The 54,240-nt window shown below is 34.2% G+C and overlaps 2 protein-coding genes across 3 annotated transcripts; both read left to right on the top strand.

The window, feature by feature from the left end:
• The first annotated feature begins 1,636 nt into the window (after window positions 1-1,636).
• On the top strand, window positions 1,637-3,609 carry LOC133800740 (uncharacterized). Of its 2 annotated transcripts, none has more exons than XM_062238771.1 (2): window positions 1,637-2,464; window positions 3,206-3,609. In XM_062238771.1, the coding sequence occupies exon 1, from the start codon at window positions 1,840-1,842 to the stop codon at window positions 2,452-2,454; it is 615 nt and encodes a 204-aa protein (XP_062094755.1). In that variant the 5' UTR covers window positions 1,637-1,839; the 3' UTR covers window positions 2,455-2,464; window positions 3,206-3,609. The 2 variants fall into 2 exon arrangements, with proteins under 2 accessions (XP_062094755.1, XP_062094754.1); XM_062238770.1 differs by having other exon boundaries at window positions 1,639-2,464; window positions 3,202-3,609.
• Window positions 3,610-37,764: 34,155 nt separating this feature from the next.
• Window positions 37,765-39,372, top strand: LOC133799344 (berberine bridge enzyme-like 8). The gene has a single exon (XM_062237366.1). The coding sequence runs from the start codon at window positions 37,765-37,767 to the stop codon at window positions 39,370-39,372; it is 1,608 nt and encodes a 535-aa protein (XP_062093350.1).
• Window positions 39,373-54,240: the final 14,868 nt, after the last annotated feature.

A 54,240-nucleotide genomic window follows, 5' to 3' on the forward strand; every position in this document is an offset into this window, starting at 1 on the left:
CTATTAAATCCCTATACTGACAAGTGTTTAGGAAAAAGGCCCATTTCTTACGATCACATACGTCTGTTTCACTTAGTATTATATATATGTATCATTAGTTTTAGGATTTTCCTAAAAAAAAATTATTCTTCGTAAAAAAGGGTTTTAAGGGGAAGGAGATCGTGGTTGAACTTAGGAGGGCACATAACACTTTGTTGCTGGCCTGTCTCTCTAGGTATTTGTTCAAACTCCATATGTATCATTAGTTTTAGTTTAAGGTTTCTCTAAAAAAAAATATTCTTCGTTAAAAAAGGTTTGAACTAACTAGGGCATGGAGTGTATGATTTTTTTTTTTATATTCTATTTATGATATATATGTTTTATGTATGATTATTGGTTTTAGGGTTTGACTGATTTTTTTTCTTTCTTTCTGGGATTGAAGGTCCGAGTGATCGGCTGGAATCACTGTACGAACATCTTGAAACATTCGATTCGGAATCTTGGGCTAGCTTCTTTAGCCAAAATGATATATTTTCGGAGATTGTCCGTGTGGAGTTGGAGCATATGGAGTTGGAGTGTATAGAGCAGCGGGCATCTTCGCATCTACCATGGAGGTACTCTTCAACCATGTCGGTTGAGATGTAGACTTTTGAGTCGATATCTCAGGCCACCTTCACCACCAAGGTCTTTTGTCTCATTTGTCTTTGCCGTCTCTAATAGTTGCATTCGGGTCAACTCAGGCCACCTCCACTGGCCAAGGATTTCCATCTAAGCCGTCTTTGCCAGCTCTGCCGAATGCATCCGGGTCAACATATTAGGCCACCTCCACCAGCCAAGGTTTCCATCTTAGTCACTAAAAACTCATTTCAATTGTCACAGAGAGCATTAAAATAACCATTTGAAGCTTTAACCATACACTGATCAGTTATGCAAGCGAAATATATAAATATGAGAATGCACTCTTGTAATTATAGACATTTCATTTACTGAGTACTTTATAATGATAAAGCAATCCGTTACTTTCACGTTCTGATATGTGTGTATATTTCTGGGTTATAAGATCAGATCATGTCTTCTTTTTTTCCTTTCAAATTTGATTTTCTTTTCACATTTAATATAAGTAATATGTTGCATCTCTTATGGTAACTGGTTACTCTTCTTATGACAGAAGCTTGCTCCTCTCAGGGTAACTGGTTAACCATCCTGATAACATGTTATTTAACCTAGATCTAAGATTTTTTTTTACATACTTGGAACCGTGGAAAATCAATCAAGTAACTAATTACCTTACAACACTTTGAAAAAAAAAACATACAATCTTAAAAAAGGAAAAAAATATAATAAACACAATTTATATTACAAAAAAAAATTACAAAACACCCAAAGAAAAATAATTATATAAAAAAATCAATTAAGCTAAAAAAATAATAATTAAATTAAAAAAATATCTTTCCAAATTAATAAAACTTGATTAAAAGTAAAACTATAGCATAAACTAATTTTTACACAAAAAAATATTGAAAACTAAATCCATAAAATTCAACATTCTTAACAAAAAAAAAAAGGCATAGAATAACTTTTTTTTTGGTTAATTTTTTTAAGAGATAGTTAGGTCATCTTTATGTGGCTTTGGGAATGTTTTGTGTGTGACATTTTAAAAATAAATAAAGAAAAGAAAAAATTATTTTTTGTGTCGAGCCCATTCCTTTCCCCTCTCTCTCAGTCGACTCGCCTCTCTCTCTCCCCATCTCCACCGTCCACGGCGGCAAGTTTCTCTCTCGGAGACGGGGACTGCAACAGCAAAGGAGTTTCTCTCCCATCTCCTTTACGGCTTGTGACTTCTCTCCTGTGATTCAGAAAATGGAAATGGACGATAGAGAAAGCTCGGCAGTACCATACTCGGTAACGGATTCAGTAAAGGGAAGTTTGGCCCACGTAGAAGATGTTCGAACGCACTTTCTCGATTTCTTGTCTCTCTCAGACCCAGATGTCCTCGCCCAAATTCCGCCTCTGCAACGCGCCCAATCGTTGCTCTTGCTAGCAAAAGCCACTACAACCCTTTTCACTTTGAAGTTGAGGTGTAATGGAGTTGACCCAGATGAGCATCCAGTCAAATCCGAGCTTGAGAGGTTAAGTTTGTATCAAAACAAACTAGAACGGTTCATAGGTTTGAGCAATGCGCCTCTTCGACCTTCCACCACCTTAAACTTTCAGGCAGCAACTCGTTTCATTCAGCATTCTTTGCCTGACCTTACCCCGGAACAGAGGAGAAGTATGAGAGCTGTTGGGAAAGAGAAAAAGGCCCAACGAAACAAGAGAAAGTATGAATCAACAGAGAAAAAGTCTGTTAAAACAGCTGCCCAGGAGTTTCTTGAAAAAGCAGCTTTGGAGCTTCTTGGTGGTGGTGACAATGAAGGCCGCCTCAAGGGGCCTTTACAGCTCGAGGAGGCTTCTGAAGATGAAGAGAATTCATGAGTATATCTTGGTAAAGTTTTACTTTTTATGAATCGTTGTTTGTTTGATGTATGTTGTGATATTACAGAAATGAGACAAAAAAAAAATACATTGTTGATGAGTTGTTTGATATGAGAGATTGTTGTTAATTTTTTTGGTATGATCTTCCATAGGGTAGGGTCTTGTATTTGGATGTTGGTTTATGTTTATTTGATATGCAAATGCGTACTGTGATTTTGGTGAGATATGACTGATGACCTCAACTTCAAGTATAGCTTTGAGGAGTGAGGAAATATGTAACAGTTTCATTATTTTGCCACTAAAGTTTTAATCTGAACTCTTTTTATGTATGTGCTTGCTTACTTTGATGTATTAGCTACTAATCTTAGATTGAACTCTATGTTTGAAAAACCTTGATTTCATTTGGTACAACAATACAATATAGTTGAACAAATAACTAGTCTTAGTAGAGAAAGTTAATAATGAGTACTCTTATTTGGATTAGGAACTATTTTTGATCAAGTTGAATCCTTTTGGGCATTAATAAAATTAATTTGTGTCAAAAAAAGTTCACTCTGTTTTTAGTATTTTAAATAGACCCACAAACATTTATAATGCTCAAGAAAAATGCAAACCTCGAACTCAAAACTTCTTACTTTAGTTTACCCTACCCTCATTACTAGGCTAACTCTGGTAGCTTACTATATTGTTTTGTGTGTAAGTTACTGATTAGTACTCTTTTGGTTTTTTTCTTATATATTGGTTTAGTAAGGCAAAAGAAAGAAGGCCGCCTTGATTAGCTTACTATGAATCAACAGAGAAAAAATCTGTTAAAACAGCTGCCAAGGAGTTTCTTCAAAAAGCAGCCTTGGAGCTTCGTGGTGGTGGTGACAATGAAGGTCGCCTCAAGGGGCCTTTACAGTTCGAGGAGGCTTCTAATGATGAAGATAATTCATGAGCATATCTTGGTAAAGTTTAACTTTTTATGAATTGTTGTTTGTTTGATGTTTGTTATGATATGAGAGATTGTTGTTAATTTTCTTGGTTTGATCTTCCATAGGGTAGGGTCTTGTATTTGGATATTAGTTTATGCTCATTTGATATGCAAATGCTTACTGTGATTTTGGTGATATGACTGATGACCTCAGTATAGCTTTTTATATATATGTTTGCTTACTTTGATGTATTAGCTACTAATCTTAGACAGAACACTATGTTTGAAACACCGGATTAAACGAATAACTAGTGTTAGTAGAGAAAGTTAATGATGAGTACTCCATTTTGTTATTCTGTTTTGGATTAGTAGCTTTTTTTAAATTTTTTTATCAAGTTGAATCCTTTTGGGCTTTATTAAAATTAATTTGTGTCAAAAAAAGTTCACTCTGATTTTAGTATTTTAAACGGACCAATAAAAATTCATAATGCTCAAGAAAAATGCAAAGATCAAACCTCAAAAAGGATTCATGATACTTTTTCATTGCCTAAAATGATCTCAATCGTTTGATCAATGTACAGAGTTGAACTTCTTCATTTTCCAAAATCAATAGCAAGCAATTAAAGCAACAGAAAACACCACACTTCTTTTTTCTCTGTTGAATTAGAGAAAGAGTGGTTCTGTTCAGAGGATGGTAGAAAAATTGCAAATATCTCTCTTCCTTCTACCGATAGAGGATTTACTGATGACCCCTGAAAAAAAAATCTTGTATTTACTCCATCATATCTGCTTACAGAATTCTTAGGGATTGACTATGTTAGGTGAAGAGGAAACTGTGTGAGGAGAAAAGAGTTGAAAGAAATATGTTATGTTTCACTTGAAAAATAGTTAAGGAAATAGGAAGTCAGAGGAAACGTGCTAGTCCTAGAATTTAAACTATGTTGAACTTGATTTCTTAATCATTAGTAGAGTGAGTTATTATTATATTTTTGAAAGGATTCATATATGAGATACTTGTTAAGTGATTTGAAATAATGATCTAAAATTCTAGATTAAGTATTATTAGGGTAACGTACGTACTAATTAAACACAAAAGAGCTCGCTAGCTAATTCATTTATCTTCAACTGGTTTGAAGTTTTGTTTGAACATGCTCCACTACTTAGGGTATCTCATAATCATCTTGGAATACATAAATGTTTCCAGGATCTTCAATTTTTTGGTGGGCTCAATCATAGAATGAAAAGAGGCTCACCAGCTCGCTTTTATTTGTTTCTGTTCACCTTCATTAATCCAGTTCTGGGATAGACTAGCTTTTCCCATATTTTGTTAATTTGTAAGCTCAGTTTATCGTCATCCGAGTCTAATGATAATGATGATATTTTCCAAATCCAATATTCATCATATTATTCATCTTCTCTTTGATGAGATCAAGTACTTGACTTTTTGAATATATACTGTGATCATAATGCCATGGATGATGGAAAACATTATGGAGTGGCAAAACTTCATCATCATCTTCTTCCCCAAGCCCAAACATCATCATCAACCTCAAGAATCTCACAAGAAGATTAGACAGTCCAATTTTGCTTTGCAAAGAAATGCTATGGCAACTGAGCTTTGTCAACTACATAATCTGGAATCCATCACAAACCTTTTTCTACATATTTTGTTAACTTTTCTGAGCATTAATAAACATTAAACAAAACAAAACAAAACAAAAAATGGAATTTAACTCTAATTAAACACAAATGACTCCAATTCTCTCTTATATCAACCCCAACTCACATCCTCTAGTTTTTGACATAGGAGAATCGCTTTCACTACCAAATTGCTAGTTACCTCTTGGGGTTAGGAAATGATCTTTTAGATTGGTAGAAATGTTCCTAATAAATTAATATTAACAATGTTGTCACACCAGGTACCAAAATCGAGAAACACCATGCCAATACTATTAGTGGTTGAGTTATTTATTATATCTTTATAAATTAGAATACTACTAGTACTTTGTAAAGAGAAATTTGTCTCACCATTAATTCTCTCTTTTATCAATTACCACTTAATAACCTGCTTATAGTGTATAGTCACATCATCTCACATTGAAACAAAATATTTTCTAATCTTTTTGTACTTGCTTTGGTTACTTATGTGTTAGCTAGAAAATTATGTTTTGGCTTAATTAGTGACAATTTTGGATCAAAAGTGGGAAATACACAATAAATTTATGTGATATATGAGATAATTGTTGAGGGAGATGGAAAAGAAGATTTCGATGATGTATGCTTATATTAATGGTTTGAAATAATAATGATCTAAAATTAATATTATAGTGTAAAGAAGATTTCGATGATGTATGCTTATATTAATGGTTTGAAATAATAATGATCTAATTAAACACAAAAGGAAAACAAACAAACAAATACTATTATATAAAAAAAAAAAGCTAAACTAAAAAGCTGCTTCTTAAGATGTTCTTGTTTGAAGCAAACAAATACTAAAAAAAAAAAAGCTAATAGAAAAAACTGCTTCTTCTCATGTTGAAGATGTTCTTGTTTGAAGCAAACAGATACTATAAAAAAAAAAAAGCTAAAAGAAAAAACTGCTTCTTCTCATGTTGACGATGTTCTTGTTTGAAGATACTCCACCAGTTGATTGTCTAGTTTGTGAGTTGTGCAGCCTCAATGTCATGTTGGAATAGTGTAGGCCTTCGCAGCAGAATCTTCAATTCTTTGGTGGCCTCGGTCATAGAATGGAAAAGGCTATCCAACTTATTCATTAATATTGGAGGAGTTGTGGGATAGTCTAACTCCTTCCATATTTGTTTAATATGAAAACTCATTACATCTGGAATTGGAATTGGAATTTGAAGACCAGGCTCAAACTCCTCCTCCGATGATGATAGTTTTCCAAATTCAATAATATTCATCATCAAGTCATTCATCTTATCTCTTATGAGATCATGTGTTGCTTGACTTTTTGAATAGATATTATTAATATTATAGATCCATTGATGGTAGGAAACATCATGGAGACGAGTAATTTCATCCATGATCTGATTAAGTATTTCATCTGCAACTGCATTTGCAATTGTAGCAGTCGATGATACGAGTGCAGTAGCAGGAGGAGGTGAAATCACTAAATTCTCATATGCTATATTGACCAACGAAAGGAATTTAGTAATGATGGAAGAAAAACACCAGCATTCTAAGCCTCCCAGTCATCATCGCAGCCATCATCATCATCATTGTCCTCGTTTTCGTCGACTTCTTTTTCCTTCTCCTCCTTCCCAATTTTGCACCAAGAGATGAGACAGTTCTACTCCACGATGTTGGAGCCAATTTTGAATATTTATTTGTCTTCTCTCAGCTTTTTCAATCAATTCCATCTTTCTTCTTAATATGGAAGATCTGAAGAGAGTGTAATTCAGATTTATTCTTCCTTAAATATTCTTTTCTATCATCGTCATCATCATCTAATGATTTAGTAAGAGTTTCAAACATTTTGTTTGAAAATCACAAAGAAGCTCTTCTTCTATTTCTTCCCTAAGATAAACTTTCAGATCAGTCATCTCCTCCTCCATTCTTTCCACCAAAGACTTCAACCTTTCTTTTGCATCACAATTAATGTAGCAAACAATGGGTAACTTCTCCATCTCCAAAGATCTCTATCTCTAATCTAATAATAACAATGTAACTCATCATAATGTTTATAGATAACTCATATTTTTGAAATCTAAAATATCTACAATATAAATATATTTATATATTCATACGGATTTTTAAATTCTACTATTACTATTTTTAAATATAATAATTAAAACAAATATTTATTTCATTGTTCCATTTTCAAATTTGAATTCAAATTTACTTAATTTAACTCTATGCCACACTAAAAAAAATATCTACAAAATACTATCAGATTAATTTTTTAAAGAAAACAAATATTCTACCACCATAAGATATTATGTGTAACTAATTATTATTACTATTATTATTATTGCTGCAAGGCTACAAGGATTGAAAATTATAATTACGTGCAAAAATGTCAAATTCTTAGTTTGATTAGTATAACTTACAAGATTATTATACAAATTAATATCTATTAATAGCAAAAATGAGTAAGTATTTTAGTTTTTAATATCTATTTATACAAATTAATTAATAAATGTGTTAATTGTTCCAAGTCTAACGATTTTTTTTTTAATTATTGTTTGGTATATTTAGTTAGGTATAATATTTTTATTAATGGCTACAATGAGTAGTTCTTTTAGTTATAAAATTTATAACTAATGTTTTTAAAATAACTTATCTAATTTTAATTTAATAGTGAATTATTGATTAATTAGTCCTCTAACTCTACTAAAATTTCAACAACATAACGGCTATAATAATCTTACCTATCCCAAATTTTAAAACCCTATAAATAACACTTAGAAGAAAATCTCTAATCATTCACAAATATCACAAATATCACAAATACTATTTGTAAATAATCAAATAACACTAAATTATTTCAAAATTCATATTAATTTTAATTAATCTATATATATCTATATCTATTCTATTATTGGTTTTAACGGTTTTTTATTTTTTTAATGTTAATTTTAACGGAATATTCCTACATTTAACATAATATTCTTATATCTAATGGTAGTTTGTAAATAAAATAAATAATTAAAAAAAGATATTTTTGAGATATTTTACCATGATAATTTTTTAAAAATAATTAAAAAATGATATTTTTTTTAGATATTTTACAATAATAATTATTTAAAAATAATAAAATTATTTTATAACTTAAATAAAATTTAATTAAACTTAAATTCACTTATTAAAATAATATTATATTAAATATATAATATATTCTACTGTCAATTAGTAACAAATTGATTTTTTTAAAAAAACTAGCAAGAAACTTAAATTTAAAATACATGTATAATATTTAATATTACATTAAACATATAATATATAATTGTCACTCTCAAATTCAAAAACTAGAACAAACATAAACTTAAACAAAAATAAATAAATTATTTAATTAAAATATGATATTTATTTGAAATTTATATGACATTAATATAAATTTAATAAAAATAATTACTAATTTTATAAATAAAACTAAGTAAACCTGCATAGCACGTTATTTATATCTAGTATATATATATATATATCAAGAGAACTTCATTTCCATGAAGTGAGATGCTAAAATTCAAACCACTCTATCTATTTTCTACTTCAATATAATTTTTTAATTCATTTTCATTAATAATTATAATAATATTAATTAATTCTAACTCTACTTCTTAACTACTTAATAATTAAAAATTACTAAAAAATATAATTAATTAAAAAAACTCTTAATGTGCATTATAAACATTTTAGTTACTATATATTATGTTACTAAAAATATCTCATTAACTACCTATATACAATCGTAAAAATAATATTAATGGGCATTATAATCATTTTAGCTATTATATATTATATTATTAAAAATATCTCATTAACTAACTACATACAATCGGTTATGTATATCTAATTATAAAATGACTCTATATATCAATATTATTAAAAATATCTAATACTCTATCGGTAAAAAATTATATTAATGTGCATTGTAAACATTTTAGTTACTATATATTATATTATTAAAAATATCTTATTAACTACCTATATACATTCGGTTATGTATATCTAATTATAAAAATCTTTCTATATATTAATATTATTAAAAATATGTAATATCTAATTAATTACCTATATACAACCGGTTTTGGTAACATTTGATAGTTAATTAAAAAATATTAACAATAAGTTATTAAAAAATATGGTAACAAGGTTTTTTCCTTTCTTTTCCTTTTATTTATTTTTGTATGGTGAAACCATTTCAATGTTTTTTGGGCCATTTTTCTCCTTTTATGTTCACACTATTTTTAGTCTTTTAATGATGAAATATATATCCATAAATGGATGCTCTTCTACAACTTTAATCATGGAATTAATGTATTTTTAAATTTTTTGTCAATAATTCTATTTTTTGTTTTCATAAACTTTATACATATATATTGATATATTTATTATGAATTATTTTTGAGCCATTTAATAGAAAATGCGAAAATTAATTGAGTTGCTAAGGCCAAGATAATATAATATTTCTTTAAAAATGTTTCAACAACTGATGGTATTTTTATTGTTGGTACTAATAAGATATACACAAATATAAATTATATATGTTAAAGAATATCGTCCATTATCTATCATCTAAAAAATCATAACTACAAATGTTAATAAAGTAACATATAATCTTATGACTGTTTGAGTCATTTTTCTCTCTTATATGAATACCAATAGAATTCATCACCTTATATACAATGTGTCCTTTATTCTTTTTAATCTTAAAATAATCTTAAAAGCACATGTTAATTTCAATAAACATTGTCTTAGTAATAAATAATTTTCTAATAATAATAATAATAAATCAATTATATAAAATTGACATTTATTTTCAAGATTTTTTATTTCATGTTCATTTTTTTTTTATATTTTGAATTCAAAATCAAAATATCTTAAATAATTAAAAATATTAATATATATGCGATATTTATTTGATAAGGAACATTATTAATTAAATTAATAAATATATTTATTTAAAAAAATAGATGATTCCAAACTGCGAAAGATCATCATTTATAAATTTCTCACACAAAATATATAAATATTATATAATAAACAAATTTTTTTTTTCAAAATATATATAATTCATATTCCTTTTTGACTTTTTTTAAGTTTTATTTTATAAATTTATTATAAAAAAACAAAAAAAAAATATCTAATTTAAAAAAAAAGTGGAACTTTTTAAATTTTATAATTATTAACTAATAATTAAAGATAAAAAAAATTCAATCTAATTTGAATTCCAATTTAATTAGATATTTAACTAAATAACTATTTGAAAAAATAACTTTTCTTATTTTTTTATTTCACTTTATTTTCATACGTTTTCAATCTTTTTGTTATTCTACTGTATTTTGTCACCACAATCTATTTTAAGATAACAATAAAATTAAGAAAACATTAAGAAAAAAAACCTAATTTATTATATTTTTCCATTTTATGGCTATTAATTAATTAAGGGAGAAACTCTATCTATTTTTTATGTGTGTATGTGGAAACCAAATTTGGTTAACAAAATAGTAAACGAATAATTGTGACCCAACTGAACCTGGGCATCTCACCAATTGTTTTCTTTGAAATAAGTAATTATAGGTAATATTTAATTACTTATAAACATGTTCCCAACACTAAAATAAAAAAAATTACAAAGTCCCACGTTGTTTTTGGAGTTAAAATTTCTCTAATTTTCATCTATATAATAACCAAATTTAGTTTTAGCTTATCAAAAACATCTTCATTAGTTCACGCATTACTAGGCTAGCTCTGATATCTTCATTAGTACTTGTTTGATCAATGTTTCCATGATAGAATGATAGAATATAACTAACCAAACTGTATAAACAGGAAAGTTGGACCAATTAGCTTACAGACTTGGATTTAAGGCTTTATATGATAGCCAAGTAGACGACTAAAACAATAGTAATTAACAATCAACACATCACACAAACCCTTCAGCATGTTTTTTAATTTTCTCTCTTATATATAGATAAATATAAATATATAAAAACTAAAGACTTTGGTCAAAAAGAACAAACCCAAGAAATTATTTAAGAAAAATATAGAGAGTCTAGAAAGATGTCATAAGGAATTTATGAATTGTTTGTCTCTATGCGGAGAAGATGCTACAATAAAATTAAAAAGAGATGAAGAATTCCTACAGAAGCGTGGAGTAGAAGTGTCCTACGTTTTAGTCAACATTGCCAGGATTTTGATACGTACCGAAGAAGACAGGGCTCCCACAAACGACAAGCTGACAAAGGCAATTGAGAATGCCAGTATTGGAAGACAGCCATGTATCACAGACAGATTATTTTGCGTTTTGACAGCAGTAAACGGTCAATTGGAGGTTAGAAAAGAGGAAATGAAGAAGAGAAGGAAGTACAGCACGAATAAGTTAATTGACTTCCTAATGGGGGAGATACTAAGCCTTGAGGTGATGTATAATTGCAAGGATGTAGATGTAGTAGATGCATGTGAGAATGGGACAATGAAGAAACTAAGAAAATGCCCAGATGAGGTACTGAACAATAAGCTGAGTGTCAATATAAATAAAATTTGGGAGAAACTAGAGCTAGCGGAAAGAGGTACAGAAATTTTTTTGCAGCTTAATAAAGTGTTTAGGCTGATGGAAGAAGGATGTAACAGAATAAACCTGGACAAAAAGGAAGCATTGGGAGAGGATGGTAAGGCTTTTGATGCTGCAACTGTTGAAGTAAAGAAACAAACAGGACTTCTTGAAGCTAAACTATTCTAAGAGTAATGAAGTAGTTTATTTCTTCCATTTGTTACATTGCCTTTTGGCTTTTGGTTTTGGTTTGTTAATATGATATTCATTACTTCAGTTTCTACTATAACAAAATATATCTACGTGTCTTTGTGTGTATGTGGAAACAATGCGCCGTGCCACATAGTTTAGCAAACGCACAGTAACAAATTACATGCAAAATTATAGCGTGTACCTTGAAATTGAAGGAAGAACCAGACAACTGCTGCTTCCTCAGCCATCTCCTTCTCTTTCTCAATGTCAAGCTATCTTGCATTGACAGCAATAGGCTCAGAGTTTCAATCTTAATTCTACACTATATAGGGTTAATCGTGTGAAAACTACAATAAGAAACAAAGAGTACACGAAGAATTAGTAAAACCCATGAAATTGAGGTTGCAAACTTTTATGCAAAGCTATCGAACACTCAAACAATCCAGAAACTAAGAACACAAGCACACAAGAACACACACTCAAAACAGTAAAGAACACTTCTGTTACGTGGTTTAGAAGGATTTCTCCAACCTACATCCACGGGAAAACCAACTCTCTTATGATCTTTATTGCTCTGATGATGATTACAAAGTAAGCTATGTGTTTTCAAATGATTACAAGCCTTTATATAGCTATAAAACAGAATATAACTAACCAAATTGTATAAACAGGACAGTTGGACCAATTAGCTAACAGACTTGGATTTAAGGCTTTATATGATAGCCAAGTAGACTAAAAACAATAGTAATTAGCAATTGACACATCAAAATTCTCCACCTTGATTGATAATGAACCCTTAGAGAGAAGATTTTCAGACCACTATTCTTAATCATCTGTGATCTGAAGCAAGTTTAGACAATGTCTAAACTTGTTTATAGGCAAAGATTTGGTAAGCATGTCTGCTGGATTGTCATCAGTAGATACTTTGCTGAGTTTGACCCTCCCCTCTGAGATAATATCTCGAATAAAGTGTAATCGCACATCAATGTGCTTATTTCTTTCATGAAAAACCTGATTTTTGCTGAGGTGAAGGGCACTTTGACTGTCACAGTAAACAGTTAAATGTTTTTGGTCTATGCCAAATTCTCTAGTAATTCCTTTCAGCCACAATGCTTCTTTTACAGCTTCTGTACATGCTATGTATTCAGCCTCAGTTGTAGATAAAGCAACAATAGATTGTAGATTTGCTTTCCAACTAATAGTGCACCCATTCAGATTGAATACATACCCTGTTTGTGACCTTCTTGAGTCAATGTCACCAGCATAATCAGAGTCTACAAATCCCACTACTTCTGACTTACTAGTACCAGATCCATACAGTAATCCCATATTTGTAGTTCCCTTTAAATACCTCATGATCCACTTGACAGCTTTCCAATGCTCTATGCCTGGTTTTCCCATAAATCTACTCACAATGCTTACTGCATAACACAGATCTGGACGAGTACAAACCATCAGATACATTATACTTCCTACTACATTTGTATAAGGTATCTTTTCCATATAGTTACTGTCTTCTTCAATAAGAGGGGATTGGGTACTAGAAAGTTTGAATTTCTAACCTATAGATGTGTTAACTGGTTTGGTATCATTGAAACCAAACTTACTTAGAATCTTAGAAATGTAGCTTCTTTGAGACAACTTCAATCTTCTACAGTTTCTGTCTCGAGTTATTTCTATTCCTACAATCCTCTTGGCTGAACCTAGATCCTTCATCTCAAACTCTCTATTCAACAATTTCTTAATTTTGTCTATTTATCCCTTATGTTTGCTTGAAACAAGCATATCATCTACATAAAACAGTAGGTAAACAATAGCTTTTGCATTCCTTACATACACACAACTATCATATGAACTCCTTTTGAAACCAGATTTGGTTACAAAATCATCAAACCTTTTGTACCATTGCCTAGGAGATTGTTTTAGTCCATATAAGGATCTTTTTAATAGACAAACATGTTCTTCCTTCCCTCTCACTTCAAAACCTTTTGGTTGACTCATTAGAATCTGTTCTTCTAAATCCCCATGTAGAAAAATTGTTTTGACATCTAACTGTTCAAGTTCTAAATCTTCAACAGCCACTATACTGAACAAAATTCTTATTGATGTATGTTTTACAACAGGTGAGAAGATCTCATTATAATCTACTCCTTCTCTTTGTGTAAAACCTCTTGCCACCAATCTTGCCTTATATCTGTCCTTTTCTACACCTGGGATGCCTACTTTGAACTTATAGACCCACTTGCTTCCAACTATTTTCTTTCCAGCAGGCTTTTCTACAAGAATCCAAGTCTTATTCTTGCTAAGTGAGTCTATTTCTTCCCTCATTGCATTTTCCCACTCAAGTCTATCATTTGACATCATAGCTTCCTCATAAGTTCTAGGTTCATCACTAGCATCTTCTATGCTTAAAGCATAATGAACCACATCAGCAAAACCAAATCTGGTTGGAGCTTTGACTGCCCTCCTTTTTCTGTCCCTGACCAATTGATAGTCTTGAGTATCATCATCATCTTCATCTTGATCAATTTATGTTTCCTCTTGCTGATTTACTTCTTCTCTCTGAATACTTTCTGTTTCAACTTGTTCCTTATGCTGATCTTGTTCTTCAAGCTCCACCTCAAACTGAGTACTATTATCTGCAAATTTACTTGTACTTTCAACTTGCCTTCTGACTGTATCCTTATACATTTTACCTTCTTCAAATACAACATCACGGCTAATGAAGTACTTTTGATGGTTTCCTGGCTCAATACTCCACATTTTGTATCCTTTCACTCCTTCTGGATACCCAATAAAGATGCATTTCCTTGCTCTAGCATCTAACTTATCCTGCCTTATATTTGCATAAGCCACACACCTGAAAACTCTCAAATGTCCATAATTTGCAGCATGTCCAGTCCAGACTTCAATTGGAGTTTAAAAATCAATGGCAGATGAGGGACATCAATTTATTAGGTAGCAAGCAGTCACCACAGCTTCAGCCCAGAAATTCTTTGGAAGACCTGAATAGATGAGCATACATCTGACTCTTTCTAGGATGGTTCTGTTCAGTCTTTCAGCAAGCCCATTCTACTGTGGTGTCCTTGGAACTGTCAAGTGTCTACCAATACCATTTTGCCTGCAAAACTTGTTAAACTCATTTGCACAAAACTCCAAACCATTATATGTTCTAAACTTTTTAATTCTTCTCCCAGTTTGGTTTTCAAGCATGATTTTTAGTTCTTTAAACTTTTCTAGAGCATCATTCTTATTCTTTAAAATGTACACCCAAACATGCCTAGAAAAATCATCTATGAAAGTTAGAAAGTACCTTGCACCACCTCTTGATATTGTTCTGGTTGGATCCCATAAATCCGAGTGCAAGTAGTCTATAATGCCCTTAGTTTTATGCATTCCAGCCCCAAACTTAACTCTGGTTGATTTACCAAGAGCACATTGCTCACAAAATCCCAACTCTTGTATTTGATCTTTGCCAAAGACCCCAAGTTTTCCTAGAATTTTCAAACCTCCCTGGCTAATGTGTCCAAGCCTTCTATGCCAAAGTAGAGTTGCTTCATGAGCCATTTTTGTTACTGCATTTGCCTGATGCTTCATAGTACTTCCTTGTAGTATATATATTCCATTTACCACTAAGCCTTTCATGATGACCATAGAACCTTTTATCACTTTTAACAGACCATTTTCAGCTTTCACAAAACAGCCATCTTGATCAAGCATGGCTGTTGAGATTAAATTTTTCTTGATCTCAGGAACATGTTTAACATTCTCCAATTCTGTGACACTCCCATCATTAAGTTGCAGCTTGATCTTGCCAATTCCAATAATTGAGCATGCTCGATTGTCCCCAAGTTTCACAGTTCCACCACTTAGCTTTGTATATTCACAAAACTGATTTCTGTCTGGACAAACATGGAAAGAGCACCCTGAGTTGATCACCCAACCACAATCAGAACATTCATTTGTCACAACCAAGATCCCAGCACTCTCATATCCTTCACTGTCACCACATTCAGAGACCACATCAACTTCTCCATTTTTCTTTTGATTGTATCCTTTCAGCACAGGATTATCTTTCCTTAGATGATCTGTTTTATTACAAACAAAACATCTCCTCTTAAACTTAGAATTTGTCTTCCCTTTGTTCTGACCTGATTGATTCTTGTTCTCTTTCTTGGAAGTTTTTCCTCGAACAAGTAACCCATCTCCATTCGAATCTTCCTTCAATTCTAACTTTCTTTTCAATTCCTTTGACATCAAAGCACTTTGAACCTCCTCTAGTGTTAGAGACTCCTTGCCATACATCATTGTATCAACAAAATGTTCATAGCTTTTTGCTGGAAGTGAATTCAGAACTATAATTGCTTGGTCCTCATCTTCAATCTTGATTTCTATATTCTCCAAATAAAGAATAATCTTGTTAAAGTCATCTAGATGATCTTCAACACTCCTTCCTGGTTGCATCTTGAAAGAGTACAGCTTCTGTTTCAAGAACAAACGATTTGCAAGGGACTTTGTCATATACAAAGTTTCGAGTTTCTTCCATAGCCCAGCAGCAGTGGTTTCCTTGGACACTTCTCTTAGAACCCTGTCTCCAAGACTTAGGATGATTGCACTGTGTGCCTTTTCAAGAATCTCTGTCTTTTCTTTCTGAGTCTTGTCTTTGATGTCATCCTCTCCAAGTAAAGCACCTTGAATCCCTTGCTGCACTATTAGAGCTCTCATCTTCACTCTCCACAAGCCAAAATCATTTTTCCCAGTGAACTTTTCGATATCAAACTTTGCATTGCCCATAGTCTTCGATTCTTCTCAGATTGCTCACCAGATTCTTTGAAAATGAAATCAAGAACCTCCTTCAAACAACCTAGCTCTGATACCAGTTGTTATGCAAAGCTATCGAACACTCAAACAATCCAGAAACTAAGAACACAAGCACACAAGAACACACACTCAAAACAGTAAAGAACACTTCTATTACGTGGTTCAGAAGGATTTCTCCAACCTACATCCACGGGAAAACCAACTCTCTTATGATCCTTATTGCTCTGATGATGATTACAAAGTAAGCTATGTGTTTTCAAATGATTACAAGCCTTTATATAGCTATAAAACAGAATATAACTAACCAAACTGTATAAACAAGACAGTTGGACCAATTAGCTAACAGACTTGGATTTAAGGCTTTACATGATAGCCAAGTAGACTAAAACAATAGTAATTAGCAATCAACACATCACACAAACCCTTCAGCATGTTTTTTAATTTTCTCTCTTATATATAGATAAATATAAATATATATTGATTGGCTTTTCTTTTTACAGAATATTGAAGAGAATATAAAAAAACTAAAGACTTTGGTAAAAAAGAACAAACCCAAGAAATTATTTAAGAAAAATATAGAGAGTCTAGAAAGATGTCATAACGAATTTATGAATTGTTTGTCTCTATGCGGAGAAGATGCTACAATAAAATTAAAAAGAGATGAAGAATTCCTACAGAAGCGTGGAGTAGAAGTGTCCTACGTTTTAGTCAACATTGCCAGGATTTTGATACATACCGAAGAAGACAAGGCTCCCACAAACGACAAGCTGACAAAGGCAATTGAGAATGGCAATATTGGAAGACAGCCATGTATCACAGGCAGATTATTTTGCGTTTTGATAGCAGTAAACGGTCAATTGGAGGTTAGAAAAGAGGAAATGAAGAAGAGAAGGAAGTACAGTACGAATAAGTTAATTGACTTCCTAATGGGGGAGATATTGAGCCTTGAGGTGATGTATAACTGCAAGGATGTAGATGTAGTAGATGCATGTGAGAATGGGACAATGAAGAAACTAAGAAAATGCCCAGATGATGTACTGAACAATAAGCTGAGTGTCAATATAAATAAAATTTGGGAGAAACTAGAGCTAGCGGAAAGAGGTACAGAAATTTTTTTGCAGCTTAATAAAGTGTTTAGGCTGATGGAAGAAGGATGTGACAGAATAAACCTGGACAAAAAGGAAGCATTGGGAGAGGATGGTAAGGCTTTTGATGCTGCAACTGTTGAAGTAAAGAAACAAATAAGACTTCTTAAAGCTAAACTATTCTAAGAGTAATGAAGTAGTTTATTTCTTCCATTTGTTACATTGCCTTTTGGCTTTTGGTTTTGGTTTGTTAATATGATATTCATTACTTCAGTTTCTACTATAACAAAATATATCTACGCGTCTTTATGTGTATGTGGAAACAATGCGCCGTGCCACATAGTTTAGCAAACGCACAGTAACAAATTACATGCAAAATTATAGCGTGTATTGAAGGAAGAACCAGACAGCTGCTGCTTCCTCAGCCATCTCCTTCTCTTTCTCAACGTCAAGCTATCCTGCATTGACAGCAATAGGCTCAGAGTTACAATCTTTTAAAGGAAAATTTTCGACTGCAATTTTCAACATTAACATATCCCAGCAGGCTCAAAGTAGACCATAGATAGCAGTTTTCAACTTAGGTGTATAGACATAGAGCTTAAACTAAAATTTAGAGTTAGCCTAAGAAAGCCTTTTTGAAGAAACCTCTGATAATCTGGAGTTTCCAAATAAATATAAGAACTTGCCTCAGTTCATGAGCCTCCATCGTTTGGCTGGATGAGTGCGAGGATTCCCCGTATTATGAGTCGTGGTTACCCACCCTTCGACCCATCATCATCGTCGGTCCCATAATAGTAGTAGCTAACCAGCTCCCCGCAAGGGCAAGGGCTCAGAGGTATGTAAAGGTTGGCTTTCCAATTGGGATGGGATTTCGCTTCGATGTGAACTTAACGAAGTCAGCCAAATGATCTAAGGATGGATGGAGATCCGATCTGGGTATGGACACGACGAGGCTTCAGATGGCAGGCATGCCTGAGGACTGGCGGACTGTTGGAACTTATCTATATAAGTGTGAATTGTTAAAAAAATAGAAAATGTGCTTTAACGTCTCCCTAGAGGAAGAGTCCCACATTGCTTTAGAATACTCATTTGTAAGGGTATATAGATAGTGGACTTGAGCATTGGGGTTGTGCCCCAAGGGGTACCCACTTTTGTGGAAGAGGGAGGAGTCACACAAAGGCTCACCTGACCACAATACCTTTTCTCTTCAGTTTTTTTAGGAACCTCTCCCACGTTTTAATAAAACGTTATTTTTCCCGTTAATAAAGATCCACCCTTTATCAAGCTCTGCTAGGGCTCCGACTTAAGCATTCGCTGTGCCATGGCGGGCCGGGGCCGCCCACGCAAGAACTCTGCTAGGGGATCGAGTAACAGTGTGAGTAAGGGAAAGAAGTTGAAGGTGAAGAAACCGATGAAACATGGGCCTAGTTCCTCTGACCAGGTGCTTAAAACAAAATTGATGGATACAGTCTTAGGAGTTGAGGCTCTGCAATTCTCAGAGGATGCTCTGGAGGCAAATGAAGATGAGGAAGGTGGAGAGTCAGAGCAAGAAACAGAGCACGATTTGGGGAATTTCTCAGAGGAACATGAAATTTTCTCTCCTAGATCGACGCTAGTGCATCTGAGAAGGGAGCAGGATGTGAGGAATGATTTTATGACTTTCCTTGAAGTAACTAAGAGGTGCAAAGCTCAGAATAGAGCAGGTATAAAATCTTTGACTCCTCCAATTTTACGATCTGGGCATATTATTCAAAATCTGGCTTCTAAATTTGGGGAGTCTAAGATGGAATCACCTAAGAAATCATCTGCTGTTAAGATAGATATGGAAGACATTGAGGATGAGATACTTTTTTGGAAATCATCTCTGGTATGCTATGTACTAGGAGCTAATCCTCCTGTTGGTGCATTTGAGGGATTTGCTAGAAGGCTGTGGAGAGACAAAGGTGTCGATAAAGTGGGGATTCTGAAACCAGGGATTTTCTTAGTGCGATTTAATTCCATTAACACAAGGGATGGAATTCTTGATGGAGGTTACCTTTTCTTTGATCGTAAGCCTATGATTATGAAACCTTGGGATCCATACACAGACTTTGTCAAAGAAGATGTAAATTCGGTTCCCACATGGATTCAACTCCATGGATTAGAACTGAAATATTGGGGGGAGAGGGGTTTGTTCAAGATTATTGGACAGATTGGTACGCCTCTGCAACTTGATGAGATTACCAGGAATAAAGAACGACTTAGCTACCCAAGAGTGTTAGTGGCAGTTCAGATGCATCAAGATTTTCCTGAGGTGATCTCGTTTACGAATGAGATTCATCAAGATATTGAAGTATTAGTGAAGTATGAATGGCTGCCAATTGTGTGTGGTAACTGCAAAGGGATGGGACATAAAACTGAGACTTGTAAAACGAAAGTTGAGATGAAACAGAAATGGGTAGTCAAAGAAAAACAGGTTGAGAAGCCTACAGTAATTGCAGAAAGAGAAGTTGTGGATGAAGACGGTTTCCAAAAGGTGACAAAGAGATGCAAAGGGCCTACTACTGTGGTCACTGAAACTCTAGTGTCCAACAATTTTCAGGTTCTGGGGGAAGTAGGAGAATGCTCTAGAACAGATCCAGAAAAGCAGAGTATTGAGGGAGGGGGAGATCCTCCCTTCTTAAATGGATAGAATCTTGAGTTGGAATGTCCGAGGGGTCAACAAGCCAGACAAACAAATGGAAGTCAAGAGATTGATTTCTTCTTTAAGAGTGGGCTTGGTTGGTCTTCTCGAGACTAAAGTCAAGGCATTTAATCTAGGTGCTTTGTACTTAAGAGTGTTTAGTGGTTGGTGTTTTTCTTCTAACAATGCTTGGAATAATAGGGGGAGAATAATAATGAGCTAGAATCCAGCTATGTTTGATGTCAACATTGAGTTTTGCACTAGTCAATTAATGCATTCCGAGGTGCAATCGAAGAATGGAAGAGAAAGATTTAAAGTCACTTTTGTTTATGGTTTTAATGAAGAAGGAAACCGAGAGGATCTATGGAGGGATTTAAAAGGTCTAGCTGCGGGTATCTGTGGACCTTGGGTTATGATGGGAGATTTCAATGATATTCTTCATGATGAAGAGCGGATCGGGAAAAAGGAAAAAACTCGCAAGTCAAAGAGTTTCCAAGAGTGTGTGGAGGTGTGCCAAATGGAAGACATCAAGTTTTCAGGTAATTTCTATACCTGGAATAATAAGCAAGGAAGTGAAACCAAAGTTTACTCTAAAATTGATAGAGTAATGGGAAATCAGCAATGGTTGCAAAAGTTTATCTCTGCTGAAGTTGTTTTCCTGTCAGAGGGATGCTATGATCATAGTCCAGCAGTGTTGTCAGTTTACCTAGATTTAAAGATTGGAAAATTCCCATTCAAGTACTATAGAATGTGGAATAAAGCCCCTGGTTTTTCAGAGAAAATAGAGCATAATTGGAGGCAAGGAAGTAATGGAACACTGATGTTTCGGGTAGTAACCAAGCTAAAGAGGCTAAAGGTGTTGCTGAAGGAGATTAATAAAGCCAATTTCAGCGCCATTGAAGCTAGAGACCAGCGTGAATTTCAAGCTCTCATTGAATGTCAAAAGAACTTGCAACAAAATCCTTTATGTGCTGATTTAATAAGGAAAGAGGAGGAAGCTCGGAAGCAATATCATCTTATTCACAAGGCCTATTTATCATATCTCCATCAAAAAGCTAAAGTGCACTAGATTAAGGAAGGAGATGAAAATACCTCGATGTTCCATGCTAGCATCTGAGCCCGGAAAGCAACTAACAAGATTTATTCGGTTTTGGACATGGATGGGAATTGGCATGACCAGCCTACACAGGTTTGTGATGCTTTTCTTTCATATTACAAGCGGCTCTTGGGTTCAAATATGGAGAATAGGAAGTCAGTGATTCCTGGTTTAATAAAGAAGGGGCCGATTATTACAACTAGCCATGTACAGATTTTAATGAAGAATTTTTCTAAGGAAGAGGTCAAAAGTGTAGTTTTTGCAATTCCTGGAAGTAAGTCTCCAGGTCCTGATGGATTTGGGAGTTATTTTTTTCAGGATAACTGGGGAATAGTTGGAACTGAGGTGAGTGAAGCTGTGATGGATTTTTTGAAAACAGGGAAATTATTGAAGGAATTAAACTCCACAGTAATAACCCTTATACCGAAGAGCAAGTGTCCAGCAAGTGTGACTGACTATCGCCCAATTTCCTGCTGCAATGTAATATACAAAGTAGCAAAAAAGTTGATCTGTTCGAGGTTGAGAATGATTCTCCCAGATCTGATTTCTCAAAACCAAAGCGGATTTGTGCAAGGTAGATATATTGCTTACAATATCATGTTATGTCAAGACTTAGTGAGACATTATGGGCGTACAAATGCCAGGCTGAATTGTATGATAAAGCTTGATCTTAAGAAGGCGTATGATACCATTGAGTGCGACTTTATTGAAGAAATGCTGGCTGCATTTAAGTTTCCCCAAGATTTCATTCACCTCATCATGATTTGTATTCGTACTCCAAGATTCAGTTTAATGATGAATGGATCGATGCATGGTTTTTTTGAAGCGAAGAGAGGTCTACGACAAGGTGATCCGATGTCCCCCTTGTTATTTATTCTTGGTATGGAATATTTATCAAGAATAATGACTCAAGTGGGGCTGAAAAAAGACTTTAAATTTCATGAGAGATGTAGAGGATTGATGATTAATCACCTATGCTTTGCTGACGATGTTTTATTGTTCTGCAATGGAGATTTTAAATCAATTTATCTTATGCTTCAGGGCCTTAAATTGTTTTTAAAGACATCAGGTTTGCAGCCTAGTGAAGCTAAGTCAGCCATTTATTGTAGTGGTATGGATAATTACGAAGTGCAGCGGGTTCTTGATGCCTCGGGTTTTGTCAGGAGTAGGATGCCCTTTCGGTACTTAGGAATTCCAATCTGTGCTAAAAGGCTTTCAGTTGCTGAATGCTCAGGGTTAGTGGAGAAAATGGTGGCCCGTATTAGAGTGTGGAGTTCTAGGAATTTATCTTATGCGGGGAGAATCACCTTGATCAATTCAGTATTGATTTCTATTCACTCCTACTGGTCTCAGATTTTATTACTTCCGAAGACAGTGTTGAAGCAAATCAACTCAATTTGTAGAGCATTTCTTTGGAAAGGAACTGCAGACTTTAGTGGCCCGGGGTATGTGGCTTGGAATGAGTTATGTAAACCAAGGAAAGAGGGAGGTTTAGGCTTCAGGAAGCTACTTCAATGGAACCAAGTTGCTATTGGTAAATATGTATGGGCAGTAGCTACTAAACAAGATACTCTTTGGGTGAAATGGGTCCACAATGTATATATAAAAGAGAAGAATTGGTGGGATTACAAGTCCACCCATCAGAGTAGCTGGTATTGGCGCCAAATAGTGCAAGTGAAAGATAAATTCAAAGGTATTATTAATACCCATTCTTTCCTTGTGAACAAGTATACAATCCGGAAAGGATATGAATGGCTGGTTCCTGCACAAGAGGTAATGTCCTGGTATGGGGAGGTTTGGGGTAGATTAATTACCCCCAAACACAAGGTAATAACATGGTTGGCAGTGATGAATAGATTGCAAACTAAAGAGAGGCTTTTCAATCTACAAATCAGCTCGGATTCTTTGTGTTTGATATGTGATCAAGCTGTTGAAAATATAGAACATCTATTCTTCAATTGTTGCTTTAGTAGGAGATGTTTGGATGCAATTGTACAATGGCTTGGATGGAGTACAAAGAGCTTTTAGCTTGTAGCTCTTTTAAAAGCTATCAGAAGGGGGAAATATTCTAAATTTCGAAAGCAAGTAATTGCTACAGCAATGGCAGCTCTGATTTACTTTCTTTGGAAGAGTAGAAATGAGAGTTATTGGAACAAGAGTATTCCAACTTTGCATTGTTTGGTGTACAGGATTAAAAGAGAAGTGAAGTTAAGAATTTTATATATTTTGCCTAAGAAAACAAACAGAGTAGATATAGAATGGTTTGAGCAATTATAGTGTTTTTTAGTATCACTTGTATAGCTATGTTTTTCAGACCTTTTTGGTGCTGTTAGGGTGTATTGGTGTTGGAGTAATACAATGAGCTGATTTCCCAAAAAAAAAAAAAAAAGATCCACCTTTTCTTTAAATGGTGTGATTACTTTTCAGAAAGAAAAGATGACTCAACAATTTTTCGATTAAAAAATTCCGAGCAGTAGCTTTTTTCAGGGTGTGGTAAATGACGGTTCTCTACGGTGCAGTGGAGGTCCGATACAGTATTGACTGGGCTGTTTTATCCTGGGGAAGACGGGGCTGATAGTCTGCTTGCACAAATTCTGGGCAGTGCCGCGAACGTCTTAAAGAGAGCGACCTAGTCTGCGACTCAACCCAGATTATTATTCGGTAATTTCGTTCCTTTTTATTTCTGCAGCAACTATTTCAACAATTTTAAGACATTCTAGTTTCTGCCATGACTACCGATGATAACTATGGTGTTGTTGACATTAATAAACCATTTCGTTTTGAGGGTAACCATTTTAAAAGATGGAAACAGAAGATGTTATTTTTTCTCACAATGAAAAAGGTTAACACTGCTCTGACTACTGATAAGCCTATTGTCTCTGAAAAGGATGAGAACGATGAAAAAGACAAACAAACTAAGGCTTTAGAGGCTTGGGTCGAAAATGTTTTTTTATGCAAAAATTTCATTCTCAATGGTTTATCTGATGACTTGTATGACTATTATAATTTTGACAAAAATGCTAAGGAAATCTGGGACGCACTGCAAAAGAAGTATGACACTGAGGAGGCTGGAACCAAGAAGTACGCTGTCAGTCGCTACCTCAAATTTCAGATGACCGATGACAAGTCAGTAGAAGCCCAATCTCATGAACTTCATAAAATCGCTCATGACATAATTTCTGAAGGTATGTCTTTAGATGAACAATTTCATGTTGCTGTGATTATTGACAAACTGCCTCCTGCGTGGAAAGATTTTAAAAACTTTCTCAAGCACAAAACAAAAGAATTTTCACTGGAAAGTCTGATCACTCGCCTTCCTATTGAGGAGGAAGCTCGTAAACAAGACCAGAAAGAAGAAGTGCTTGTTGTATCCAGCAATAACAACACTAACAAAAAGTCCACTGCGATTCTGAAACCCAATGGGAAAAACTTCAAGAATCAGAATCGAAAGCAGAACTCAAACCGCAACAATCAACCTCGGAACAATAATCAGAATTGGAACCATCAAAGGAACCAAAACAGACAGCAGCAACACCCCCTAATAATAATAATAATAATAATAATAATAATAATAAGAATGAACCTGCTCCATTTCTGTGCTTTGTTTGCAACAGACCAGGCCATATGGCACGCAAGTGCAGGAACGTGCCAAGCTCTGCACCGCAGGCTAACCTGATAACTAAAGAGTCTTTCATGGCTATGATATCTGAGATCAACCTTGTTGGTGGATCAAAAGGGTGGTGGGTAGACACTGGCGCTTCTCGCCATGTTTGCTATGATCGAAATATGTTTAAGACATATACTGCTGCTACTGAGGATAAGAAAGTGTTGTTGGGAGATTCACACACTACGATTGTTGCTGGTATTGGAGATGTGGGATTAAAGTTTACCTCTGGAAGAACTGTGATTCTTAAGGAAGTCATGCACACTCCAGAGATGAGAAAGAATCTGGTCTCGGGCTACCTTCTCAACAAGGCGGGGTTTACACAGACTATAGGGGCTGATTTGTTTACTTTAACTAAGAAAGAGATATTTGTAGGGAAAGGGTATGCAACTGAGGGAATGTTTAAATTGAATGTTGATGTTAATAAAGTGAATGCTTCTGTTTATATGTTGTGTAATTTTAATACTTGGCATGCTAGACTCTGTCACGTTAACAAGCGCATAATCAAGAATATGAGTAGTTTAGGCTTAATTCCTAAATTATCTTTAAAGGACTTTGAAAAATGTGACTATTGTAGCCAAGCTAAGATCACAAAAACACTGCATAAATCTGTGACTAGAGAAACTGAGCCTCTAGATTTAATTCATTCTGATATCTGTGAACTTGATGGAACGTTGACCAGAAATGGAAAACGTTATTTTATCACTTTTATTGATGATTGTTCTGATTTTACATATGTGTACTTAATGAAAAATAAAAGTGATGCTCTTGATATGTTTAAATCTTTTGTGACTGAAATTGAAAATCAATTTAATAGAAAGATAAAGAGATTTCGTAGTGATAGAGGCACTGGATATGATTCTAGCATGTTTGTTGATTTTTATAACTCACATGGAATTATACATGAAAGAACTGCACCATACTCACCTGAAATGAATGGCAAAGCCGAAAGGAAGAATAGAACTTTTACTGAATAAATTGTTGTTATTTTGCTTAATTCTGGTGCTACATATTATTGGTGGGGAGAAATATTATTGACTATATGCTATGTGCTTAATAGAGTTCCAAAATCAAAAAGCAAAATTTCTCCTTATGAAATCTTGAAAAATAAACAACCAAACATCTCTTATTTTAAAACTTGGGGTTGTTTGACATATGTTAGAATTCCTGATCCTAAAAGGATAAAATTGGCTAGTAAAGCATATGAATGCGTGTTTATTGGCTATGCTGTTAATAGTAAAGCATATCGATTTTTTGATTTGAAAGACCATGTTATTTTGGAATCAAATGATGCTAATTTTTATGAATATAGATTTCCATTTAAATTGAGAAATAGTGGGGGTGCATCATCTAGTAACATGCCTGTGATTAGGGACATCGAGCATCATGAAGGGAATGAAACTGAACCTAGAAGAAGTAAAAGAGCTAGAGTCTCTAAAGACTTTGGTTTTGATTTTTGTGCATATACTTTAGAGGAGGATCCTTCGAACCTCCAAGAAGCTTTGACCTCATTAGATGCTGACCTGCGGCAAGAAGCCATTAATGATGAAATTGACTCTCTTGAGTCTAACAAAACCTGGCATTTAGTTGATTTGCCTCCAGGATGTAAGACAATAGGATGTAAATGGATTCTGAAAAAGAAATTGAAACCTGATGGTACTGTTGATAAGTACAAGGCACGTCTTGTTGCCAAAGGTTTTAGACAGAGAGAAAATGTAGATTTCTTTGACACATACTCACCTGTCACAAGAATAACATCTATTCGTGTGCTTATTGCTTTAGCTTCTTTACATGATCTTGTTGTGCACCAAATGGATGTTAAAACTGCTTTTTTAAATGGTGAATTAGAAGAAGAGATTTACATGGACCAACCTGAAGGATTTGTGATCCATGGTCAAGAACATAAAGTGTGCAAATTAGATAAATCTTTGTATGGTTTGAAACAGACACCTAAGCAATGGCATGAAAAGTTTGACAATCTAGTTATCTCACATGATTTTAAAGTGAATGAAAGTGACAAATGCATTTATTATAAATCTGAGAATGACATTTGCACCATCATATGTTTATATGTGGAAGACTTGCTTATTTTTGGTTCGAACTTGCATGTCATAAATGATGTGAAATCTGTGCTATGTGAAAACTTTGACATGAAAGATCTAGGAGAAGCGAATGTGATCCTTGGTATAAAGATCACTAGGTCTGAAAAGGGAATTTCTTTGGATCAATCTCATTACATTGAGAAGATTTTAAAGAAATACAATTACTTTAACTATAAACCTGCGTGTACACCCTATGATCCCAATGTAAAGCTATTTAAGAAAACTGGTGATGGTGTAAGACAAACAGAGTATGCGAGCATCATTGGCAGTCTTAGGTATGCCACTGATTGTACTAGACCCGACATTGCCTATGTTGTGGGACTACTGTGCAGGTTTACTAGTAGACCTAGTGTTGAGCATTGGCATGCTATAGAAAGGGTCATGAGGTACCTTAAGAGAACTATGAACCTCGGATTGCATTATCAGAAGTTTCCCGCTGTCCTTGAAGGATACAGCGATGCTGACTGGAACACCTTGTCAGATGACTCCAAGGCAACCAGCGGCTATATTTTTAGCATAGCTGGTGGAGTTGTTTCATGGAAGTCTAAAAAACAGACTATTCTGGCTCAATCTACAATGGAGTCAGAAATGATAGCACTAGCTACTGCTAGTGAAGAAGCAGGATGGTTGAGAGGCCTGCTAGCTGAGATCCCTTTATGGGAAAAACCGATACCAGCTGTGTTGATCCATTGTGATAGTACTGCGGCTATTGCAAAAATTCAGAACCGTTATTACAACGGTAAAAGACGTCAGATACGACGTAAGCACAGTACTGTTAGAGAATTCCTCTCTATTGGAGCTGTAAGAGTGGATCATATGCGCACTGATGAAAATTTAACAGATCCTTTGATGAAAGGATTAGCTAGAGAGAAAGTCCTTAAAACATCAAAATGAATGGTACTATTGCCCTTAGAATGATGAATCACACGTGATGGTAACCCGACCTATAGACTGGAGATCCCAAGAAATAGGTTCAATGAGTAATAACAAGTTATGATGTGATATGAGATAGATCATGTTATTACTTAAAGTTAACTTGAAGCATGAATTCCTGACGCAACATAAGGATGAGTTAATAGAAACTTTTAATGAGATCTATACTCTATGTGGAGTGAAGTACCGAGCTACAGGAGTACTCTTGATAGACTCACCTACGTGAATGTGGAAGTGGGGCCGCTTCCTATGAAATTTTGGGCAAATTTCTAGAACGTTCACTATACTTGGATAGACGTGCATGGCCATTAAAGCACGGGCTTTTGGACTACACCCTAGAAAGATTGTGCGTGGTGCAATGTTAGAGATAGAGTTCAAGACTACGTGTCACTCTAGTATATTCTAAATTGCATTCACTATGCAAAGGTTCAAGTCGAAAGATACCTTTGTTTATGCTCAATCTTATTGTTCTTAGGTTACTGCTCGATGAAAAATATTTTTTAAATAATTCAAGTGGGGGATTGTTGGAACTTATCTATATAAGTGTGAATTGTTAAAAAATAGAAAATGTGCTTTAATGTCTCCCTAGAGGAAGAGTCTCACATTGCTTTAGAATACTCATTTGTAAGGGTATATAGATAGTGGACTTAAGCATTGGGGTTGTGCCCCAAGAGGTACCCACTTTTGTGGAAGAGGGAGGAGTCACACAAAGGCTCACCTGACCACCACACACGCGCTGCCGCCGCCGTCTGACCAAGCTGAGCTGGTTGGTGTGGTGTGCACCTTATTATTTTTTGAAAAAAAAATTTATTTATTAAATATTATTTTATTTAATAAAAACGTGATTAATGTTGGTAAAACTAAAGACCTTTTCTCTTCAGTTTTTTTAGGAACCTCTCCCACGTTTTAATAAAATGTTCTTTTTCCCGTTAATAAAGATCCACCTTTTTCTTTAAATGGTGTGATTACTTTTCAGAAAGAAAAGATGACTCAACAATTTTTCGATTAAAAAATTCTGAGCAGTAGCTTTTTTCAGGGTGTGGTAAATGACGGTTCTCTACGGTGCAATGGAGGTCCGATACAGTATTGATTGGGCTGTTTTATCCTGGGGACGACGGGGCTGATAGTCTGCTTGCACAAATTCTGGGCAGTACCGCGAGCGTCTTAAAGAGAGCGACCTAGTCTGCGACTCAACCCAGATTATTATTCGGTAATTTCGTTCCTTTTTATTTCAGCAACAACTATTTCAACACGGACGAAGATCCCGACAAAGACTGGGTGTGGCGGGATCGGCGCCGGAGCTGGGGAAGGCGCAAGGCAGCGACGGATCTGGAGCTTGATCGACGCCGGAGCTGGGGATTTTTTATTTGGGGGAGACGATGGGGCTATGGCTTTTCTTTGCCTAATCTGATTTTGGATTGGATGTTACTTTGTTTTTTTATTATTGTTTTTCTTATTTATAATTTACTTATTTTCTATTTAAAACATATTTTTAATGTTAGTTTTTCATTACAAATATATTTTAATATTAGTGTTTTTTCTGGTGGCGTGGTTAGGCACCAGTTATCAAATATATAAATATATATATATATAATTACACATATATCTCTTCTATAAATATATATAAAAAAAAAGGGTTCTTGATTTTAATTACTTTTTTCAATTAAATTTAACATAATATTTTTATATTTAATAATAAATTATAAATATAATTAAAAATTAAATAATTAATTAATTAAAATATGATATTTTGAGATATTTTATAAGAATAATTATTTAAAAATAATAAAATCATAAATTTTATAACTTAAATAAAATTTATAAATTAAGTTTTATGTATTAGAATAATATCATATTAAACATATATATAATATTATCTATTATTAACTAATAACAAATTTAAATTTAAAATTTACGTATAATATTAATATTATATTAAACATATAATAATCTCTTGTTGTCAATTCTAAATTCAAAAACTATAACAAAAATTAATTCATTAATTAATTAAAATAGAATATTTTAAAGATATTTTATGATAATTTAAATAATTAAATCATATTTATTTAAAAATAATAAAAGCATACGTATCATTTTTTTAATCTTATAAATTTTTGAGATAATTTATTTTTTATCAAGTGATTAAAACTATTTTTCTTCATCAAATTCACCAAAAGACATTGCTAGATATATTAGAAACTAAAAATAGTTTATGCATATTACTCTACACTATAACTTTTTCTATTCTTATTTTATTTATATTTTTAATTTCTTTTTAAATATTATTATAATTTATAGGGAACGACTACAACGCATCATCTTTATTTGCAACACCGGTGCATCTTTTTTCTATTTCGGTACTTGGATAGTTATAATCCCAAAAAAATTTATATGACGGTGTACATTGTAGGTATTTAGAATATTCTGCAAATTTTCAAGAAATTCTGAATAGTTTACGAAGCCGAAAACAGATTTCAAACTGTCAAATTTTACACGCATACACAAAAAAACAGGCATGCGTGCAATAGACAGTTTAGACCGGTTTCGGTACCATAATTTATTCAGAATTTCTTAAAAATTTGTAGGATGTTCTATATAGCTAAAATGTACACCATCATATAAAAAAATTTGAGATTATAACTATTCAGGTGCCGAAATAGAAAAAGGATGCACCGGTGTTGCAAAAAAAAGGGATGCGTTGTAGTTGCTCTCATAATTTATATATATATATATCATGTAGTCATGTAAATATATATAGTTATGTCAATATTGTGTTTCAATGTGATATATGTAGATATTAATGACATATATAAATATATATATATATTATAGAACTATAATTAATTCTATTATATATATTTTTAGAAAAAGTAAACTAGTTTTTATTAAAATTATAGAAAATGTTTTGCCTTATTTTTTTTAATATATTTATGACTTACAATATATAAAACTTCTTTTATTTATTTTTAGGGTAGGAAACCATTTGATACTTTATATTTTTGCAAAGTATCATTTTGGTATCCTATGTTTACAATAATGCTCAATTGTTATATTATATTGTTTAACGCCCAAACGTGACTTCCACTTAGCGGTAGTCGTAGTATAGATGGACGGTCGATTTTACAAGGAGGCAAAGAAATAAAGTTAATCAATAAATAAATTTAAGAGATAAATAATGTGAGGAAAATAGAACAAGTGATATTTTTGTTATTTTTGAGATTTAAAGATTATAAATAAAGATAGAATACAGTGTGATGTAACAATAGGTAACATGTAGGAAGGATCAAGAGTCACCAATATGCATACTTATTAATTTGGATCTTTGATTCACAAAAATTACCCAAATTGTAGTTCACATCCCAACTATTCATTTGGAAGATTTAACATTAAAGCACAAATATATTTTACAAAAATATATTCAAGTGATTACTATTATTTACCATGGAAGGATGAGATAAATCTTATGAGAAACCTAAAAATGACATTATATCATTGGCAATAATGCAATAAAAAATTGAACATAAAACCTAACACAAATATTACTTTTACTATTTATAAAATACATAGAAAGAGCATGACTAATTCTATATAGATTTAGCAAAAGTAAATATATATATATATATATATGAATGTGATGGAGAAAATGATAAATATATTATCTATATTATTTTCACTAATTTGATAATACATAGAAAGTGTTTGACAAAACCTATATACTATTAGTAAACATAAATATAGATGATAAGATGAAGTAATAGAGATGAAAGAAAATAAATCACTCAAATATATAAACTTTAAGCATAAGGTGAATCAAAAATATCAAACAAAGTCATAGTGTATATAAGATCATCCTAACATTCCTAAGAATGTTAGCCTATTATGCTAGACATTCTCATAAAATTCTAAAGAGAAAATATGAGAAATGAGACTAAAATTTGGTAGAGTTTTGCTACCTAAAAATTACATACAAAATGTGAAATGAGAGTCCTTATTTATAGAGGGAGAAAATGACTAGAAATAAATTAAACAACAATTTGGGGTTTACAAAATAAATCTGAAATATTAATAATAAAATATGATTTTGAAAAATTAAATCCTATTATAAATATTAATCTAGTTATTTTGGTGTATGATCAAAATGTCATTTTTCTAAAGCACCAAAAAAGATGAGCTTTAAATCTCAAAATGACAATTTTGCAAGGCCCAATACCCACAAAATATGGATTGAAGGTGGCTGGTGGCAGATGTGGGTTTTGACCAATTCCCAGCCAATGAAAACGTGCCACGTGGGCAGTTGGGTTGAAGGAAAAGGGCTTGTGGCGTGCTGGGCCTGAGTCTTTGAAGCTCCTGCGTTGGGCTTGGATCTCTGAAGCTCCAGCGTTGGGCCTGGAGGCAGCTTGGGGGTGGCAAGCTGGAGATGGGCCTGCGTTGGAGGCTTGAGACTAGACGCTGGGAAGGAAATTGAAGATGGTTGAAGGATTATGTTGGGTTGAAGCTACGTTGAAGGAGGCAAGATGCTGCTGGGGACGCATGGCGTGAGGACAAGGCGCCACATGGCGCTGAAGGTGGAGAAAAAGGCAAATTTTTGGGAAACTCCACCTATTAACCCTATTAATCCCACTAATACTAATCACATACCCTAATTTTTGTTTCTCACTAAAATAACTCTTTCAGACTAAAATACCCTTTTAACAAATTAACTCTTTTCGTTTTCTCTCCTTCACCTTTACCATCAGTCCCTTCTCTCTCAGCTCAGACCCACCATCACCATCTTCCAAGCTTCTTCCCACCGCAGCTCCCGCCACCTGGGACCGAAGCAGCGCCGCTCCCGCCGCCTGAGACCGAAGCAGCACCCATCGCTCCCATCGCCAAAACCCGAGCCGTAACCCCCTTCGCCTAAGCTTGTAACCTCCGTCGCCTAAACCCGCAGTCCCCATCACCTGTGCCCGCAACTCGTGTCGCCTGAGCCCGTAGCCTCCATCGCCTGAACCGGCAACCCCATCGCTTGAGCCCGCAACCCATGCCGCCTGAGCCATCAAACCCTTTGCCTTCCATTGCAGCCATCGACTAGTTGAGTGTATATATGTATTTTTTTTATTGAATTAAAGAAAAGAAATTGGTATTGTTTTTGTTATTGTATTTAGTCAGAGGATGAATTGGTATGGGTTTTGTTTTTGTTGTTGTATTTGATTAGAGAAAATAAATTCATGATGCTTGAATGTTTATTCACAGAATATCTGGCTTGTTCTAACTATTTGAGTCATGTTTTTAATTTGGTGTAAACAACGACTGAATTTAGTGTGAACTATGTGTGATTGTGGTGTGAACAATGTATTATGGTGTTGAATTTATGGTGAATAATGTGTAAATAATGTGTGAAGTATGAATCATGTGTGAACCATGAGTGCACTATGTGTGAAATACATGTAAACCATGAGGGAACTATGTGTGAAACATGTGTGAAATACGTGTGAACATGTGTAAAAAAATATGTGTGAATCATGTGTGACCCATGAATGAATCGTATGTGAATCATGAGTGAACCATGTGGGAAAAATATGTACGAATCATGTGTGAGTGAACCATTTGTGAACTATGAGATATATGAAACACGTGTGAACTATGTGTGAATCATGAATGAGTCATGTGTGAAAGACGTGTAAATCATGTTAGAAAGTTGATGTTCACACATGTTCTGAATTTACCGGATCTTACTTGGAGAAAGTACTAATATTTTTAAGGGTATTTCGGTCTTTTACTATGTGTGTAAGGTTATTTATGTGAAAAACAATAATAGGGGGTTAGGGTTAGCATTAGTAAAGTTAGTGAGGTTAATTAGTGGAGTTTCCCCAAATTTTTGCTGGGCTTGGGCTGGCTTTGTCTCAAGAAAACTGCCATTTTTATCTTCTCTTTTTCAGATTTAATTGTTTTCTTTTATCTTTATTTCAAAGTGTCAAAATACAACTTTAATTCCTACAAAATAACAATAAATTAAATCATAATCAAATATTTTCATTTATAAAATAAATCATATTAATTCCATGAAAATATTAATTAAAACTTAATTTATTTTGACAATTAAAATCAACAAATGTGCATTTTTCACTACTAATCATATATTTTGAAATCGTACATATTTGGTACCCTGTATTTTGAAATTATACATATTTGATATCCTAAACTCAAATTTAATTGATAATTTTTTTTCCAATTTAATGAAACTGCTCTCAATTTTATGTGTTCCAAATTCAAATATAATTACTTAATTACATGTAACTGATGATAATTTGGTCATATTGATAAAATTTTATTTATCAAATCTGAGTTTAGGGTACCAAATATGTATGATTTTAAAATACAGGGTACGATATGAGGATTATTAAAAAACGATAGTACCAAAATAATATTTTGCAAAAACATAGTGTACCAAAAGAGTAAATTCCCTTAGTTTTATGATATTGTCTATTTATTTAAAATTTATATGATAATTAAAAAATATAATAAAAATAAATACATGTTTTTTGCAGTAAAAAATAAATAAATGCTAGAATAAGCATGTCTACAACTTTAAAACTAAGCAAAGATGCATTGCACGTTGTTTATATCTAGAATATATATACTTTTCCAGACCGTTCCATAGCTTATGCTAATAAAATAATATGATAAATCAATATATCTTTTCTATATAAAAAATGTGTAGATAACGAAAATTATTCGTCTTAACGGTTATATATAAAAAGTGTGTAGATAACAGTTTTTTATATATCTCTTCTATATAAAAAGTGTGTAGACAATTTGTGACATCCCTAAGGTAGGGTACGTCTGCCACATACTCGTAATTCTAGGGTTTATGAGTATGTTAGGCACTTGACCAAATGAATTAAATAAAATAATACATAAAAATTTAAAACTTTTATATAAATTTATTAATAGAAATTATTACATGTATGCATACTTTAAGTTTAATGAAGTAATATGAAAAACCCTAAACCACTATTACATTACTACTGAGTCTGTGCTCCACAAGTTGCTTAATATCTAAAGCCACACTTGGAAAAATGTTAGAAAATAACATAATAAGCTAACATTCACTAAGTAAATCTCATGCATACACATACGCATGAATGTCGTGAGTTTGAAGTACACATATACTAATATGATGATTTATATACTTATGCATTTTATTTATTGCTCATGCACTTTCAAACTTTACTTTTATGCTCTTTCTTTTACTTTCACATTTTTATAGGCCCAATTTCACTTGTGCGCACTGTTTGATTCGGTCAATGCTTGCAGGGCTTGTTACACATATCATATAGAATCTCATGGGTTCTCCTCCAGCTAGCAATTATTGCAGCTAGGCTCATCATAACACTCATTTCATTGTTGTCATAGCTGCCATACTTATTACACATATGAAGAAGAAAGACGAGAACATGACAAACATATTTGAATGGTCAACTCTGACTAGCCCACCCTAATGGACAGCCACTATAAGTTTTATAGACCTCCGTCTTCTTTACTGAACTTACTTAATAAATTTAAATATAAACTTTTAATGATTAACATGCATGACCGTCTATTATGAACTATATATTTATGCTTATGGTAATTTTTTTATTTAATTTCACTTATTATAATTATTGTTTAATGTTGTTAATAATTTTTTTAATAATATGTATATTTTATTTATGAAATAAAATTATTTAAATTTTCATTTAAAATTAAAAAAAAACTCTCGTATTTTGACTTGATGGCACTATCCTAATAGAAAATTCAAAATATTATTACTTTATTCTATAATTAACAATGCAAATTCTGAATTTGAACCTGAAAAACGTCATCTCTTTAGTCACTTGTTTTTATATGAATAATGAAAATAATTTATATCAAATCGTATTAACGGGCATTATATGAATAATGGATACATCTGATTGTTACTTTCACTCAATTAGATTAAATTGTTATTATTTTATTTTATATCTAAAAAAAAATTCTGACTTTGAACTTGTAAAACATCACATCTTTTCGATCACTTGTTGTTATATTATTAAAATAATTATATTTATATAAAATTGTAATAACGGGCATCACACAACAATTACAAGAATAAATATTAATTAGTTATAATTAATGGAGTTATCTGATTGTTACAGTTTTGTTTTATTCACAAATTAAAATGTGTTCTTTATAAAATTAATATAATTAGGGATAATGGCGGCAAAATTAAATTAGATTGTCTTCCACTTAATTTTTTGTCGATAAGCCAACTGATAAAATTAATTTTGTGGGACATGTGATAGCTTACAATTCGTTCAAAATATAAAAAATTCAAAAAAAATTCAAAAAAAATATTTTATTTCCTAAAAGTTTAACTTTTAAATATTTTAAAAATAATTAAAAATTCATAAAAAACTTAAATAAAATATTTTTAAATTCCAAAAATTTAACACAAGTATTTTTAAAACTAAAAAGTATTAATTTAATGAAAAATCTAAATACAATCTAATTTTATGTTGATTAAAAATGAAATTTTTATTTATATTTTTCATTAAATTAATGTTATTTTTTTTAGTTTTTAAAATAAATGTTTTAATTTTTTATGAATTTAAAATATGTTTTTTAGGAATTATTTTCGTCATGATTTTTAATTAATTTAAAAATAAAAAATAGACGAATTGGAGGGTGCAACATGCTCCATAGGATTAGTTTTAACTAGTGACTTAAGGACAGAAAGTTAAGTATAAGAAAATCTACTACTTTAGTAGTTTTGCGGTCAAAATTTTTACATGAGTATTTAGCTGTAAAAATTATAACTACATGAATAGTTTTGTCATCAAATTTTTTATATATGTATTTAACTATAAAAATTGTAACTATTTGAGTAGATTTCCGCCAGTATTCCTATGAATAATAATAATAAAAAAAAGTTACAAGAACTATTCAGCTTAATTTTACGAGGAGAAACATATTAAATTAATAAAGAGTGTAAAGAGTGTGTCTAGGCTTAAAAGTCAAATTCAGATGTTTTCTTATGTTATATAAATAATATAACCATATGATCAAAGAACAATAACAAAAACAATAAGTTCTTATTATTGACTAATTCAACATCACTTATCTTGAACTTTTAAAAAGTAAAAAAAATCTCTTTCAATTCGAAATAAAATCTTCACTATATATTGATTAGATTCAAATATGTTCCAAATTTAATTATGATAATGTATAAGTAAGGACTTAACGAAATTAAATTTAAATTTAAACTTAAACATAAACATAAACTTTAAATGAAGACCATGCATGGCCCCCTAATACTGAACCACGTATATTCATGCCATGCTGAATTTTTTTATTTAATTTTTACATATATATGTTATAGTGTTATGTTAATAATTTTTTTTATATAAAATACAACTATTTAAATTTTGCCCTTACTTGATGACAATGACCTAATATAGAAAATAGTAAAATATCTCTTGTCCATTTATGGCACAATTATCAGTGATGAAAGCACAAATTTCATTTGCCTATATTAATGTCAAAACATTGAACAATAGAATTCACAATTTTTCAATCCAAAAACAAAAGCAAAAATACACTACAATGATGGTTACATTTGGAAGCTTTAAATTTATGCTTTTCCTTCCCTCAATAATCCTTTTTTTCTCTAAACATACTTCATCAACATCTTTAAATGAGTTCATTGAATGCCTCCAAAATAACTCTCAATCCATCCCAAACATTATCACAGCCAAGAACTCCACATTCCAATCCATTTTATTCTTACGCATCCACAACAAAAGATTCTCCACACTCCAAACCCCAAAACCCCTCGCCATCATACAAGCTAGCAATGAGTCAGACATCAAAACGACAATACTATGCGCCAAACGACACAATCTTCAACTTAGGATCCGAAGTTGTGGCCATGACTTTGAGAGTCTTTCATCAGTCTCTAGCGTCCCATTCGTCATCCTCGACATGAATAACTTCCGGTCCATCGATATCGACATTGCTGATGAAACTGCTTGGGTTGAAGTCGGCGCCAGCCTCGGCGAGCTTTACTATAAGATAGGGAAGACTAGCGTGGTCCATGGGTTCTCAGCCTCTGTGTGCCCTGGGGTCTGCACTGGAGGACACTTCAGTGGTGGAGGGTATGGAACGATGATGAGAATGCATGGACTCAGTGTTGATAATATCTTAGATGCTCGAATAGTGGACGTAAATGGTAAAACACTTGATAGAAAGTCGATGGGAGAGGATGTGTTTTGGGCCATTAGAGGAGGAGGTGGAGCAAGTTTTGGTGTCATCCTTTCATGGAAGGTCAAGTTGAGTCGTGTCCCTTCCATAGTAACGGTTTTCAGAGTTAATAGAAGTGAAGAACAAGGCTCTTTTGAGGCTCTTTATCGGTGGCAATATGTGGCTCCTAACCTACCAAAAGAGATTTTCTTAAGAGCGGGATTAGATGTGGTAAACCAATCAAATAATGGGGCAGATGGTAACAAAAAAATTATGGTGTCTTTCATTGGACACTACTTGGGAAATGCCCAAGAGCTTGTTTCCCTTCTAGAGCAAAAGTTTCCTGAACTGGGTTTGAAGAAAAATGAATGCTTTGAAATGAATTGGGTAGAATCCACTGTTTTTTGGATCGACAATCACCCAGTGGAAAAAATAACCTCCATAGATGAGTTGCTTGTAAGGCAAAATGGGTCTACCGAGTATATCAAAGTAAAGTCTGACTACTTAAAAAAGCCTTTTACAAAGAAAACATTGAAGGCATTATGGACAAGGATGATTGAGATTGGTGGAGTTTGGATGAAGTGGAATCCTTATGGAGGGAGAATGAGTGAGATTCCAGAATGGGAAACCCCTTTTCCTCATAGGGCTGGGAATTTGGCTTTGCTAATGTATTATGTATTTTGGAACGAGGAGGGGAGTAATGTAACGAATCATTACATGAATCTTTCGAGAGAGTTGTACCAGATGATGGCCCCTTATGTTTCGAAGAATCCTAGAGAAGCTTTCTTGAATTATAGGGATCTTGACGTTGGAGAAAATCCAGATAATCAGACGTCCTTAAAGACTGCCTTTGTTTATGCAAGAAAATATTTTAAAGGTAATTTTGATAGGTTGATGAAAGCGAAAACAATCATAGATCCGGATAATTTCTTTAGAAATGAACAGAGTATTCCACCAATTCAAAGAACGATTTGACTAATAAAAATAAATAAATATATATATATATATATATATATATGATGTGTTTAGTTAGGTTTTGCTTTGAATAATTGTGTACAATATTATATACAATTCTTCCGACTAAAAAAAAATATTATACATCACCTGATGGAATATATAGTTGTAAGAAGAAAATAATAATAGTATACTTTTTTTTTGACAAAAAAATAATATGATAAGATTCTTCTTGTAATCTTTTGGATAAGTTAATTGATATATTTTGGTTTCCACATATTTAACTAAATACGAGGTAGAAGCAACATGCAATACACATTTGCTTAATTTTAAAATTGTAAACATGCTTATTTAAATATTGTTATCCCCAAATTTGAAAATGATGACGTGAAAATAAAAGTGACAAATGGCAATACATGGTCTGTAAACGACACATTAATATCAATAAATGTGTTGGCTATTCGGAGTTGTGATAAAGTGATCTGACCGATCTGATAGAATTTATGTCCGACCGGTGAATATTTTTGTCCGACCAGTTAGGTGTTTGTCTAACCAGTCAGGTGCTTGTCCGTCCAGTCAGGTGCTTGTCCGACCGGACAGAAGCAGGAGTAACCCCCTTGGTCGGGAAGATGATGGGGACCGATCCAGAACTGCCTCGACGCAAAGGGAGCACTCTAGAACCCCCTCCAGGAGCCACCGATCAGAAACTTCTAGATCATGGAGTCACCGATCGGGTAGTAAAAAGACTCTACCCAGGCAGGATCAGACCATGACTCCTCGAGATAAGAGGACTTCACAATTCAAAGATGGGCATGGTCGTGATAAGGCTGATAGTCATCACACCAACCAGTCAAAGGAAAAGGAGGGCAACGACCAACAAGGAGGAAAAGACTGCCCGAGGCGTACCGAAAGGCCTCCACTGCACCCCGACCAGCAGCGTAGTGGGAGAGCGCAAGTCCCGCGTAGTAAGCCCTTTGAAAGATCAAAGAGTATGGTGTTCGATCGGGCAAGAAAGCATACATCCCGGAAGGATCTAAGGGATGTTATCGCCAACAAGAGGAGGACCGTCCCGGTCGAATGGCATAATCTGAACCATCATGACAGCCAAGTAGAAATACTTGACGGACAGTGCACCAGATGATGATGCCCGACCAGGCGGTCAAGATCTTGGAACTTTGTCAGTTGCACTTGCCATCCAAGCCCAGCTTGACGTGCTAACAGCTGCAGTGCAAGGTTTGTCAAAACGACCTTCCGGGATGGATGCGATAGACCATCGGAGTGGCAGCCCATTTGGTGCCCGGATTAGAGCAGCTCAGCCGCCGGCAAAATATAAAGCACCGGTTCTGCCAGTATATACAGAAAAGGCAGATCCCATCAGACATATTGGGAAGTTTGAGGACCAGATGGAATTGCTCGGACTAAGTGACGATTATCGGTGTAGATTTTTCCCGACTACATTATCGGATATTGCCCAGGAATGGTATTGGAAGTTTAAGCCGAACTCTATTACCTCTTGGGAAGCATTCAGGAAGGAGTTTTGTAGACAATTCAGCACTGCCCGGACTCCACCAGTTTATGCCAACCACTTGGCAGATATCAAACAAGGAAAAGATGACTCTCTAAAGAATTATATATAGAGATTCCTGAGAGAAGTCAATAGAGCAACTGCTGTAGGAGATGAGGGGAAGATGGTTGCCATAACCGCTGGGATAACTTATCGGAGCCCTTTGTGGGACAGTATACATAGAAATCCAATTTCGACACTTCAACAATTTCTTGATCGAGCAAACAAGTATATGAAATTGGATGATGCAATCGAAAAAGAGGAGAATGGCATAAACAATCTGGGCGGATCGACTAACCCTCCTAAGAATGGTGGAAATAGTCAGAATGGTGGAAAGAAACGTCAGAATAACGGGTCTGACCACCATGAAGAAAAGAGAACAAAGTTGAGTTCAAACAAAAATCCAACCAAGTATGAGCCTCAGTTCACTAATTACACCACTCTCTCGGCCAGCTGAGCGGAAATATATCTTGCTAGTCATGAAGAGGTTCCCTACAAGAAACCTCCACCCATCAGGAAAGAGATGAGGAAGAGAGACATGAATAAGTTTTGTCGTTTCCATGGAGATTATGGTCACGACACAAATGAATGCAATCACCTTAAGGACGAGATAGAATTTCTTCTCCGGTTGGGCAAGTTGAGAAAGTATCGGGCAGAGGCACCCCAAGGAGAAGGAGGCAGCAGCAATCCTGGTTTCAAACGACAAAGATCTCCACCCTTGCAGCCCGGGCCTATGGACTTTACCTTAGACACTATATGTGGAGGTCCACACTTGGTTGAGGACAGCGACGAAGCAAGGGAGAGGTATGCTGAGCGGGAGTGCTAGGATCAGAAACCATTGGAGCAGCGAGCATCGGAGGATATATTATCACTAAATATCGCTTTCAGAGTGGTAATTTAATTTCAAGTTGTTTAACTTGTTATTTAAGTTTGGTTTATGAGCTGGTTATTTGCTGACCAGTCAGCTATTTTTGAACAATTTTTGTTGTTTAAGACTCGTTATTAGACACATTTTATCCTTTTTAATTTACGAGTAATAAAAGAGACTACGCGCAGCGTGGTCGATTCTTGCTACAAATGTGCATGTGTGTTAATTATTTGAACAGTGTTCAACTGGTCGGTAAAATCGAACATTGTTCAACTGGTCGATACGTTCAAGCAGTGTTCAATTGCTCGAATATTTTTAATATATTCTATGTGTTTCATGAGCAATAAACTGCTCGAACAGATTCGGTCAAGTAGCAAGTGACCCAGGATCTTTCAACCCTCGATCGATTGGGGGGCACATGGGGTATGTTGGTATATAATTTAACACATGCAATAAGAGCACGAGTAAACATATTTGTTTTTAGGCTGACTTGTAAAATTTTGATGTAAAAAAAGGCCATTAAGCTAACTTGTTTGACAAAGCTTAAGTAACTTGGAATTTTTCAAAATTTCAAGTTAGAAGAAAATATTCGTGTGACAATAAATATTATGCTCATAAAATGTTAGAGCAATAAGAGTGTGAGAAAGTATACTTAGCATGGACTTATGAAATGTCTAGAATTTCTAAGTCAGAAAACTAAGTACTTATGCGAAAATATAAGACATACATCATAGTGACTTTACTATTCAAAAAAAACTTATAACTTTTAAGTCTAAAAAGACTTAGAATATTTCAAGTTAACAAAGAAAAGTAAAGTATAAATGCATGAACCATAAAGATTTTGTGCAAACCCGAGGACATAAGGGCATGCATCCGAGTGGTTAGGCTGTGGTGTCTGAGCAGCCAGGCGCGGGGCAAAGCCACTATGGTGTCCAGGTGGCTAGGTGTGCGTCCGAGCGGTTGCACCACATGTCCGACCGGATGGCGTGGCGTGTCCGAGCTGATGCGCGTGGTGATCGGGCGGATGCCGTGGTGTCTGATCGGCTGGGGTTGGTCCGAGCGGATGTATGATGTCTGAGCAGTTTGCATGGTGTCTGATCGGCTGGGTGATGGTTCGAACAGATGTCATGGTGCCCGAGTGGTGTGCGTGGTGTCCGAGCGTGTAACACCCTAAGTTGCTAATAAGGTTTAGGACCTTGATTAGCGTGCCTGGAGGGCAGTAAGTGAATTAATGTGCTAATATGTGAATTTAAATGAATAAATGATTGGAATGCATGTTTAGATGGTATAAATGTGCATGTGGGCCCTGTTTGCATGATAGGGGTAAACTGGTAATTTTAGCCCGCTGAGGGCATAAATGCGATAATTGTATTGTGTGATTTATACCACGTGAGTGTGGTGATATCAGTGTGATGCATGTACCGAGACGGTCCTAGCGAGCTAGATAACTTAAAAGTCACAACGGGATTTTATTCCCGGCTCGGGAAGAGCCTAGGGGTATTTCGGGGATTTTGTAATTTAGTTCTTGAGAGATAATGGTAACTGGTAATTTGGTAACTTGTGTAACCTTAGGTAACTGCTGAGAGTAACAAGTTGTGATAGGAAAATGGTAGAATTGCAATAGAGATGAGTTGACAAAAGTGACCTTGAGGTTTAGTTAGGAAGGGGTATTTATGGAAGGGTAGAATAGTCATTTGGCAGGATAGATAACCATTAGCTGAGGGAAAAGGATCATACACGTTATTTCATTTGGGGCATGATTTGTTTATGCTGAAATTGGGAGAAACCTAAAGGAAAAGAGAAGAAAAGGAAGGAAGCTGAGTTTGGAACCTAGAGGAGAAATCAAGGTGGGTTGAAGTAGATGAAGCCAAACAAGAGTCAAGATTAGTTCTGAGGTAAGAATTGCTTCTGTTTTATTGAGTTTTAAGCTTGATTTCAGAGAGTAAGAGTGGAAATTTAAGGAATAGCCATGGCTGGTTTTGTGAGAATTCAGCTTGTGGAATTAGAAGGCTTAGCTTGGAGCTGGAAGCAAGAGAGCTTAGGGTTGGATTCATCATTCAAGGTAAGGATTCTATGCAAATATAAAGTTTGTTTCTGTTGTGAATTATGGAATTTGAAGTGTGGTTTAGGTTGGGTCTAAGCTTTTAACTTTCTGGTTTGAATTACTAAGGCATGGAACTAAAGTGTGATTTATGGGAGTGATTGTGTAATTGAGCTAGATTATGATGTTTATAGGTTGCTGAATGGTCTATGTGGGGTTTTGAATTGATTTTGGGGATTAGGTGTGAGTTTGGGATGATTTGGAGTGGTTTTGGCTCGGGGAAATGCAGGGGAAAAACCCAGATTTCTGGGTTCGCGAAGGAGCGCCGCGGCCCTGTTCTTGGGCGCCGCAGCGCGAGTCTGATTCTGGGCAGGGGAAGCTCTCTGACTTGCTGGGCGTCGCGGCCCTCTAGGGCAGCGCCGCGGCGCTAGGCCAATTTCAGGGCATGAGATTTTGCAATTTTGAGCCTTTGCTCCGGGGGTTCGGGGGATGTCTTCGGTGTATTGTTTTAGGGATTTGGGGGTTCCGAGAGTGTGGGATTGGTCCCGGGAAGTGGTTTTGGATTGGTTAGTGATAAAGGATGTTTCATATGTGCTGTGACTAGGTCTTTGGAGAGGTTCGGGGTAGAGGACCGTGCTCGCGGCTTTGGGGCATCGAAAGCTCGGGATACAGGTAAGAGAACTGTAGCACCCATGTTGCAGGGCTTGGGCCCATTGAATTGTTGCAGGGCGCGGCCCTAGATTGTATTATTGCTAGGTTATAGCTCTAAATGTACTATTATATGTTTGATTGTTGAATGCGAATGCTATATGTGACTATAGCTGAAAGAACGGTGAATGGCCGAGAACGGCGAAGGCCGAGAACGACAGTGGGGCCGAGAATACCACTTAGCACATGGAGTGCTTGTGGTTAGGGTGAGACCCCAGTGGATACATGGGATATCCATATGGTGTAGACCGAGATCCCAGGCTTTGGTAACGCTTCTGGGACGGCATGGCCGTACATGTGTTATATTATATGGACTGTCTGACTAGATTTGAGATATCTGTTGTAGTGATTGTATATTATGCATGTGTTATGTACTGTTTGAGTTTTCTTGCTGGGCTTCGGCTCACGAGTGCTCTATGTTGCAGGTAAGGGCAAAGAGAAAGTCAACCAGCCATGAGTACGGAGGGCGTGGGGGTGGCGCATACATGTTCGGTCTGCCCGACTGTCTCGGTTGGGGATATTTTTTTTGAGAAATGGCTGTATAAACCCTAGTTTTGATGGTTAATTACTTATAAACTTGCTTTGAATTGTAAATATTTTATAAACTGAGTTATGGGATCCCGAATGTTAAATTCTTAAACTTTTAACGAAATAGAGTACTTTTTAATGATTACAGCCTAGACTTTCACTTAATTACGCTTTTGTTCTAAAAACCTCGTCTAGCGAGTTGTTTGCACATTTTAACCTCACTTAGTAACAGCTCTAAGGTAGTAGGGCGTTACAGAGCGGATCATGCGGTGTCCGAGTGTTTAGGCCAAGCATCCGAGTGGTTTACATGGAGTGTCCGAGCAGCTTGGGAGAAGAATGTACAAGTGTCCGAGTGGTTTGAAGAGGATAACCGGTCGGCCATACACATGCACTTCCAATAATCTATTTCCGAGGAGTTAGGCTATCCTACTAGTCATGTATGAATATGAGGGCCAAAAATAGTAACTGATTGGCTAGAGGATTCCAAGGCGACAACAAATCTCGAGAACATGGGGCACAAACATGTTTTCCTACTCATGGGATACTACAACAAGATTAAAAAATAGAATTTGATGGACTAATGGAAAAGTTAAGTCGTGGGTTTACAAAAGTGAAGGTTACTGACCGGATGGAAGTTTTTGGATGACATCAAAAACATTTTGCTAGAAGAAAAATTTATCATACAAGTAATTCGTATAATAAACTTGGGGGGCAAATGTTATCCCAAAAATTTGAAAATGATGACGTGGCAATAGAAGTGACAAATGGAAATACATGGTCCGTAAACGACACATTAATAGTCAATAAATGTGTTGGCTCTTCGGAGTTGTGATAAAGTGATCTGACCGATCTGATAGAATTTATGTCCGACCGGTGAAGATTTTTTTCCAACCAATCAGGTGTTTGTCCAACCAGTCAGGTGCTTTTTCGCCCAGTCAGGGGCTTGTCCGAACAATCAGGTGTTTGTCCGACCAGTCAGGTGCTTGTCTGCTCAGTCAGATGCTTGTCCAACCAGTCAGGTGTTTTTTCGACCAGCCAGGTGCTTGTCCGACCAGTCAGGTGTTTTTCCGCCCAGTCAGGTGCTTGTCCGAACAGTCAGGTGTTTGTCCGACCAGTCAGGTGCTTGTCTACCAAGTCAGGTGCTTGTCCGACCAGTCAGGTGTTTGTCCGACCAGTCAGGTACTTGCCCGCCCAGTCAAGTGTTTGGCTGACCAGTCACTTGTCTTGGCCGACCAGTGAAGTGTTTTGGCCTTTCAGTTTTCCTTCTGGGTGTGATGTGGACCGACTAAATAGAACAGTGCTACGCAAAAGATCCCAGTAACGGCTTCAGCAAGAATCGGTCATACCTGCGCGGGAATCTCTCATTTTATCCCAAAGAATCGCATATTGTTGTATTTTAGATATTATTATTAATTAAATATAGTGAGAATAACAAAATATCCCGATTATGAGGGACTTCATTTATACGATCCTGAGCCTATAAATACAAAGCTCATGGCATCATAGGGGGGATTAGATCTTTTTAGACTGAAAAAACTCTATAGTTTTGAGACTTTGGTACTGTTACTTGTGGCATTCTTGGGGCATTTTCTGAGAGAGTTTAGAGAGAGAAACTATGTATTCTTCTACCTACACTTAAGAAACTCAGTTGACTCAAGCTCATCTGATCTTAAGTGTAGGATATATATATCACAACTCCAAGTGGATTAGGCTATTACAAATAAATTAGGGCTGAACCACTATAAAATTATCTGTGTCGTATTTTTCTCTTGAAGGTTCATTGTAGTTTTGACGTCTACTCGTCATTGGCCAAAATCGTGGTCAACAAATATATATTTATTATATTATATTTTTTAATTATCGTATAAATTTTAAATAAATAAAAAATATCATAAAAATAAATAAAAGATGTTTAATATAATGTATGACATAAATAATGTATTAAAAATATTAGGGCAAAACATTGTCTATAATTTTAATAAAAATTGATGGTTCACTTTTTTTTAATATATATATATATAATAGAATAAATTACAATTGTTACTCCTAAATTTCGAGATATGAGATTATGACTTCGAAAGCTGGTCTCGTCAAGTGTGAGCTCGAGACATATAAAACGCGTATTCATGGTCCAGTTGTAAAACCCTCGAGGCAAGACGGCAACCTCGAAGACATGTAATTTCGAGATTCTTTCTAAGCTCGAAAGAACATAGCATCGGGATACATCCGTTGTCGGGTGCCTTCGGATTGGGTGGCCCGAGCTTAAAAGGATACAAGTTCAAAATGTGACAGCCTCGATGGAATTTATCTGCTCCGAGTAAGTCTTGGAATAAGACGGGCAGTTCATAACCTATCCGTAAACTTTGGCTGACATAATGCTGGTTGCTGACCTCAAAGATGTGATGAGTCATCTGATGTAACGCGTTCCGTACGATTAAAGATATTTATTGTTGTAACATCTCTACATTAAAGGGATACTGTTATCCGTTTCCTGATCTTCAGGGGGGTTTCCTTGTATATAGGAGTGACAGTATTTAATGTCATTAAATAAATTGATTTACAGAATATCTTCCCGAAATGTGTGGGGATGAATTCTGAGACATTCTCTATAAATAGAGAAGAAATCACCATTTGTAGGGGATCGAATTCGATTTTCTGGAAAAAACCTCTGAGCAATTATTCTCTGAGAAGTAACCAGAAAACTCCCAAGTCTAAATAAAATAGACTCGTGGACTAGACAGATTTAACTGCTGAACCACGTAAAACTCTTGTTGTTCTACCATATTATTCATCTGCGCCATAGTTCTTATTGTTTAAATTGCTCTACATTTTAAGTTGACGAAAAACGGCATCAACAACAATTCTATAGTATATATAAATATTTATATGAATAATATGTATATATATGACATCTAAACACAACGTTAGCATGAATATATATTTACATGGCTACATGACATATATATAAATTACAATAATATTTTAAAAAAATAATAATAGAAAAAATCATAGTGTAGAGTAGTATACTGATGGACTCAAAATGAGTATGTTTTAAACATTTATATCGCAAGCGCACGAATCGTTCATATAGAATAGTGATCATGTAAGCAAGGATGTTGAACCCAATGGAGGTGTCTAAAATAAAAAAGAAAACTATTTTAAACCAAAATTAATAAATTCTAACCTAGCTCCAAAGATTGATAAGATTTTTGTATAATGAAAATAAAATAAAAGATAATAATAAAGAAATTAAAGACAATGTATAAAAATAAATTAATAGTAGAAATCAAGATGGTAAAAGAATATTATTAAGGTATTAGAATCCACAAAATATAAGTTCAATAATATTTATAAGTACATTGATTCCCAAGTTTCATTAATAGTATAAATTAACCAACTATCACTTATTCAAATTAGATATTCTATTTAAGCACAAATTATCATGGAATTGAATGATTTATCTTCACTTTTAAAATTATAATTTCAAAGTATTTAATGTAAATCAATCTAATGAAATAACAAATAAATCAATGAATATTATTTATAAGGCAAAACATAATATTTTTGTTCTAAGCATTTGATATGCACAATTTAATGACACACCTTAATAAAAGAATATTATGATTTTGCACTAATGAAGAACAAAGTGTAAATATGTTATAACAATAAAAAATACAAGATATTTAAGATGAAGGAAAATATTTGAAGAAGAAAATCTATAAACTTTATTGCACAAAATGAGAAATCAACATACAACATAAATACTATCTAGTTACATATTGTTTCATCATCACCTTAATAATCTTAAAAATATTAGAAACTTATAACTAGAATAGAAATTACAAACATAAATAGGAAAATTTGGAGGAGGAACCCTCAAATTTTTCCTCTAAAAACTCATAGAAAAAAATGACCAAAAAGATGAAGAGAATGAAGTGGTCTTGAAAGTGTAGAAATTTTGTAGTGTAAAACCTCCCTCTCTAAAAATGGTCTTCAAATCCCTTATTTATAGCCAAAATAAAATGTTAAAATAAGTAATTTAAATTAATTTATAAATGGAGTAATAAGATAAGTAGGGGTAAATTTTAGGTGTAATGATGATTTTAGGGTAAAATGTGTAAAAAAATTTAGGTAAAAAATTAGTATTTTAGGGACAAAGGGACAAGAGGACAAAATGCATTTGTTAGGCTAAAAAAAAGGTGGCTTTGTGGCTGGTGGCATGGGCTGGAGGCAGGGGAACCGTGGGCCAAATGGTGTGTCAGGGGCGTGGGTTTTGGTTGGGTCAGCTGGGCCGAGTTGGGCCTGGGCAGGCGTGGGTCCACTTGGGTTGAAATGGGGCAGCTAGAGGATGGAGAGGTCTTCGGGCCTGGGCTGGAGGGGCAGGCGTGGGCCCATTGGCTGGGAAGGGGCTGGCGTCTGGGCTGGGTTGGTGAGCCAGGCGGGCCCAGGTGGAGGTAGAAAATATGTGGGCTTCGGAAATGATACTTTTAGCTCTTTTCTATTCAGTTTTGTCATATTCTTTTCAATTTTGCCATATTATTTTCTTTATTTTTCTTTGCTTTTCAAGCACCAACAATACAATAATTTCCTACAAAATAAACATAAATTAAGTTATAATAAAATATTTTTAAAGTATAAAATAAATCATATTAATTCTTTAAAAATATTAATCATAACTTAATATAATTTAGCATTTAAGTTCAATAAAACAAGATTTTTTTTACCTCAAACTAGACAACAACAATTCAAATAACTATACTACAATATTTTACAACAATATAACTATAAAAATACAAAAAAATCTATAAAATTAAAATAAACCTAATAAATTCAAAATTACTTTAAAACATGATAAATCAATTAAAAACTCAAGAATTAAGCAACAATTAGCATATAAAAAGTGATAAAATAACTCTATTTTGTAGAGTTATCATATACATGCATAAACTATTTTTAGTTTCTAATGTATCTCACAATGTCCTTTGGTGAATTTGATGATGAATAAAAATAGTTTCAATCATTTGATAAAAAACAAACTATCACACAAATTTATAAGATAAAAAAATGATATGCATGGTTTATTATTTTTAAATAAATATTATTAAATTATCATAAAATATCTTTAAAATGTCTTATTTTAATTAATTTATTTTTGTTAAGTTTATGTTTGTTCTAATTTTTGAATTTAACATTGACAAAAAGAGATTATATATTCCATGTTTAATTTAATATTAATATTATACATGAATTTTATATTTATGTTTGTTGCTATTTTTTATTTTATTTTTTAAAATAAGTTTATTGCTAGTTGATAGTAGATTATATTATATGTTTAATATGATATTATTCTAACAGGTGAAGTTTAAGTTTAATTAAAATTTATTTAAGTTATAAAACGTATATTAATATTAAAACATGTATATACACACAGCACTAAAGTTTTATATAATAATTAATAAACTTAATGTTATTGTTATGTTTGCTATTGTTTGGATTTTATTATATATTAATTATATTAATATGGTATTAATAGTATATATATTATACATGAATTTTAATTAAATTTATGTTTGTTGTTATTTATTTTTAAAAGAAGTTTGTTGTTATTTGATATTATATTATAGGTTTAATATGATATTATTTTAATATATAAAGTTTAATTAAATTTTATTTAAGTTATTAAATATATGATTTTATTATTTTTAAATAATTATTATTATAAAATATTTAAAAATTATCCAATTTTAATTTATTTAATTAATATTATTTGAGTTTAAATCATATTTGTAATCTACCGTTAAATATAATAATATTTTGTTAAATATAAAAATATTTAGTTAAAGTTAATGAAAAAATATTGTTAAAACAGAGATATACATGTATATATTATTGATACTTCAATGTACTATAATAAATAAAAATGAATAATGATCTATTTTTAACATTCTGTTTTATGTGATATGTGGTGAATGACTCCTGCGTATACGTCAATTATTGCAATTTATTAACAAATAAATAACATTTTTATCCTTTGAACTGGTCAAATGAAAGGATATGTACATATATAGTATTTTGTTTTTTGTTTTTATGTTATCTCAATTTTTTAATTATCGAATTATTTTGTATGAATTATAAATTTTAACAGCTTTAAATGATTATTAGAATATGTTTTTTCTATAAATAAAAAGAAATAATCATGTACATAATAAACAAATCTTTTTATTTTTCAAAAATACTAAATAATTCGCTAAGGATATTTAGAATTAATTAACGCAAACAAGGTTGAGAATTCAGAGAAGTCGAGTAAATGGGTCTGGGAAGCTATGAAAAATCCATGGTAGAAGAAGAAGAAGAGTAGAAACAATGCCCAAAAGAGGTTATTTATTGGTAAGAGAATCCCAAAAAGAAATTGATGAACCAAAAGAGGTTCAGAAATTGGGGAAGACTTGGATCAGGATTCATAAATATCAAAATGAGGTTTTCATCGGGAAATTTGAGATTTTATTCATAGCGGGGGGTTGTAATTAAAAATAGTGCTAGACATTTTTATCATTTGAAAATGATGCTATTTATGGATACTATACCCAAAATACCCCTCTCATTTTGAATTTCCCACTTCTCTCTTCTTTTTTCCCTCTCTCTCTTTCTCTCGATTCACAATCGCTCACAACCTCCCCGTCGATCCAGCGAGACCCCGCCCCCCCTCGACAACCTCCTTGTCGATTCCCCGAGACCCCCCACGATGACCACCCTTGTCAATTCTTTGAGACCCTGAAGCACCGAGACCTCCCTCGTCAATTCCCTAGAGACCCCACACGACGACCGCCCAAACCCTCGTCTCTTCTCAAACCTGAAGCACCCAACCGCCTTCTCCTCCGCCTTTGAAAACAGTCCCCAACCCACGGAATTAACAAAGCCAATGGTTAAGGTCGATTTCCCTTGATTTTTTAAAAATTTTTGTTTGAATGTTGTGACATTCTTCGTTTATGGCATACTTTAGGCATCTTATTGAGCATATTGATCTGCTTTGTTTGAGTATTTTGGAATGGGTATGTTGAAAGACGAGTGTGAGTTTTTGCTTGGTTTTTTTAATGTTGCTCGATGGTTCGATGGGGGGTTCAATGCATACTCGATGGGTGTTAGAAGGGGTTCGATGCATACTCGATGGGTGTTAGAAGGAGCTCGATGCATGCTCGATTGGGTTCGATAGGTTAGGTCATTTGGGGTTTCAGGTTTATGCTTCTCTGATTCAATGCATGCTCGATTATGGTTCGATGCATGCTCGATTGCGGCTCGATGCATGCTCGATTGGGTTCGACAGGGTAGGCCCATTGGGGGTTCCAGGTTTAAGATTGAGGGATTAGATGCATGCTCGATGGGGGTTCAATGTATACTCAATGAATTAGGTATTTTGTTGGGTTTAATGGTGGTTCGATGCACGCTCTAGGGTTGATCGATAGGGTGGGCCTTAGGGGTTCCAAGAGCAGGTTCGATGGTGATTCGATGCATGCTCAAGGGATGTTCGATGGGGTAGTTTTTTTATGGAAATGTCTAGTTCGATTGGGGTTCGATGGGTGTTCAATGGGTACTCGATAGGGGTTCGATGGTTGCATGTATGTTTATTGATGGATTTTTCATGTGATATTGTTTAACTGTATTATTGTTTTTTTTTAGATACCGAAGTTTCTTTTTCCCTTGGCAGATCACTTTCCCAGTCGAGTCACATATAGGGGTAATGGTTACTATTGACCGCGTTTTTGGCCAACAACGTGTGAACGTCAAAAACAATAAAACCTTCAAGAGAAAATAAACGACACAGACGATTTTATAGTGGTTCAGCCCCAATGTGTTGGTAATAGCCTAATCCACTTAGAGTTGTGATTATAGATCTGCACTCAAGATCAGATGAACTTGAGTCAACTGAGTTTCTTTAGTGCAGATTACAAGAATACAAGAATTCTCTCAAATACAAGTACTCTCTCTCTTTAGAAAATTCGGATCAAAAGTTCAAAAGTCCAAAAGTCCCATTTATGATGCCATAAGCCTTGTATTTATAGGATCAGGATCGTACAGATGATATCCCCCATAATCAGGATATTTTATTATTCTCATTATATTTAAATTACATTAATATTCAAAATGTAACAATACAGTATATTCGTGAGATAAATGAGAGATTCCCGCACAAGCCAAGACCGATTATCGTTGAAGCTGTTTCTGGGATCTCTTGCGCAGCTTTGCTCCATCTAGTCGATCCATATCTCATTCAAGTTGGTCGACCACACCTTCACTGGGCAGACACGCACTTGACTGGGCAGACATGCACTTGACTGGGCAGTCAAGCACTTGGTTGGGCAGACAAGCACTTGGCTGGGCAGACATGCACTTGGCTGGGCAGACATGCACTTGACTGGGCAGACATGCACTTGACTGGTCAGACATGGTCATGATCGATCGGCCAAGGTCATGCCTGGTCGGATAAGGTCATGCCTAGGCAGAAAAACATGTGACTGGTCGGACAAGGTCATGCCTGGGCAGATAAGGTCATGCCTGGGCAGACAAACATGTGACTGGTCGGACAAAGTCATACCTGGTCGGCAATGACACTTCTCTGGCCAGTCAAAATTCTTCATCGGTCTACCGGGTCACTCCTAAGCCAGGTCACCCAACCATTCCTTGCCATTTGTCATTTCTATTGCCACGTCATCATTTTCAAATTTTGGGGATAACATTTGCCCCCCAAGTTTATTATATGATGTCTCACATAATAAACTTTTTTCTCCATAGCTGACGGCACTATATAAAAAAAAAATAACTTTTCACCTTCCCGCCATGCAACAGACCACAACTCCACATACCACGATCACTGCAATCAACCGCTCATAATCGTGGGGAGAAAAAATATCCCAGGAATTCCAAAGGTTAAAAAATAAGTGGTAATTCCCACTTTTTTCCTTTAAATAGGTCTCTACACTTCCACATTTCACACACACAAGAAAGTTAAATATCAAAAAACCCTCTCATCTTCTTCTTCCTCCTTTGGCCGAAACCCCTTGATTTTCCCTTCTCTTGGCCGAAACTTCAAGGGACCTCAAGGTGAAGCTCTTCATTTCTTCAAGCATTCTCCAAGAAAATCAAGGGCTCTTCAAAGTTGGGTAAGTCTTCTCTTCCATCTTCACT

The sequence above is a fragment of the Humulus lupulus genome, chromosome 9 (assembly GCF_963169125.1).
Source record: "Humulus lupulus chromosome 9, drHumLupu1.1, whole genome shotgun sequence".
Taxonomy (NCBI): Eukaryota; Viridiplantae; Streptophyta; class Magnoliopsida; order Rosales; family Cannabaceae; genus Humulus; species Humulus lupulus.

What these genes read in the sequence shown, in the direction of transcription:
- LOC133800740 (XM_062238771.1), top strand. Translation starts at nt 1,840, where the DNA reads ATGGAAATGGACGATAGAGAAAGCTCGGCAGTACCATACTCGGTAACG.
- LOC133799344 (XM_062237366.1), top strand. Translation starts at nt 37,765, where the DNA reads ATGGTTACATTTGGAAGCTTTAAATTTATGCTTTTCCTTCCCTCAATA.